Genomic DNA, 72,089 nt, shown 5'->3' with positions numbered 1-72,089 from the left:
TTATAATATTGCATGCTATTGATGTTTGCAGCACTTTCAGTGTTAATGCACAAACATTATCATGTAGCTTCTGGTTACCTAAAATAACTTCAGCTTCAATGAGGCATCTAATGGGTAGAGCCATTTGAAGTGCAAATAAAACAATGCTGATTGAGAAGACACTTTCATTAGGTAAATCAGGGGTGCCCACACTTTTTGGCTTTCAAGCTACTTTTAAAATGGCCAAGTCAAAATGATCTACCAACATTAAAAACATGGACTTAATAACTCCTGTGCACGGTAGAGTTTATTTTGAAAGGCAGGGCTCCGTGATCTATCCGCATTGTCTTTGCAAAGTACCGGTAGATCGCGATCCACTTGTTGGGCACTCCTGAGGTGAATGATCATTCATGTGCAAAAAGAGTAATAATTCAACACCAATGGGAATTTTATCCTTGTGAATGGAATATTTTAATGTGAAAACAACTATGGGGCAAAATATCAGTGAAAAAATGACAACCTGATAAACTGACCCCAGCTTTAAAGCAGAACTACAGCCAACAAATATTTTGGTGTTGGACTGGGTATATGAAGGGTTATGGTGACTTCAGACAAGCCGTGAGGTTGCGGTATGATAACAGACTTCTAAACTGTGTCTACAGGTGTAATTCTGTAGTATTAGCTAAAAGTTTTGGCAATAACACAAATGTTGTTTTGCAAACTTTGCTGCTACAAAACGTTTAAATATTTTTTAATGGTATATATCTTTACATAGTATATTGAAGATCTATTATAAACATTTATTACATTTCAAAGGCTTTAATTGGCAAATTCATTAAATTTATGCAAAGGACCTGATTTATTAAAGCTCTCTAAGGCTGGAGAGGATACACTTTCATCAGTGAAGCTGGGTGATCCTGCAAACCTGAAATGAATCTGGTCCAGGTTTCAAAACATTTGCTAGCAAATATCAAATTACTTTGAAGAAACCCATTCCAGGTTTGCTGAAGACACATGAAGACAATGATTTCAAGCACATCTGCCCCTCCTTTATAGCAATCAGTCTGCCCTTTGAATTAATTCAGAATGATAGACTGAGTTCCGCTATACTTTTTCCTACCTTCACCTGTGCTGATGATAAGACTATACTAAAATTAAATTAGCTGATCATTTTGTGAAAGTGCCAAAATGGATTAAAATTGTTTTTTGTGATAAAGGTAACTTTAATGCTAATAAAGTTCTTTGCTATGAATTAGCATGCATCTGATCACTCTACACAATAATCCAAAAACAATGTGAATTGCCACCACAAAAACTGAAACACAAAACAAAATTTGTGTTGCTGCCAAACTTTTGGCCAGTACTGTACATGTAGTGCCTAATTTGCGGCTGCCCATAGAGAATAAATAGGGGAGGCAGTGAGCAGATCAGCACCACCCACTGTAAAATGCTCCCACTGGTTTATTAGGATCCAGGGCAGTGGCTGTGGTGGCTGAGAAGCTGGTAAGGTAGCAGCAGCTGCCGGGGTACCACTGGTCTGAATAAGCCTTTAGGATTACAGATTTGTTTTTTTATCTGCGAAAATCTGCTCTGACACATGTGGTCATCAGCAGAGAAAGTGAGTTGAAGCCTAGCCAAAGGAGACACAGAGAGAAATATATTTGAAAAATGTGGATATAGTTCAAAATTGAGGACACAATTAAAAATCAATAAATGACTTTAACTTTTGCGTGTGGCCAGATGCTGGTAGTTGAGTACATCTGGATAAAAACTTGCACATGGAAGCACAAAATGTTCCAGATCTATCAGATAATGTGCCACCTACACACACACATACCAAAAGACACGCAAAAAAAGAATGAATCATTAATACCGGAAGTGTATGCTGTAGAGCAGTCTAAACGTTTATTTTGTTGGCTATTTATACATTTTTCTTGCTTTATTTTTGTGATTACATCAATATGGAAATAATTTTAAACTTATTTTTCATTTATAGTAACATGAATGTATATAATGCATTCCACAAGATGGCAGAATATCCACACCCAAATATAAGCAAGCAGCTAGATAGTAGAAGTCAGGGCTCCCCACATTTTATAATGGTTTAACTAACACACCACAGCATTCACAACACATATCATCACACAAATAGGTGTTTTACAGGGAGTTGTGTTTTTTCAATGAAACAGATTTCATATCCAGGTAAACAGTGGGAAATGTGATATCCAGTTTTTTAACTATTTGAGGCATATCACACATACTATATGGGGGCTTGTTTGTTTTACAGAAGGTTAAAAAAAGGGAACCAATGGGGACAGGTGGAAAATCTGTTGCGTGCACATAGGGAATTGTAGATTGCACCTTAATCACTTCAAGAATGCAACATAAATGTCTGTAGTATCCATGCATACAGAACAAGGACAGATACTGAAAATTACGAAGAATATTGAAGAATATAGAATAAGAGAGGCGCTATTGTGCGATGTTTATAAACATATATAAACATCTACTAATATAGGGCAGCACAGTGGCTCGCACTCTGGCCATTGCAGCGCTGAGATTCCAGGTTCGAATCTCAGCCAGGACGCTATCTGCATGGAGTTTGCAGGTTCTCCCCGTGTCTGCATGGGTTTCCTCCCATGTCCCAAAAACATGCAGTAATGGTAACAGGTTTGCTGAAGACACATGAAGACAATGATTTCAAGCACATCTGCCCCTCCTTTATAGCAATCAGTCTGCCCTTTGAATTAATTCAGAATGATAGACTGAGTTCCGCTATACTTTTTCCTACCTTCACCTGTGCTGATGATAAGACTATACTAAAATTAAATTAGCTGATCATTTTGTGAAAGTGCCAAAATGGATTAAAATTGTTTTTTGTGATAAAGGTAACTTTAATGCTAATAAAGTTCTTTGCTATGAATTAGCATGCATCTGATCACTCTACACAATAATCCAAAAACAATGTGAATTGCCACCACAAAAACTGAAACACAAAACAAAATTTGTGTTGCTGCCAAACTTTTGGCCAGTACTGTACATGTAGTGCCTAATTTGCGGCTGCCCATAGAGAATAAATAGGGGAGGCAGTGAGCAGATCAGCACCACCCACTGTAAAATGCTCCCACTGGTTTATTAGGATCCAGGGCAGTGGCTGTGGTGGCTGAGAAGCTGGTAAGGTAGCAGCAGCTGCCGGGGTACCACTGGTCTGAATAAGCCTTTAGGATTACAGATTTGTTTTTTTATCTGCGAAAATCTGCTCTGACACATGTGGTCATCAGCAGAGAAAGTGAGTTGAAGCCTAGCCAAAGGAGACACAGAGAGAAATATATTTGAAAAATGTGGATATAGTTCAAAATTGAGGACACAATTAAAAATCAATAAATGACTTTAACTTTTGCGTGTGGCCAGATGCTGGTAGTTGAGTACATCTGGATAAAAACTTGCACATGGAAGCACAAAATGTTCCAGATCTATCAGATAATGTGCCACCTACACACACACATACCAAAAGACACGCAAAAAAAGAATGAATCATTAATACCGGAAGTGTATGCTGTAGAGCAGTCTAAACGTTTATTTTGTTGGCTATTTATACATTTTTCTTGCTTTATTTTTGTGATTACATCAATATGGAAATAATTTTAAACTTATTTTTCATTTATAGTAACATGAATGTATATAATGCATTCCACAAGATGGCAGAATATCCACACCCAAATATAAGCAAGCAGCTAGATAGTAGAAGTCAGGGCTCCCCCAATTTTATAATGGTTTAACTAACACACCACAGAATTCACAACACATATCATCACACAAATAGGTGTTTTACAGGGAGTTGTGTTTTTTCAATGAAACAGATTTCATATCCAGGTAAACAGTGGGAAATGTGATATCCAGTTTTTTAACTATTTGAGGCATATCACACATACTATATGGGGGCTTGTTTGTTTTACAGAAGGTTAAAAAAAGGGAACCAATGGGGACAGGTGGAAAATCTGTTGCGTGCACATAGGGAATTGTAGATTGCACCTTAATCACTTCAAGAATGCAACATAAATGTCTGTAGTATCCATGCATACAGAACAAGGACAGATACTGAAAATTACGAAGAATATTGAAGAATATAGAATAAGAGAGGCGCTATTGTGCGATGTTTATAAACATATATAAACATCTACTAATATAGGGCAGCACAGTGGCTCGCACTCTGGCCATTGCAGCGCTGAGATTCCAGGTTCGAATCTCAGCCAGGACGCTATCTGCATGGAGTTTGCAGGTTCTCCCCGTGTCTGCATGGGTTTCCTCCCATGTCCCAAAAACATGCAGTAATGGTAAATGGCATCCCCTTAAATTGACCTTAGACTACATTAATGACATATGACTATAGGTAGGTACGGAGGGTAGGTAGGGACATTAGATTGTGAGCTTCTTTAAAGGAACAGTTAGTGACACGACAATCAACTTTGTACAGCGCTGCATAATATGATGGCACTATATAAATACTGTTTAATATTAATAATAGAAGAAGGTATGGACTGTGGACAAACTCAACCAAAAAACGATTTGGACACATCTCCCAACTTTTCATATAAAAAAAAGAAGACATTGACTTTAATTGCCAACAACATACATCTTAGAATACTGTTAAAATTACAAATTTTTGGGGATACACAAAATCAATAGAGATAAAATAACCTACAACTGACTACACATACTGTATATTCATACAGACACAAATGAAGCAAACTGCATTAAACATAGTTTCCAAACAGCATAGCAAACATACATTCCATAGTACTGGTCCAGCATGTACCAATACATATAAAATGGCTAATAAACATATCACATGGTCAAGATCTTGGTTGTTTATGTGAGTTATTTATGTGAGCTCAGGGAATCAAGACCCCGACAAGCATGTCATCCAGCCACTGTGTAGCGAGCGGTGCTACATTATTAGGTGGTTTTGCTCTCTGTAAGATTCAGGGCATTTAAAAAAATTACAAAATGTTATTATTGTGTAATGCCTATAATGTCTTGTTTGAGTGGTCTTTGGATCATGAGCATATTAATAGTTGAACCTTGTGTTGAGTCACTAGATGACAGCTTGCTACATAAATTTCTTACTGAAGAGCAAAGTTATACTAAGAGAGAGGTGATCCTAAGGAGAGTTAACCCCAAAACAAGGTAAGTGACCTAAATATGTCAAATTAGCAGCTCAGTTGGATAAACCACACCAGCACAGTGTTTAGAGGTTAGCACTCTGGCCTTTTCAGTGTTAGGTCCTAGGTTTGACTCACAGCCAGGGCACTATCTGCATGGAGTTTGTATGTTCTCCTCGTGTATGTGTGGGTTTCCGCCCACATTCCAAAAACATACAGTTAGGTAATTGTCTTACCCAAAATTGACTTTAGACTGTATTTAAGACATGAATATGATAGGGACATTAGATTGTGAGCTCCTTTGATGGACAGCTAGTGACATGATTTGTCTATTAGAGATTATTTTATTATTCACATATCAGTCTACTCATATAAACCTACTTTAAAACCAGTTATCTGACTTAGCCAAGACCTGCATACTGAAATTTGATAATGCCCCATAGTAAAAGGAAGAATAAAAACTTTAGAACTTAAAAGTGCTTTAAAAAGACAAGTGTACAAAATCTCAAATCGTTTCAACTTCCTGTTGGACTCACCAGTTTCTTCTATAGAGCAGCTAGTTAACATGCAAAGCTGGGCTGGGACTGAGTGCACTAAAGACCTTCTTACAAACACACGGGGACACTGGGTCTTTGTGCATTGTTGGCAGTGAATGCGGTATATTTGTATAAGAAATGGTTCATTGCCAGTAAACTCTTTAAAGATCAAGGACAGTGCAGATTTACCCATTTATTTCATAAAAAGCACTCTAAATGAAATACTAAAGAGAAAGCAGGTTTTACTCAAATTGTTTAATGTAATGACATCTTCTGTTTTTCGTTCTTGAAATATAAAAGTCAATTTACAGAACAATAGGGTGAGATTATGAGCACATATCATACAATATGTGTTTTGTGATTTTTAAAAAGTAAAAAGGAAAAAACGAGAAAAACTTTAAAAAATATCTACCCTGAACTGTAACATCTGTTTCTCCAGGCTGAAAATTATTCAGGGCATTTAAATCTAGGAGGAGATATATTTGTGATTTTTTTCTTTCCTGTGGTCTGCCAACTCTATAAAAAATAAAGTACAATAGAAAGCATTCGTGCACTTATCTCAGCTGGATTTTCTTTATTGAAAGTGACATTATTAAAAGTCCAAATCACGTCTCAATCAAATAAGCACTCCAAAGACAAAAAGCATGGTTATAACCAACAAAAGGCACAAAGTGTAAAACTTTCCATACCTTGATGTCAGAGTTGGAATAGCAAAAGACAAAGTTTTTGAAAACCAAGGAGTCGATAAGGAACAAAGAAATGACTACTAAAAATGCAAAGTCCATTTTAAGCTATGGTACAGGAACATTTTTCCTCACAAAGGGCTAATTTACTAAAATAATTGAGGCAGTTCACTTAGTAAGGAATTGTCCTTGCACATTATTGGATGGTTAAAGCCTGCTTAGCTCCATCTAATTGATTCAGGTAGGTGGAATATCCTTTGTACAAGGAATATTCAATTTGCTTTGTGAACAGCCTACATTCTTTTAGTATATCAACTCAACTTAAAAGTTTTAATCTGTGCTACTATAGGAGCATTAAAAATATCAGCAGGACATACATGTAATGAAAAAGATGTGCTGCAAACTGAAACCAAACTATGTGTTTGGAATTAATATTAAAGAGAAAAATGCCAATTTTTGGCTACATCACAGGACACTTAGCTGGAAAAAGCTATGCATGAGTGTGGTAAAGAGCAAGATAAAGAAAGGGAAAAAAAGAGGAAAATGTGGTGGATGGAGGGCGACTATGAAATGACAGGTAGCCATGATGCATAGCAGAACATTAACCTGCCAAAAGACAAGGCCAATTGCAAAGTCATGGTGGAAGCAAGTTTGAAGTTCACCAAACACCACAAGTGAGTAGACCACCATGTAGTAGTCTACAACAAAATGGTGGTTTCATTTCAGAGCACAGGATGAATACACAATATGATGCCCCCCTTTTTAGCCAATGATCTGGGCATCTATTATGCTCCTATTTTGATGTCACTTTTTACCACAAATTATTGTGAATTTTAAAGTATAACTCCAGTAGTCTTTGATAAAGTAGGTGAGATTTATTAACAAGATTTTATTGCTGTCCAAGGCTTTGTTGGGGAGCTGTTTCTCTCAAACTGTGGGTCCTGGTAACAACTCTGTCACTTAGGAAGTGAGGAAAAATCTCCACATTGTACTCGATTTATACAATAACAATATACAATATATAAATCCACTCTATTTGTGATATTTTTAAATTATAATCCAGACGGTGCTTCACACAATGACTGCCATTAGTGGTCCTTGAAAGTCAATAGGCAAAGACCGGCCTCTTCAGAGCTCCTCTTAATGATTCCTAGTAGCAGGTGTTCTTCCTATGATAGGCATCAGCAATATATTTTTGGTAGCTCTGGAACAGTGCACATGCCAGAGCTGTGAGTGTCTGTACTGGCAGTGTTGTAATCCCTTGCCATGATTTATTACATCAGTGCTTTACTCAACAGGTACTCGTGTCATATGCTTGCCTCCAATGATGCATTCAGTTCAGTCCTGGCGTCTTTGAAAGGAAAGTCTGTAACTGATTTTCTAATCGCACAATCTGCCAGAGTATGTATTGTGCCCAACAAAAATGATAACATTTTTCTTTTTGGTTGTGTTGTCTGTTTGCAGTAGTTTACAGCTAACAATGGAATGCTTGCATTGCTTTTAAATGTCAGTGTATAATTTCTCACAGATTTATATTATTGATGCCTTACCTTCAGTATTGTACAGGTGATCAGGCTTTGCACCTGTACTGATATTGCTAACTGTAATTTTACTGCATACAGTCACCTTCCCACAGTTTGCATTGGAAGCTGAATCAGGTCAGATGGAGTTTCCATTTACTGTACCTTCAGAATCATCCAGCCCTTTTCTTTCCAGCCTTATTGGTCCCACTTATTTCATTCATTGGATTGTGTTCCTTAAAATTATTATGCATTATGCATATTATTATTATACATTACCTCCCAGAAAGAGAAAAAACTGCTGAAAGCTACCCTGTCTGTTGGAACTGTGTGTATTGGACCTCAGGATCTATGCAACTTCTGGGTATTGTACAGAGCCTGTAATGGCAAAGGACGTGGATTAGGAAAAGCAGCAAGTTGGTAACTGAAAGCAGGAGACTGAGTATGCAGGAGCATAGGCAGAAGGTAAGAGAGGTCAGTAACAGTAGATAATTAAACCAAGTGAGGTACCATGGAGCAGGAGCATAGTTACAACATAACAGAGATCAAAGGCAACAGGTTTTGACAAACACAAGGCAAAGTACCAGAAGTTGGTGAAGCAGAGTACTGCTACCATGCAAGAAAAAGGTAATGATGCGGGCATTGCATGGGCTTATCCTCTCCATCAGGCTTGGACACACATCGGGAAGGACTTACTTCCATACTAAATGGTAAATGGCCATTGGAACAGAATCACTAAGGCTGAAATCTGTCTCAGAAACAAGAAATCATTAAGTATACACCAGACCATAACAGAACAGGCATTTAGGTGTTTCACTAGCAGCGGTGGACGTGATTCTCAATTCCATATTGTAAAGTGACATCAAAATAGGAGCATAATAGATGCCCAGGTCATTGGCTGAAGAGGGTACATCATATTGTGTATTCATCCTGTGCACTGAAATATAATCACTGTGTCCACCATTTTGTTGTATACTACTACAAGGTGGTCTGTTCTGCCCCAACCCAGTGCAATCTGATGTTTGGAAAGAGCACTGCCATTGCTATCAGTGATGTCAATTTTGACACAGGCATCACATTCCCCATCCATCTTGCACTTTACATTTAGAATATGCCTGTGGTCTTCAAAAATGGAGATGCAATTTTTTGAAAGACCATTTCAGTAATTTCATCAGTGAAGAACTTCACCTCTCTTCTAGCCAGCTCCCCTTCCAAACTCCCAAACTCTCTTCTGTTCCTTTCCTTTCCCTCTGCTGCCCTAGTTCTGATACTTTTTGTTGTTATGCAGTTGTGAGATTTGCTTGCTTATGCAGGAGAAATCCTTGTGTATTGCAGCTAATTGTTATTGTGCCATCTGATTATAGTGGATTGGATTTGTGGATGCAGCAGGGGAGCAGGTGAACAGATGGTAGCTTCTGGTCCTTGCTACCTCTGCAATCAGTCGATTACAACATAACAGGAAATATTAACACAGGTGTATAACAAACTAACAGATAAACAGTACCAAGAGACAGACATTAACTTAACATTGCTTAACAATTATTGTGTAATTACAGTTAGATAAACAAAATCTTACAATAAAAGATACATTATAAAACCAAATGGTTCTGTGTGAAACTTGTTACAAAACAACAGGTGGACCATTGTCCAATAGCCTGGTTACATACCAGGAGGTCCGCTCAAACATAGATATTATACATTGCTTAGTTGCCAATGGTAGTATGTTTATATATGACTCCCATAACTCAAAAAAATGTTGTGTCTTTAATCTTTGTTAACTGTGGCTTCTACCCAATCCATTTGAAAAACCTAAGTTTTGCTAAAATAAATTCAAAGTAGGAAGGTCTGCACTTATCCACTGATAGCTGAAGGAAAAAAAAAATGCTGATCCCGGCATCCCATCATTTGGCTCCTTTATTGGCTGCTCAATCAGCAGAGCCATTTTGCCAGGGCACGAGGGTTCAGTGCCTCTCCAGCCATCTAAAGCTTCTCCCCCACAAAACATCCTGTTGCACTCTTCTAACAAATATACATGCCACGTTTAAGCACCCATCATTGTAATATATTGTACATCCTCTCCCCAGCTGCCTTACCCCACAATAGACATACCTCATCATCTGTCCCCCCCTTTAATCCAACATACATTCGTTCCTAGCTCCCTTACACATGACAAAAATCCTTCTCTGACTGCCTTACCTCTTCAACACACTGTTGTCTCATACTTTGGCAAAATCCCTCCCTGCATGCTTTACCACTAACACACATTTGTTCCTTGCCACCTCAGAACCTTCCTTTGTGCCTAAATACCTCATCCCCCACTCCCTTACACATTCCCCCTTGCCAGCATACATTCATCCCCAGCTGCATCACCCCATTACAACATCCTTAACCCCTTTCCCCTCTCTCATTGTCTCAAACCAAGCTAACAGACATTTTCTAAGTGTCTAACCCAACCACCTGCAGATTGACCAGACGAAAAGTCCAAGGAGACCAAAAAGAAAAAAAGCTGATAGCAGGTTCAGCTGCAAACAAAACTTACTAATAGAAAACCTTTCTATACTGAACATGTCATGTAAATACACATTTGTTTTAGGTATCCCTACTTCTAGCCAGCATCAGACACTACCCAGTTGACAGATGTACTTATCTTGAATATTTTGGCAGATGTTTTAATGCCATGCATGCACTGTAAAGGTTCAATTCATTATCTACAGGGAAATATTTCTAGCCTCTGATCATGTTCTTGGCCTACAGCATGTTACTTAATCTCTGTGATTAATCAAGAACACGCCCAATGTTCATGAACACTATTGCCTAAGATCCTCTGCAGGATTGTCACAGAAAGTCATATGATCTGCAGATAATAGGGTAATTTCCCCCCCAAAAAATGAACCTACCTATTGCAACCTATATTGTTATTGCCATCAGCAGAAACCTTAAATTATGAAACAGTAAATTGTTGATTACCACTATTTGTATATCAATGCTGTTATTTTTTAGTATGTAACCAAGCAAGCTTGTCTCTTAACTAAATAAGTCCTTTCATCCTGGTTCATTATCCAGACATGCTTGTAGGACTGTGTAAAACCATCATATGCCAGTAGATTATATTTGTGAAATTATTAGTAAAAAAGTAATTACATTACAAACTACACTTCCTTATTCAGTAATATAGTGCAAGGAGCAGAAACTCAAAGCATTTAACCATAATTCTCTTGAAGCAGAACTTTGGCCAACAATAACAAGATAAAAAGGAATAACTAATTACCAGATAAAATAACAAATCCTTTTGCTACTATATTCACCTTGAACCCAGAGTACTTTTTTCTGACTTTTTTACTTCCTCTGAGCCCACTTTGGATTCACCCAAGTCTGTGATTGGACAGTGAAAAAAAGCAACACAATATTAAGATCATCTCATTTTCATTCTGTAGGAAAGATGAACAATGCATGTAATTTCAACACAAATAAGGATGAACATCAAACCCAAGTGAGCTTAGCATACGTGATAAATAAGTTAAAAACATCTGTTTTGATAGTCAAAGATACTCCAGGAATAAATGATTCTCTCTATTTGCATAGAAGTCCACGGCCACCTAAGGTGGTTTAATTCCAAAATTAATTGCAAAGGTCCTGAGCATTTTTCTGTTACCAACAGTGCTAGGACAGGGATTTTGGAGTCAGGAAAATCATGTGAAAACACATTTCAAGTAAAAAAGGATTCGTTTTTTAATAACCAATTTTAAAGTAATAAATTAACTCCTTATAATTATTAGCTCTTTAACAATCCAATGCCTGAATCTATGATAGGCTTTTGTCCCAAGTTCATTGGCACTATCTACTTGTCTAAACTTCCGTTCATAACTTTTTTTTTCACAAATTTGATTTGGAAAATCATATTGTCTTACTGGGGACATTTACAGTGTAGTTTACAGGAAAACTCTGAAATAAATAATTTGAACTACATGTTGGGGTTTTTCTTAAAGCTGTACACAGTGTCTATTGTTTCTGGTAATTTAAATATTGTATTTAATGGCATAGGGACCACCTAATATTAAAACCATACCCTTCTCCAGATAAGGAACTGGGGGCCATTAAGCTTTGCCTACCCCATACATCCAAGCCCTATGCTTTTCTGCAACAGTCTGGGGGAGTATAGTCGAAGAACAGACATCAGTCCACAAATGACCCCTTAATCATGTTTAGATCATTTATTTTAAACAAATATGCAGATAGGTGTTTATAGATTTTATTTCAAAGCTGCAAAAAGTACCAATTATTAAATCCATCATCAGACACTACCCAGACTCTACCTAGTTAGTTCAAACTCTAATGCAATAAATTTGAGAACTGTAAAGCACTTACAGATGATAAAATAAATCTTCCAATTACAGAAGCCAATGCAAGAATTTCAGCCACCTCTTCCAGAATCCCATTTAGTGAGTGCATCATCCCTTTTTTGGGATCTAGCAAATTCATTCCAATAAAGCAAATATATCCACAATACAAAAATTCTAACACCCATCAAACAAATCCAACCCTTAATCCTGACACTTCCTGCCCTGGTCCAGCAATTCCAGTCCACACCCCATGCACTAGTCCTAGCACTCAAGCTATCAATGGTGTTTTTGGAAAACATATCTTTATTTACCTTTTCCTTATAATCAGAAGATTTTCAATGAAATTAGATATTACACAGATGACTTATTAAATACAAGTAGTTGCATAATTACACTGTAGGCTTTCAGAACTGTTTCCTCCAGCTACTAAAAAAAATATTTCTGAATAACAAATTATAATTTGAACAGAACAAGAAATGACTTGAATAATTATTCTATAATGAATAATAAATCACACTAATAGAAAAACAATTGCATGGGCAAAAAGAGACATATTTTTTCTGTAAGTAACTGTAATGCGCCTGGGCACACAAACCACAACCAACTCCAGATATCCTTGAATCAGGTTTATTCAAAACAGCACAGCAGCCTGTAGAGACAGACAAGCTGCGAGCAGGGCAGCAGCCTCGGCCATGCTGCCTGCTACTGTGGCGTCCCCCTCTGTGGCTGGAAACCCCAGGGACACCGCGGGCTCGCAGGGCGGGTAAGTTCCTTACAGTAACATATAATTGAATAGCGTCAATTCATTCAAAATGTATTTTAGCTGCACTTTACGTATTTCCCAAAGTAGCCTTTTATAAAAAGTCATAAACATGTCATTTGAAAAGTGGGTACATTTTCTGTTACATAGTAGTTTAGTTTATAATGTTGTGATATGGGAAATATAGAATAATATACAATTGATCTGACCAGAATGTGTGTGGAGGAACAAATAAGGAAGGAAGAAGACATGGAAGGAGACAGTGTACATGGATAGGATGTGAAGTAGATAAGTGTGGCCATGGATTGTGGCAAAGGATAAGCATTAACATCAAATCCCCTAGTTGGCAGGTCTCCATTTAGTAATAAGATTACTAAAATCATTTCTCTACCTTTGTTGTGTGCATGTGCGCACCTGTGTGCGTAATCTCACACACAATGAAGCATATTAGAATGAAGGTTATCTATTATCTAGTGTTGAATCCAGTAGGCTCCAGTTTTTTCTCCATGTTGTGTATTCTTTAAAGTCATGCAGTAGGGAATCTGTGAAGTTTGTCAGATGTTAAATGCACATAGTATGGTAACTATTCAATATATTTAAACTTTGTCTTTAGGTGTAGGAAAATGTGATACAACACAGCAACAACTGCGAGAGTTTGGAACCACTGTCTGTTTTTCTTTTACTGTCTGTCTACCTATTGGGAAACACACTCCCTAATTGTTCTAAACACACTAATGTCACATCTAATGGAAGGATAAACACAAGATTTTGAGTTTCTGCCCAAACAGTGGACAAGTGTTACTGTGAAAGAGGGGCTATCCCTCACATTGGAAATATAATTTCTCACTACATGCGAAAGCCAAACTAAATCCAAAAAAGGCAAGTCCTCACAACAGTAACAGTCATTAGACACATAGGGCCTGGTTTAATAAAGCTCTTCAAGGCTGGAGAGGATACAATTTTGTCAGTGAAGCTGGGTGATCCAGCAAACCTGGCATAGATTTCTGAAAAGTAATTTGATATTTGTTAGCAAATCTTTTCAATCCTGTACCAGATCCATTTCAGGTTTGCTGGATCACCCAGCTTCACTGATGAAATTGTATCCTATCCAGCCTTGAAGGGCTTTAATAAATCAGGCCCATTACCTTTAGAACCAAACTTTACAAATCTGAAAAACAATTATGTAGCTGTGCTTAGTTGCAACAGTGCAGCTGTCTGACCTCTCCTTCCTTTTATTTTTTTTTTTATTTTTGTGGTCAGAGCATTGCTCACCACCTTCTTCTTGTGAATCACTCCAAGTACTAAGTCATGCCTGGGCATTTAAACTTTAACACAGGGATGCTTGAAAAAGTAGTTTGTCATCTATTGTTGAAAATTAATAATAATAATTAATTATTACTTATTAATAATAATAAGTAATATTGAAATTCGATAACGTTCAGTGTGTAAACACATTTGACCCATAAAACCATATTCTGTCCACCAGTTTGCTTCTATACATTTTTTGTATTTACTTATCATCCTCATACCCAGTTAGAATTTGCCTTGTATTTTATTGGATTTAGTTTGTTTTTAAATCTACACAAAAGAAAGTGAGGAAAAATCTCTCTAATGAGACGTGGTTGGGAAAATAATAAGAAACTGACAGCAGTTTTAATGTTTATCAACTCTGCCCAAAATAAAAAGAAAAAAAGTGAGCTTTGAACAAACTTTTGAAAACAAAGTATGAAACACAGGCTTGTGTTCCATGTTTGAAAACAGTGTACTTAATAAAATATTTCTGATGTGTAATTGTTCTTTGGATGCTGACTGTGTGCAGAATTCCTAAACATTTTGGAACCCTACAGAGTTCTGAAGAACTGTAGTTAGATGTATCACGAATGAAAACACAATATCTAAAGTAAATATTTGTGATTCCTCTTGACTGTGCAATCCTCTGTTGACAGAATACTTCCTAAAGCATGTGTGTTGTATTAAGGTCCATGGCCTTGCTGTGAAACCCATGTCCTTTAGCGTAGGAGTTGGGTGTGTGCGGGGGAACAAAAAAATACAAAAGCAGCTACTTACAGTAAAGGCAAACTACCTAAGTCCTGCAGCCCTGCACAATGGTGTCCTGGGTGCTGTGTGCAGGTCTAGTCCTTCTTCAGATCTCCTACTCTGTAGAAGCCAAACTGTAAGTCATTTCTTATTACTTTTAAAGATTTTTATACAATGTATGTTTTAAATAGTAGTGATTTGTTTTGATTTTCTTTATTTTAGGTGTTATTTTGTGTAAAAGGTTTTTATTAGCATACACTTGCGTGCATTTTTTCTGTTGGTTGAATGGAAACTTTTAACTCACTGTCTGAGGTATCAGGATACACAGTAACTATGGACATCTGCATAAAATGCATTCAAGTTTTTAAAGCTGTTCACATCTCTGCCATGGTATAATATCCATTAAAACAGCATCCTACTGCACATTACCACATTAATTCATGAGCTGCAGTGCATTCAGTTTAAATGGAAACCCCTGTGCTGTCATAATAGAGGGCAACCCATTCACGCTGCAGCACATACACTGATCATAAACGAGCAAATATCTTAAGAATGAGTCCAAGAATAGCTACCAATCCTTACACAACCACCACAATGTTTTATAATCCTAAAACATGCCACGGCACATGTACAGTAAGAGTGTAGGATCTAAGACCACTTTTAATGAGAATTCCAAGCAATCTGAAAAACGTTCCTGTGTCAGTAACCAATACCTGCAAACACTTGATCATTTTGCGTAATTCTAGATGTGCCATCATCAGCTCCCCCAATTTAACACATGATTAAAGAATTCATCTCATATTCTGTACAGACGAAAGCTCTTCCACTGTGACAGCAAGTAGCAAAGCAACCTGCCCAATGGGGCCAATAACAAACATTTGACAATATTAAAACCCTTCCCCACTCTAATAATCAATTTTATAAACTTGGGTTAATGTAATATCTATATATGCATGTATGTTTACTTCATCATTATCTCCCAAAAGGTACTCCAGTATCCAAGTGTCTGTTTGGGGATAATGATAAAATAATCATCAAAAGACTCCGATTCTAAATCCTAAGTTAATTATTATAATCTCCTACTTATTTACTCAGCAGTGTCAATATTTGCTGGGAGAGTGGGCGAGTTGTGTTCAGAGACACAACCTGCCCACCCCCCTGAGCCTGCAATTCAATATCAGGGACGTGGTCTGCAGCTCTGGCCAATGAACCCCCCCAGCGGGTCATAGACCCTACTGTCAAACACTGGGTGCCTAGGAGTGCTAAGGCAGCACCCATTGGGCTTTTTTAAATTTTTTTTAATGCAAATAAATGAAAGAAAAAAAAAACACTTTCAAACAGTTAAAAAAGCTACAAGTGGTTCTGATTCAACTCTATGGAGGTGGCAGAGACCTGAAAAAATAAGCTGCCACCTCATACCTTTGCCAAATGAAGGATGAAGAAAATATTCTTTCCTATGTTAACCTTTCTCAAACTGCAAAACTGCTTGGCAGTTTTGATAGTCTGAACATAGTACATAACATATGCAAATAGTCCGAACCCCCCGAGGTGGAATTTACTCAAGGTGTTTCACAATCCTTGGCATGGCATAATCTTAGTATTTAAAAACAATGCACCTAGCCAAGTTTATAGGGCAGGCTTATACAGAGTCTTGTGTAGCCAGCAATCAGAGCACATTTATTCTTATTAATGGAAAATTTTACTAACAGACTATAGAAGGTGCCAGAAGTGACCTAAGGCTAGGAAAGGCTAGCTGTGTGGCCATTATATTCGTCCAATGTTTTTATTACTTTTTAAGACACTGAACCCTATTATTCAATATAAGATTTCTGACTACCCTTTGACTTAATTTGCTGCATGCTTTTCCTAGGTCAATGACTCAAAAATATTGAAGACTTAAGACAGCCATGTAACTAGTATTATTTTAGAATTTGACACATTTTCACTCTGTTAGTTATGCTGACAGCCGGGATTCTAGGTTCAATAAAGAGAGATGAGAACAACTCTGAGATGTTGTGAAGGTCATTTTGAATGAAACTCCAACACACCTTTCCAAGGGATGTTTGTTGCAATACATTCCAATGCATGATATCATACTACCATGTGTTGTGGAGTGGTGCTTAACAAAATATAATACATGTACCTTTTTTGGTGTAGACAGTATACACCTTTAGACAGTCTATGTAAATAAATGGGCTGCACTAATTCAACACAATAGTGTGAACAGGCCCTAAAGCTGTACCAGCCTCACATGATAAGCTTTCCTACAATCCTCTCAATTCTAATAGATCACAGAATCTAAATAAAGCTATCTGTGAGCTGAGCAGCTACTAAAAAGCCTTGAACAGCTTCACGTGAGTCCATGTTGAGCAAAGACACTGCAACATGTTCACATAAAACTGCAACATAGAGCACAAGAACATATAATTGAAAATATACCCAGTTTCCAAGACTAGTGCTACTAGTTGAGCTACTAACCTTGAGAGAATAGGGGCAGATACTGAGAATTACACATAAGAATACTGCGAATGATACACAACATTCAAATAATCAGAATTAGTACTGTGTCTCATATACATACAAAGGGCAAAAACACATAATTAGATCCATAACATGTAACAAAAGAATAGTACAATGAAAAAATTACATGTACATGTTGTCAACATTTTTACAAACTGCAGAATATATTTTTACTTATATTTTATACCATATCATATGACTTACAAGATATGGCTAACCTGGAAGATATGCAGGGATGAGGTCCAGATCTCAGTAAATTTAAGGAGTCCAGGGAAGTTTTACATTATGCAGGGGGACAGGATGAGCAGGGTACAAACAGGATAACTCCATGGGTTTTAAGGTGAACAGATATAGTTGTTAGTGTGCCCACAAATCATGCAGGTCATTTTACACCAAAGAACTTAGCCTTCACTTACCTTTTACTATGGAGTTGCTTCTTTTCTAGCCAACCTGGCCCTCTTCCCCCCTATACTTAGCTATCCTTAATTTTGGACTGATGTTTGGATCTCTACAAAATATACTTTAATTAGGGATAAGCGAGCGAGATTTGTAAGTTCGATCAGTTCCCCTCCCCTGATTGCAGCCCTACTAGAACTGTAGTATGTGTTCTTGGATAGAGATTCTCTATCCAAGAACACAGGAGTCCCACGGATGTGCTCATGAAGGAATGCAGCCATGGGAATCTTCCTGTGATGATTCCCAGGGCTGCATTGATTAATGAGCACAGCCGGGGGGACTCACACTGACAGGAGAAGTACCACGGCTGTCGAATTCAAATTTTTCCGGGACCTGCAAATCATTCATGAGCACAGCTGTGGGGATCCTCGTATCAGTGTGCGATCCCCAGGCACTGGAGGTTAAACGAGGAGAAGTCTCCCCATTCATCACCTCTAGTGCTCCGTGTTCGGCTGAGGAAAGGAAAATCCTGATGACGCTTGAGCACAGGATGATGCCCACGGCTGCATTCATTGATGAGCACACCCGCAGTACTCCTTCTGTCAGTGTGAGTTCCACAGCTGTGCTCATCAATGAATCATCCTGTAATTTCCTCTAAGTTCGGATGGGTCTGTAAAATCAGTTCGACGAAATTTAGCGGACCCATCGGAAGTTCGAGGAAATTTTCTCAAGACTGGCAGAGGCCTTCTCGCTCATCCCCAATATTAATCATATTGAAATACCAAAATGCCAAAATACAAATTGTTTGTATTTTCTTATTTTTTATAAATTATTCATATTCCACATACTTAATGAATAGCAAAAGTGTGTTCTCACTTTTTACTTTTTTTTTTTTGCGCTGAGTCTACCCCTGTAGTCAAAGACTATGTGTCTTTTTATCAATATTTTCATCAGAGGTCAGAAAGAGATTTGCTGTGCTCTAAAACAAGCTTCTAATTGGTCAGACTCCATCAAAATTTAAATACAGCAGGAAGTATTGCAAAGCACCTATTCAGTCTGAGGCCCTGTCACCCTAAATAAATTGAGTATTGTTTTCATATATTTATTGGTTTAACAATATCAGATTATTCTACCAATTATTTTTTGGTGCTCTGTTTGCCTTTTTTTACTCCTGTTTAGACATTTGGCCTGATTTTACATCATGTATCTGACCACTCGTGTGCTGACCACGGTTTTAGCTGTGTATTGGGGTGACACCACAACAGGGTGCACCTGGAACATGTGATACACAATAGATACCACAGCACACAGGTATAAGAGAGAGTAAAAATAATACAGTGAAATATTAGGCAGATATCATTTATAATTTTTTAAAAAACTAGGGATTAGGGATGAAAATTTCCTTGAAGTTCCGGTGGGTTTGCAGAAATTTGTGAAACCATCGGAAATCACGATAGGAGGATTATCATGGCTGCATTCATAAATACCCACTCCTTCTGTCAGTGAGTGATCCCCAGGCACTACAGGTCAGAATGAGGGCAAGCTCTCATTCTGACCTGTAGTGCCCAGGGATCTTGCACTGAGAGGAGGATTATCACATCTGCATTCATAATTGCAGCCGCGATACTCCTCCTCTCAGAGTGAGTCATGCGGCTTGCGTTTATGAATGAACCCGGCTGTGGGAAAAATCTGAGGATTTTTCCTACGCTGCATTTATTCATGAGCAGCCAGCGGGACTCACACTGTGTTGCTGGATAGAGAAACTCTATCCAGGAACACGTAGTACAGGACTGCAACAGCGATCAGAGGGGCGGAGCTGACAGCTCCGCTCCCGATTGGTCTTGCAGGTCCCAAAAATTTGGTCTCACCGGCCGAATTTACAAAGGCCGTTCTCACCTACATGTTTGGTAAGTGAGAACTGCCCACGTTCGTAAATTCGTCACGAGACCGAATTTAAAAGATTTGCTCGCTCCTCCCTACTAAGGATACCATTCAATTAGTCCATCCAACCAGATAATCACTAATAAAATTACTTAATAATCTTGAATCACCAATAGATATCACAACAAAGGGAGTTTCTATCCCACCAAACTAAATTGATATTAAATATATAATATGAATTAAAATCTGTTTGGCTTTTGGCCCTTATAAGAACACATTTAGAAGCTGGGAATGCTATATAGGTAGTCCCCGAGTTAAGGACATCCGACATGTGGATGACATACGAACGAATCCTAGATACAAACGGGGCTTCCCTGCTTTCTCCTGTGCAAGAGGGAGGCTTGATGAGGGGAAGGGGGGAAGTTTGCATGCCTTGCAGAAGAAATCTTTTGCTAAACACAGCTGAGGTTGTCAGTAATCTTAAGAGCTGAGCTGTACTGTAACATCTTGTAACCCTTTAATGACCAAGACAAATTATTCAGTTGTTTCTTTTTGCATATCAAAGCACAGCTTGCTCCAGAAGTTAATGAATGTCTAGGCTTCATGAAGTTTTTTTTTTTTTTGCTTTGCTTGTGAATAACTCACAGTGAGGATTTTATCCAGTAACTGAAACCATGCTGCCTAATAAATTGTTGAGACAAACATCTGTCCTAATTGCATTTATTAAAATATTCTACCTGTTCCGACTTACATACAAATTCAACTTAAGAACAATCCTACAGTCCCTATCTCGTACATAACTCAGGGACTACCTGTATAGAGAAAATGCTATAGGATGCTGAAATTATTTCTAAATCTACCTTGCTTGATCTTTCTAATATGCACTCTCCTCTCCTTAGGCACTATGCAGTCATCTTCTCCTCAGAGGTTCGCTCACAGCATTCTGAAACATTATGTGTACACCTGGAAGGGGCTCAAGGAAAGAGCAGAGTACAGATCTCCCTAAATGTAGAAGAAAAGAACATCAGCCTTGTAGATAAGAGCTTTGAGCAGGAGTCTGTATTCAGCTGTGTTCCAATAGAGGTAACAAAATTCACACCTAAAATTTGTGTAAAGCTCATTTCAGACAAAGTAAACTATCCTACCATCTCTGCATCCAACTAATTTACTATGAAAAACACAAACATCTTTTTTAGTCCACTATCACCTTTCCAATACCTGCTCCAAGAAGGGAGGTCAATTATTATCCAGTATTTATATAGCGCTGACATATTACGCTGTGTTTTATAAAGTCCATAGTCATGTCACTAAGTGTCCCTCAAAGGGGCTAACAATCTTACACCCCTACCATAGTCATATGTCATTAACACAGTCTAAGGTCAATTTTGAGAAGAAGCCACAATTACCCTAAAGGGATGTTTTTGGAATGTGGGAGGCAACCAGATTACCTGGAAGAAACCCATGCAAACACAGTAAAGGTGCGTACACACTTCCAATTTTTATCGTTGAAAACGAACGACGAACGATCGATTCGTAAAATCGATTCGACAAAAATCGTTCGTAAAAAAAGTAACCGACGTACGAGGAAAGTCGTTGGAAACGAACGACCGGACCGGCGGATCGGATTGGACGACGATCGTTGAGCATCGTTCGTGTGTACGATCGTTCGTTGATCGTCCATGGTCTGAGCATGCGTAATGAACGAACGTTCGTTCACTTTCCTGTCGTGCACATAGTTCCTCTATTGCTCAAACGATCGTATCTATTGTGTGTACAATATCTATGAACAATCGTGTAGTTATCTCTATGTGCAGGATCGGTGCTATACGATCGTTCGTAGATATCGTGCAGGATCGTTCGTCGTTCGTTTTCCAACGATAATAATTGGAAGTGTGTACGTAGCTTAAGATCCTGCAAACTCCATGCAGATAGTGTCCTGGCTGAACCTCTGCCCTAAAACCTAGCACTGGAAAGGCTAGCGTGCTAACCACTGAGCCACCGTGCGGACCAATAACACAGACCTGCAAATATCATTGACTCGAAGTTTGTTTTCAATACTTTAACTGTTCCCTGTGTTTTATGGGGTACTGAATTGGAAAATAGCACCCATTTTTTCCCATCATGTAAGATTTTCCCACAAAAAGCAAAGAAAAAATGCGTTTTCACAGACTGATAACAATTTTCATTTACATGACTTTTTCCTTTCACATTTTAAAAATAATCTCTGTAAAATATTTTCAAAACAAACATGTAAAATAGAACCAGTAAAAATGAATAAAATAGTGTTAAAATGCAGGTTTCTACATGTACTCAATGGTGTTTTCACAATTCTTCAAAACTTCTCTTGAGGTTACTCCTTTTATATTTTTTTGTCCACAGTTTCACGCTTCGCCCCCCGGCAATAGCCAGCAATCTTGCTAACGTTCAATCCTCCCTGGTACCTCCATTCCATTTCTTTGATATCCTTATGGAATTGCTCACCTTGCTCTTGCTCAATGCGCCCAAGTTCTTTAAGAAGTAATCCAAATGGGAGTAAAGGAATTACAGCTTCTCTTGAAAGAGCCTTCACAAACTGCTTTATGATCTCAAGTTTGATGTGGAGGGCAGCCAGAATTTATTTATTTGGGTCCACAAGATGTGCTCTCAAATTTTTACCTCCAGTATCCAATGCCATTCTCCTTGGCCAAACCCTTCTTGCCCAGTGATTGCTTCTGTTTCAACTGTCCCACTCACATAAGAAACAGGGATACTTGGTGTATCTCCTTGCTGTCCCAAAAGCATAGATGGGACTTTTAAATCTCTTTTAGTCCACTAATGGGCCTTGTATTTCAGCTTTGTTAGAATCAAGCTCAAATTCTCCTAGCACTCCTTGAAATGTACTGAATTGCCAGTGGGGAGTTGCCAAATGCAGCAGACTTTAGGTGTAGCCGATGACTGGCCCTGATCACCAAGTTTCACTCTAAAATATCCAAAATAAACTTTTGTAACAAAGACAATGTTGTTCTTCTGCTGATTTTTCACAAGATAGTTCCCACATTTGTAACAAAAACTCTGGTGAAGTGTGACAACCTCCAGTTGCCATATTCACAAGAGCTCAGCAATTTAGATATTGTTGCTTGTTCTTATACAGTTTTCAAGTGCATTTAAGTGTCCTTTGTCTTATTTATTGCTCTCTCATGACTGCTGCTGGTTGAAAAAGAAAATATTCAGCCATATTGGTAAAAAAGTTTTAAATACTCGTGAGTACAGTACAAACTGTCAGAAAATACTAACAAATGGACACATTGTGGAAAAACCTTTTGTGATGGGAAAAAAATGGATGTCATGTTTGGATTCAGTGCACCGAAAAACATAAAACAAGAAAAAATCTATTGCAGGTCTGTGTAATCTATTGCAGCAGACTTGTGCCTGCTGTCAACTAATTTCTTTATCATGACATCATCACACTGCTTTAGGCTTCTGGAGCGTGTAATGACTCTGACAACAGACAGACGATAAGAACTGTTCACACTGCGACACAAAAGAAAGACTCGTGTTGTATACATGCAAATTTAGGTAAGTAAAAGTTGCTTTTAGATTAGGATTAACTACTATAGCAATTAGTTGGATGGTAGGGGTTGGTGTTTGGAGATCATTTTGTATTACTTTGTTTCCCCATTTTGTTCTTGGAGTCAGTATGTTGGGGGACTGGATGATAGCAAATCTCCCCCATGGCCATAAAGACACCAACAACAATCCTATTTTAGTGGAATGGTAAGGTCCCTATTGCTGCTTATGTTTTTCTGTCCTAGTGACCCTACATTGATTTTTTAGTCTAATACTGGTCCCAAGGATTAAAACAAACGGAAAAATTTCCACATTGTGATCACAGAAATAAAACCTGACAGATATTTGCTCCCCAACAGATATTTGTTCCCCAATAATTCAGCTATAAATTCAAAAAAGTAAGGAAAAAAAGGAAATAAAACATGTAAAACTAGAGGGATAGGAGATAAAGGGAAAGAACAAAGTGTGGAAAAAGGGATAATGGTTGAGAGGGATGGAAGGCAAATGGAATTATGGCCTCTACCACATCCACCACAAGGTAAAGAGGTGGGACAGAATAAGAGAACAAGAAAAATAAGGAGATAGAGGGTGTTAAAATGTAGAGGTGAAGAATAAAGTATATGAAAGGGGGAGGTTTTAGAGGAAAGGAGAATGGGGCCATAAATTGTGAACGTTATAAGAAGCAAATGGAAAAGTACTCTTCACCCCCTACCTTACAAATTAGGCATGGTAATTGTTGCCTGTAATCACCCTTACAGGGAAAATTAGTATCATAGCTTTAACTTTGTAATTTTGTTTCTAAAAATATAAATCCCATCTAAAAGTATCAAATCCTAAGGAATTGGGATTAGTAAAGAATTTATATGTAGCAAGAAGGCTGATTTGTTTTCTATAGGGTTTTTAGTACATTTCTACATTATGGTCCTGGTTCATGTTTGGAAATGTATGATATTCTTACAGGAACAGAAAATGTGAAGCAAGGTTCCACATGTATCTCCAAATTACCAGAATGTGTATGAAATGTTAGGAACAGCTCTTTTTGAATAACTTTTTATATTTTACTTTATGCTAGAAATAAGGCAATTGTGAAATTGTTACCACTGTATGGCATTGGCAAGTATTATTGTCCTGCCTTCCTAACTTGAGGAAGGGGGGAAAGTGTTTAAGCAACTTTACGATATGGAGAGAGCATAGGGCTACTAGTTGTTTACTATCCAATGAGCAGGGAAAATGTTTGGGGATAATACAGAAAGCCCATGTCTTTGAATACTGTTATAACCCTCTGACTATAGTTGGGCAGTAAAAAAGTATTACACATTTTTTCTGTGTATTTACCAGTTTGTATTAGCTGCAATTCACCTTATTCAGTTTTGCGCAATAAATACAGAGAGGCCTGAACTTCAGTGTCTTGTCTTATATTGTATTATAATTTATTCTTTCTTGCTCCTCAGGTTCCCAGGCCTAAGGAATCAGAGGTTGTTGGCACATTACACGTTTCTATATCAAATGCAGAAGAGACTATAGTGAAAACTAGTACCATCCTAGTGAAGAAAAGGAGATCCAAGCTACTGGTTCAGACAGACAAAGCTGTATACAAGCCGGGACAAACTGGTAACTGTCCAATCAATAGGACACTCTGTAGGCATTTTGTAAACTCCTATTGGTGTTTGATAATTTAAAATAGGCAACAAGTAAAATAACCAGAAGCCTATAAATGGCATTTAGTAAATACTAAAAGTGAATTGGTCACAAACTACACATTATTTTTTTCCAGGTTCCTCCTGGAACATTTTATAAACACCTTTTGAGTCTGCCACAACACACTGCTTAGGTTATATTGAGCACACTGCTGATCTCACCTTTAATTTTATTAGAAATATATTTCTAATAAAATTGTAAATATTTATTGTAAATCATGATTGAACATGATTTTTTCCTTCTTTATACTTCTCTTACCCTGCTTCCCTTTTTTCTCTCCTTTACCGCTTTCTTGATCTTGACCTTTGAACTTGCTTAGATGACGTAAGATCCCATAAGCCCCCATGTTAACTATAAGCCTTGGGATAAGATTCAGTTATATTATGTGCATATCCCCAGTTTCCTTTTGAGCAAAACATTTATTAATAATAGGTCATATCTACCCCCAGGCCCTTAATTTTAGTGTTCAAGTAAAGAGTGTATGCACTGCTAGTATTTTTATATGTAAATATTATAAACTCATAGGTTGAACACTTAGCTCAAGGAAAGATCTGTATTTTTGGTCTGATTTTGGTTTTATCTTCTTTAGTGATTTTTGGGAGGCATCCTTTGGACTTTCGATCCCAGGCGATGCCTCACCGCAGGAGGGTGGACGCAGCCTATTCCCTCTGATGGCTGCGCTCAGGGTAGCACTGGGGTTTCAGAATCAGTACCCTGTAGGTTGAAGCATCCCTGTGGCTGAGGTTTTCCCCAGCATCCTCTGCACCGAGGCTGCACAGCTGAAGTGAATTGAGTTGTGTGCAGCTGATTGCGGAGTAGTTCCTGTTAATCCCAGGGCTGTCATTGGTTGCTGGGGCTTTATAGCCTCTCTGGTCCCAGTCAGCGTTGAACTCTGTCTGGACCGACCTCTTCTTGTGACCCCGACTCTGTGTCTTTTCCCTTTGTACTTCGCTGGATGGACTGATTTCCTGAAATCATATGAAAACATAATACAATATAAAAATTATTGAAAAAATAATATCAAGACCCACACTTACATAAAACTTTTGGGAAAATTGTTAAAAATACTGTTAGATTAGTAAAGAACTTTAAAAAATATTATATTTTGTCTTTTGCAGTAAAGTTTAGAATTCTGTCCCTAAATGAAGATCTTCAACCCAGAGACAGTTTGGTAAGTGAAATCAAGAATTATAATTAAGAAATACAAAAAAGAAAAACACTAACAAGATTATTTTTTTTTTGTTCAATGGAAAAGCACTAACTGATAATTTCAGGTGAATCTGTACATATAAAAATGACATGATTCACACATTTTTTCATTAGTCAATGAAAAAAATGCTTGAAAAAGGCTGTGTAAAACCCTTGTGTAACCTTGTGAAAAACATTGATCAATATACCAATAACAATATACATACACTAAGCAAAATGTATAAAAATGGTAACCAATTGTCATGATTTAAAAAATAAAACATGAAAAACCATTGAATAATAAAAAAAACCTTAAGGAAAATCAGATAATAGAAAATTATTCTTTAAAATATAAAAAAAGGTTAATGCAAATATTATAACAATTGTATTTTCATAAATTTGTCTCATCTTTCTTTTGTCTTTCTTTTTTAGCTTCCAGTCGTAGAGCTACAGGTAAAAAAAAGGAAACCCATATATAAGTCAAAATGAAAATTGTTCTAATATTGCTTTAAACTAAGATGCCAAATCAATGTTAGGCAATGTAAGAGGTTTTTAACTTTAATGTTTTTGGGTTTTTTTTGGCTACTAATGTTAATGGTTTCTAATGTTGAATGGTGTGACTGGTAATAGGTGGATAGTATTTATAGTTGTCATGCATTTTTTGAAGGTCCTTTATACTTAAACATAGATGTTATGCATCACTTTGTAGCCCTATAAAAATAGGGCTACAAATAATTGTTTTAATGCACAAACAAAAATCAAGCTGATCCATAGATAACACAAAATGGAAATTCCACCAACATGCACTTTATATGTGGAACTCCACAAGCAAGGACGGACCTTCTTGAGAATATGTAATCTAATGAAAGTGAATAACCACCAATTCTGCAAAAGAACAAGGAAGAGCGTAGAAGCTTGCAACTGTTATTTAGATTCTTTCACTGAAAGGCACAGTAATAGCTGGTTTGTTTGTAAACAAACCTCATGCAATCACCATAAATGTTGACTCTCTTCCAATTTGTTAGTATGAGTACAAGAGGTTTTAAAGACAGATATTTTAGATTTAGGGTTTTAAACATAATGAAGGTAACATTTTTTCAGTCCAGGGCACTGTGCCTGAAAATGTAAATCCACAGACTGCCATTAGGAAGAGATCAAATTAACTCATGTCATCCTTTAAGGATCCAGGAAAGAACCGCATTGGTCAATGGCTGAACGTGAGCCTCAATCAAGGAATGGCTGAACTTTCGTTTCCTCTCTCCTCTGAGCCTCCACTGGGTGAATACTCCATTCGGGTGAAGGACACAGTTCATACAATCTCTGTGGAGGAATATGGTGAGGAATTTTCCTTTCAATCAACATTTAATATTTTTGGCTTGTTTCAATATAATTAGAGGTTATTAAATTATTAAAACTGTGCCCTACTGGTGATTTGCCATGCTTTATTTGCTTGGGAGTATGCTATATTGTCATCTTAACTTTGTTAAAAATTGAAATGGAGTAATAAAAAAGCCCAATGAATAGACCCTGTTGGAAAAAATGCAAACATTTTTAATTCAGACTTCAAATAAAAGCAATATAAATTATATTTCAAAAGGAAAAGCAATGACGATTAAGGGCGCAACCAATCATTTTTGTTCATAACAATTCTTCATAGCTTGCAGACATGACAGGAGTATGTCCTTTGCTAACATATCTGTAATAAAAGCTGACCCATTTTTACTCTTTCGGTTTGGAAATATAGGAGCCACCCTCTTCATACAAGTCTTTTCAGTCTTTGTAATTCTGTAATTTTCAATACCTGGTGATTTTGCCATGAAGTTCTTTGTTTAGGTTCTTGCTGGTATATCTCCCAAATAACCTTTTACTGTAGATTGCTCAATATACACAAACACTGGTGCAATGCGCATTGTTTCAGTTTACCATTTGAAATCTTGGTTTATTTATCAGTAATCATTATCAACTTTTTATTAAATCTTTCTCCACAGTTCTTCCAAAGTTTGAAGTTACCCTACAGTTTCCCAAGGTTGTAATGTTTAACAGTAAACAGTTCCCTCTTCGCATATGTGGAAGGTGAGTCTGAACTCCCATGAGGAAGAATGAATTTATGGATCTTACCAAAATTTGACATGACACAGGTTTTTCAAATAGTGATTTAATAATAATAAAGCTTGATATACATTCCAGGAATATGTTATCTATTTTAGATACACTTATGGGAAGCCAGTTCAAGGAAACTATACAGCCTCTGTGTGTCAAAAGAAATTATTGTACTGGTGGAGACAAGTGGCGGACATCAGTAAGGATATCTGTGCTATATATTCTGGAAAGGTAAATACAACAGAATTAATATTATTATTACACAGTATTTATATAGCACCATCATATTACACAGCGCTGTACAAAGTCCATAGTTATGTCACTAACTTTCCCTCAAAGGGGCTCACAATCCAATGTCCCTACCTCAGTCATATAACATTAATGTAGTCTAAGGTCAATTTTTTGGGGGGAAGCAAATTAACCTTACTGCATGTTTTGGGATGTGGAAGGAAACTGGGGTACCCGGAGGAAACCCATGCAGACATGGGGAGAACCTGCAAATTCCAGGCAGATAGTGTCCTGGCGGGGATTCAACTTGAGACCTATCGCTTTAAAGGCCAAAGTGCTAACCTCTGAGCCACCATGCTGTTAGATTCTTTCTGGAAAATGAATAATGAATAATTAGGAAACCTTGCATTTGATAAGCTATTGAGACACAACTTTATGTTTTGGAAAAGCAAACTGCAACTGACCTGTTGTGCCTGTAGTTCAAATACACTTGTTTTTGACATATGGCAGTCAAAGAAATGCAGTGCAAAGCAAAGTATGTCAAACACAGCCTAGTAGGTGCCATTTACACAGCTTAGTAAAAGGAAATTGGATTCTGTGTTGTGAACCACACCCACCTGGCATGAATCAAACACATCTGGCACTTGTCCTCAGGCTAGCCATAAAGCAGCTTCTTTGTCTAACATGCACATTTACTAAATCATTAGTTTGATCAGAACACAAATGTTTTCTCATTGTCCTCCTCCTTTTCTTGCATACAGATATACAGACCAATTCGAAAAAATTGGCTTAATTTGATCTTTTAAATAGCATTGTTTTTCTTGGAGTGAAAATCTATTGCAGTTTTTGATTCCTATAATTTTGGCTTTATGTTTATAGATAGCATATATGGTCCTGGTACAATAACTAGAATATATAATTTACCAGATCTAAACGAGGTCTGTTATAGGCACACTTATGCTGAGTTCAGATACAAGACCCAGGATTACAATACATTCCTCATTCAAAATGTTCATGAATGTAAACTGCTGTCACAAATGCAGCTAATGGAAGCACACATTGCATATAAAAGCATGGAGCACCCTAAAGTGATTTTATTATGGCTGGACCATAGTGGCAAGTGTTACCTAATGCGTTTCTAAGCCTCCCATAAACTCTGGTGGAGATTTTTTTTCTGGGGTGCACAAGTCAGAAACTAGGGTCTCAAAACTTTAAGTTAACTTCTTTTTTGCATCATTTTGGCCTGTTAAATATACAATTGAAAAACATGTGTTATAAGATTAAATAGTGCAAAACAAAACAGTACTGGGGCTGTAATATTAAGAAGATAGATAGAGTGAAGGTGCTCTGTAGCCCAAATCAAGAGCATCAAGCCAAAGAGCATCAAGTCAAACTCTAATGAAACAGTACAGTGGCCATTGTTAGTGTTGGAGTGTGTTACTAGCAGGATCAACAAGTAAATTGGGAAAACAAATCCCAAAAAAGAAAGATATACTGCCACCATATTTTGTAACCTACAATTTATTACATTTTTGCTTTGAGATACACCTAAATCCAATGCTTGGTTTGGAGTAAACCACTACTTTTAAATAGATATGTTTCCAATCCTAAAGTCCTTAGCTTGGTCACTAATACTTGATCACTGTGTTCCTCTTGCTGAATCTCAGCTGGACAGATTGGGATGTGATACCATAGATGTCAATGCTGAAGTCTTTGATCTGAAGAATGTTGCAATGGAGCGTAAACTGAAAGGAGAAGCATCCATCACTGAAGATGGGACAGGTACCTTCCTTTTGTCTTGCCTAATAACAGATTATGTACACATAATGTTAAGATAGGTAATGTGATAAAGTTATTCTATTATTTATTTTCAATAATTTCTCTGGCAGGAATTGAGTTATCTACAAGCAGTGAGGCTCCCATTACCAATGTAATCAACAAAGTGTCTTTTATTGATGCTGATAGTAACTACAAATCTGGGATCCCCTACACTGGAGAGGTGAGATATATAACATTTCTGGAATTTACCAAAACACACTTTATGCTATGATAATCGTAACGTCCATAACAATTAGAATGTTTAACAACAAGAACTGATGAGAACATCTTCATGTGTGTGGACTTTTTGACTAAATATTTTTCAACATCATTCACCTACTTTCTATTAAGATTTAAATGGTTGGTTTATCCAATAATGTTACTTTTTTTGAAACTAGACTGTAAAATGAACCCGTGCTCCATAAAAAATGTTTTCAATTGAACCACTGTCTTACCTTTAGTCTTGTAAAGTTGTACAAGCTCCTTTCGTGTATTGAAATTGCTTACTTTGATTTAATTGCTCACTATAAGGTTTTTTTTTTTTTTTACAAAGATCTTATCAATATGCCTCACAAACTTGTATTTGGAAACCTTTGGTTTAAAAATGTTTTATTTATTTATTTATTTATTTATTTTGCTGTGCTTTTTTCTTGTATATAAATCATAAAATAGAGAGCACAGAAGTTGTGGGTTTAGGACCCACAGTTGGTTTTAGCAACTTCTGGTTCCAGCAGTCTATGTAGCAGAAGTATATTAGGTGTACAGGCTTGGTAATGGTTTGGGATGTCATAGTTTTTTTTTTACTTATGGCCTTTCATAATGATATTCAGCCCTCTACATTGTCATATTCAATGGAGTTATCTATTTATAAATGTTCTTGTGCAAGATTCACCTAACTTTTACTGCAAATGTACATATTTTGCACATTAGATTCAATTAGAAAAATGTATGAATCATGAGCAAAAAATTGTCCAAATGTTTTCTAATTGAATCCAATGTGAAAGATGTGTATATAGTTTTAGATGCATATTAAATTGACTGCTCTCAGAAAAAAATATTTACACTCTTTTTGCCTCAGGTGTATGTTTCACTCATTGAAGTGAGTTTTCCTTACCTGCTAACCATTAGCCTCCTATCTGATTAGATGCATATGCGCTCATAAGTCTACTTACCCTGACAGATTTGGTTACATTTTTCTACATTGTTTGGAAAACATCACTGATCATACAGAAAACATTTATTCAGAAAGTGTGCCCAGACAAAGCAATTTCCTATTACATAATTGTTTGTGTCCTTTTTTTATCATTATCATATCTGAAAGGACTCATGAATGTTGGGGCTGATAATATACTCTCATCGACAGGTTTTAATTAGGATAATAAAGGGAGAGTGTCCAGACATTTACCTCCTTTGATTTTAATCAATTACTGTGTATAATTAGCCAATGTAAATTATTTGAGAGCTTCTAAAGCTATCTATAGGAGATACTTAAACAAAAATGAGTTGCATGGTTGATTTTCAAATAAAAAGGCTTTACTGTGGCAACATCATAGAACAGCTCACTTAAAATTTTTGTAATAATGTTCTTTTGCTAGATGAGACAAGCATTGAACTTTACAGTCACAACCATAAATGCTTTGTAGAAAACGCAGCAATATATTTCACAAAAAGTACATCTCTACTGTAAAGCATGATGTTCTGAGGTTGTGTGAGCTACAGAGTGAAGATGAACCCAGCATGTTATCAAAAAATATTGGGGGACAACTTCATCAGTATGAAAGCTGTGCATGAAATGCATTTGGATATTCCAATATGATAATTATCCAAAACACAAAGAAAATCAACTCTTCAATAGCTACAGTAGAAAAAAGTAGAAGTGCTAGAGTGGCCATCACATTCTCTAGAATTTTTAAACCACTTTGGGAAGATCTCAAACCTGATGTCATGCAAGAGAATCCAAGAATTTACTGGATCTGGATGCTTTTTGCTAATAAGAATAGGCAGCTTTACCACTGAGAAAATCAAGGGCCTCATGTTTTCTTTAAACAATGGAACACGTTACAAATTCTGTTTGGTGTTTAAACCCATGAGTACAAATGTATATGCACAATCATTGGAAATGAAATTAGGAGAAAGGAAAGCAGAAAGACTCACTAGTAGAAAGAATGAGATTTACAAAGGGTAACACTGAATGGCTAGGAAATCTGTTCATTCCGACCTTGCCTTTATTTAAAATCACATTATATATAAATATTAATAAATATTTTGAAACAAATGTCTATTGTGAATAAGACTTAAAACATGTTTTCTGTATCCATGAGAGCTTATATGGATATTTCCTGACATCTTACTAACAGTTGCTGTTAAAAAAAAAAACATACTCTGTGTATGATATCTTTCATGTCTTTGTTCAGGTTAAAGTGGTGGATGCCAGTGATAACCCAATACCGGGCATTAACGTTTACCTGACAAATTCTGCCAAATCCATCAATCAAACCTTGGTAACAGATGACAATGGACAGGCCTCTTTCACTGTTGAAACAAAGGAATGGAAAGAAACAATAACTCTCACGGTACTAACATTTTTGTTTTAGAGAAAATATATATTGTGTTTAGGGACTGCTTGAAAAGGTTGTCAGAATGACATTTTTACATTTCCAAGTAATTTTTTACACTAAATAATTTCATGAATATTTAACTGGGAAAGTTATAATGTCACACAGCCCCACAGTTGTGATTAGCCACAGTTAGTTTATACTACAGTCTGAAAACAACAACCTAAACTTTACAGAAACTCCTTACCTTTATACTTTGTGACTTTTAAGTTGACTTTTTATTTTATTTTACTTTTTTTATTTACTGAATAAGAAAAAATTTTAAGGGTGCCATGGCACCTTCTCCCGTAATACTTAGGAATTACAACTAGATCTTTGTACAGAAAAAGATAACTACATTTTTTTTAGTTTAATCTGTTTGAAATAAAGTTCCAGTAAAAAAACAGGAATAAAATACACAACTACCATTAGCATGCAAGTGCAAGTATCATATATAACAAGTAGTGCTTGACATAGAGATATAACAATATCAAGAGGTAAGCCCGTTGAGTATGCTGAAAGATATATCGGCATATCAGTCTACATATGAAATACAAACAATGGATAAACAGGTCAAAGTAGCATTAGAAAACCATTAGGAACCAAAACAAACAGAATGTGGATAATATTAAAAAAAATATGCACTAGAGACAATCAACTGAGCCTCGAGAGAGGGTAACAGGCAATTGTGTGATCACCTATATGGTGCCAAACACTGTGTAATGGGATAATGCTGTAACTAAAAGACACAACCAACAACCAAAATAAAAAGGAGGAAAAAAAAGGAAGAAGGAGGGAGACTAAAAGAAACCAAAACAGGGGGGAAAGGGGGGAATTTATGTACTGCGAGTCAGGGATCCACAACTAGGTCTGCCAATCCATCCTGCAGTTTTCCATTCACAGAAGATTCTGAGAGAGTCTTTACAAAGTATCCATAGGGACCCGGGGGCAATGTAGTAGTCTGTTCAACCTTTACGGTTTTATGGTCTGTATTCTTTCCAGTTCCTCATACTAATCCTGCTGTGATAGGGGAGTAGTAGACCAACATGTGAACACAATATCAACCTATTTATGCACTGTGACTTTTATGTTTATTTCTTCTAACTTCTAAAGTGTTTGATGGATATTTTATTAGCACTGGCTGCTATTAAGTGTGGGCCTTATTCCTTGGAGCATGACCGATTTACTAACAAAATGTAATTAGTTTTATTACTGTCCAAATTATTTATATTTAAATCATCCTTGTTTTATAAGTCTGTTGTATTTTTATCTTGTGTGTAAAAGCTCCTTTCAACAAAATGTATTTCCATAAATGTATGCATTTGTCTTTTTAGGCACAAACAAACCTACAGATTCTCCGTCAGTTTAATTACTTAACCGCCAAGTATGGTAGCGCATATTTGAACCTTAAACCCTTCTACTCCCGCAGTAACAGCTTCCTGAAGCTTCATTCCCTAACCAAAGTTCTCCCATGTGAGGGGCAGCAGGAGGTGCAGGTGGAATATATTATTAAACACATGGAATTAAAGAGTGACGCTGACCACTTTGACCTTCATTATCTGGTGAGAATCATTTGCATTATGGCTGCAAAAGAACTAAATAAACAATCATGGTAAATAGATGAATAAATAAGGTAGTTTTGTATGTAGGTTTTGTGATTGATTGTGAATGTTGATTTTGCTTGTTTTTGTGATCCGCACATCCCTTCTTCTCTCTATTGCTGAATAGCATAAAAGGATTACAGCCATTGCTGTACCACAGTTGAAGTGAAGTTTACAACCCACGTGACACTCCCTCCCGTAAGCCCTCCAAATGACCACGCCCTTTATAACCAAAATTTCACTTAAACTCTGTTTTTACCTCTACTCCACACAGTGTGTAACAACTTAGTATAAATATATGTTAAGTCATAGAACTAATTTTGTGGGGTTATGGCTTAGCCATAGATGTAAATATGCAGACAAAAAAACTGGTTGCATGTTTATACAGTGTGCATTTTTTAATTTTCATGGTTGTAGGGTGAATATAAATGTGCCATCTAGTAATACGACATAAGGAATTTGTCTCATTTCTCACCTTCATTCCTAAATGTAATTGTCAAGTATCAGTACTGTAGTGGATTTACTATACTGGAATCATATAACACTCTGGAAAGGAGAGCATAGTACATATTTTTATTATTTTTTAGCAAAAATATTTTTTAACAGAGACAGTATACAGTGAGGGATAGAAGTATTTGATCCCTGCTGATTTTGTACATTTGCCCTCTGACAAAGAAATGACCAGTCTATAACTGTAATGGTAGGTTTATTGTAGGTGTGAGAGACAGAACAACCACGAAAGAACCCTCAAAAACCCAGTGCTCAAAAGTCAGAGCTTGATGTGCATTGTAATAAGTGAAATAAGTATTTGATCCCCTATCAATCAGCAAGATTTCAGGCTTCCTGGTGTCATCCATGTTTGCAGATAACGAGCGAAGATTAGGAGCACCCTCTGTAAGGGAGTGCTCCTAATCCAAGCTTGTTACAGTACCTGTATAAAAGACACCTGTCCACAGAAGCAATCAATCAGATTCCAAACTAGCCACCATGGCTAAAACCAAAGTGCTGTCTAAGGATGTCAGGACAAGATTGTAGATCTACACAAGGCAGGACTGGACTACAAGACTGTTGCCAAGCAGCTTGGTGAGAAGGTGACAACAGCGCGATAATTCGCAAATGGAAGAAACACAAAATACCTGTCTCCTTCGGTCTGGGGCTCCATGCAAGATCTCCTCTCATGGAGTTGCAATGATCGTAGGAACGGTGACGAAGCAGCCCAGAACTGCACGGGGGGAACTTGTCAATGATCTCAGGGCAGCTGGGACCATAGTCACCAAGAAAACAATTGGTAACACACTGCACCGTGAAGGCCTGAAATCTTGCAGAGCCCACAAGGTCCCCCTCCTCAAGACAACACATGTACAGGCCCGTCTGCAGTTTGCCAAGGATCATCTGAATGATCCAGAGGAGAACCGGGTGAAAGTGTTGTTGTCAAATGAGATCAAAATTGAGCTCTTTGGCATCAACTCAACTGGCCGTGTTTGGAGGTGGAGGAATGCTGCCTATGACCCCAAGAACACCATCTCCACCGTCAAACATGGAGGTGGATACATTATGTTTTGGGGGTATTTTTCTACTAAAGGGACAGGACACCTTCATCGCATTGAAGGGACAATGAATGGGGCCATGTCCTGTCAAATCTTGGGTGAGCACCTCCATCCCTCAGCCAGGGCCTTGAAAAAGTTGTGGTTGTGGATAAGTATTCCAGCATGACAATGACCCAAAACACACGGCCAAGGCAACAAAGGAGTGGCTCAAAAAGAAGCACATGAAGGTCCTAGCCAGTCTCCAGACTGGTTGATAGGGGATCAAATACTTATTTCACTCATTACAATGCACATCAAGCTCTGACTTTTGAGCACTGGGTTTTTGAGGGTTCTTTTGTTGTTATTCTGTCTCTCACACCTACAATAAACCTACCATTACAATTATAGACTGGTCGTTTCTTTGTCAGAGGGCAAACGTACAAAATCAGAAAGGGTTCAAATACTTCTTAACCTCACTGTACATACTTCTTTCTTTGGGGCTGCCACCTTCTTAAGGTGAGGAGTTTTGTGTGCACTTTTGTTAGCCTGATAGAATTGTTGGTAAAAGCTTATGCTTCTAGTGGGGCAACCCTAGCCAAACAGGTAAGAAGGAAGGGTCAGACTAAAAGTGATCCACCAAGATGGTTGTATTGTGGATGGAGGGGGGAGAGACCTTAGTAGCCATACTGAAAGCAACTCTCTAGGGACGTAGCAGGGGGTTGAACAAAAAAATGTATTGCAGCTACAGTAAGTCATATAGTAAAAACTGCTGGATTTATGGAACAAAATTTGCAGTTTGTATGAGTTTGAAGAAGGGTTTTATTTTTTTAAGCAGTTAATGAAAGGTTATGTTATCAACAAGGGTTATTTTTTATTTAACATGTATGTGTGCACATGCACCAACCTGATGATGGGAACAGATAGTGGAAGCAAAGATTCTTATAAATAACTAAAACATTTGGGAAACTGCTGAAATGAAAAGTTAAAATTCTTTTAGGAAACATAATTGTACAGATTGACATTTAAAAACCTAAAAAGCAACAACTGGAATACAAAAATAATTGAGCAACAAATGATAATAGCACCCGGCCATGCGACCTATGGAGTGGGGACGCTCAGTTTTCAGTTGTTCCCCTTGTCTAGAGGGCTCTAAGGGGCCCTACTTATGACCACTGGGAAGTAATAACATTAATGGTGCTGTGATTCAGTAGATGTGGTCAGAAGTGTGTGGTCTCCCTGTGGTCTCTACCCTAGGTGGCCCAGGTCATGCAATTGTCATATTCATACCTGCAGCTGACATTACAAAATCTGTGAACAAGGATCAACAGCTATACTGCCTGGGGTTGCAAAATATCTTCTGGAGGTGACTTGGAGAGGTGCCTGCACTGTCTGATAAGAGTGTTCGATTGTAAGAGCCTTGTTGTGACTCCTCTCTCACATGTACAGCGTTGTAACTTTCTACATATCACTGGTGTGCTAGCAGGGGTTATGATGCAAGATTTGCAACAGAGTAAGAGGAAGTAACTTCTAAAAGGGGAAAAAAGTCATTATCAAACATTTGTACTGGGCCCATAAATCTGTAGCTTTGCCACTGAACACGCTAAATCATTTTGCAATTGGATAAACATAATAGCAAGTAATACTTATTTTCTCCACAAGAACAATCTGCCCTATAGTATTATAGAGATCACCCAACAACAAAATAGAAAACCAAATTGACTATGTCCTAATTAGGAGATGGCATAAAACAGATATAATCAATCCCCACACTTTCCATGGAGCACATATGTTTAATGATCACCTCATATGGCTAAAGTATAGGCAGAAATCTCTTGCTAATGAGACAGCTGGGAGAAATCAAAAGAAAAGTTCAATTAAAAAACAAAACACTAGCAATAAAAATGGAGAAATAGTAGATGAAAAATGTTTTAATCTATGATGATAGTAATAGATGGTTTTACATGAAAAATGAAAAAGGATAATGTAATTCTAAATAATTATTTTTAGCTTAGAAGACAAAACAAATTTTTAGTTAGAAGATACTAGGGGAACTAAAGTTCATCTTTAAAACCAAGTAATCAGGCAGGTGTTTATTGCAAAAATGGACAGGTGATGTCCCTGCTGCAATAAAACAGTGACCTGCTTACCTAATCACTGTCTGCATCTGCCTGTAAGTACATACAATATTAAAAAACATTTTTTTCCAACATCTTTAATTACTATAAAAATGCTAAAAGGGCATACAAAGCCATTCCATATACAGTATATTCCCTTCCTCTTGTTGAGGCAATCAGATCCATGTATCTATTTTCTAAATATATTTCAAGTGTTTTCTACGTGTTTGGCATCACTTTACTTCCTCAGTAAAGACATTACATAAAGTACAGTCTAAAATGCAAACAGTAGCTTACATTATTTTAATATCTAACCATATCTATTGCATGCAGGACCACCAGAGAGAATACCCAGGGTGAACTAGACCCTGGTGGCACACAGCTTGGGATTGCCAGACAGATAAGATCCTTCTAGCACTATCTTTTCAATACAATGGCAAACCACTATAGCAGTATCAGCATGAAAATATGAAAAATCACAAATTGAAAAAACAATAACAAGCACAAAATTTTAATTACACAACATTTATTTTTGCTTTATTTTAAAAGGTAACTTCCAAAGGCTCTATACAAGAATATGGAACTATAGAAGTCAGCACTGAAAATAAAAATGAAGGTAAGTAAATACATGTTTATATCTAATTTCAAACTTTTTTGGCTAATCTTAGAAATTGAGAAATGTACTTTTGCAAAAACAGCATGTTTTGACAAAACAAGAAAAATGTATTAATGTCTATTGTTAATTGTGAAGCCCTTGAAGAACTATTATATGAATAAATATTCCAATAATACAAATTCTATATATTTTAGGGAGTTCTTTAGTGAAGGAGTGATTACACATCTGTGTAAAAAATTACTGTAAATTATTGTAAGCAGAGACATAGATTGGGAAAAAGTTACATGTCAAGTACACTATAAATACCAATACCAAACAAACTTACAAATGAAGCCTACTGTGTATGATACAGATAATACTTATAGCTGTCATGTTCCTTGCTAATCTAGCCAACCCCTAATCACCCAAGAGTCTCTGGCTCAACTTCTTTCAAGTCTTTCCCTCTGCGTACCTACCTTCTCTAGGTACCTCCTTCCCTATTCTTATAGTAGTTAGTCAATCCTTTCTGTTACCATGCCACAAACCCTCTCTGGTCTGGCACCTTTACTAGCATGCCAAAGTAGTACCCTCTGATGACAATCCCTCTCCTCTTCATTTCATGGTATTATAAACAGAGTTTTCTTTTCCCTTCCTCATTTTGATTTAATTATGCACAATTAAATGTGAAAATCTTGCATCTCCTACAGGATGCTAATCCCATTATATCATATGCATAAATCTTAAAGATATGCACAGACATAATCCTAATCACATACAATATCAAGACTTTAAATAAATGTATATTTTAACATACAAACATACATTTTTTTTCAAATTATTCTTCGTTCTCTGCTACCAACAGTTCCATATGTTGAATATTTACCAATTCCATAAACCACTCTTTCATGGAGGGAGTAGTTGTCTAAAACCTGGGAAGAATCACTCTGGCTGCTGTTAAAAAAAGGCATAATACACTCTTTTTGGCAGATTTATATTTACCTAGAACCATGGATAGTAGTGCCATTTTGGGGTTATTAGGAAAATTAGAACCTGTAAACGTATTTTACACCTTTATGATCATTTTCTATAAGCGCAAGATGGGCAGGCATTCTCACCATATATGAATCACTGAGCCTTTATAGGATAAACATCGCCAGCATGTGTCAGGGAGAGAAGAAGAGAAACAATGTAGATCCGTGGGGCATCTATACCACCTGGAAAGCATCTTATAATTTGTCTTCTGAGCTTTACATGGGGGTGCAAGATTATGCCTTAGGATGAAGGGCTGTTCCCATTATGAATCAGAAATGGGTATTCCTATGTCTGATTCCAAATACCTGGTATAGATGAGAGAGTTAGACCCAGTCACTGCAAGAATAATAGCATACAGTAGGGATACAGGATGGGATGGTCGGTCAGAAGACCTTAATACCGCCTCCATAGTGGATAAACTGACCATGCGGCCAAAAATTCTTTTACTATTACTTTTTCCCATATTCAAAGAAGAGAGGGGGTGAAAGTTGCCCATTGAATAGTATGTCACATAGGTGCCTATGCTGATCAGTATTCCATATTAGAAACTGCTGGGTGAAAAGCCAAGTTGTCAAACAGAGGGGTCATAGGACCAGGTTTAGAAGACAGCTTTCCCGTACGTAAAAGATTGTCCCAAATGCACGAGAGATCTGTGGTTAGATTTGGGGGATGTTTAAATCGATGAAAAGTGTTATCCACCCACGGCAGGGAACGTAGGTCTAAGGGGGATAGTGCTTTCTCCAATAACACCCAGCTTTTCCTGTCTCTGTTTTAAAACCAATCTACTATTCTCATTAGGGCGGCTGCCTTATAATACGAAAAAAATGTCAGGGACTCCCTCCCTGCCTCTTGTTTTGAGTTTATTCAGGGAACGTAGTGCTATGTGTGGGGGCGTCTCCCTTTCCAAATGAATAATGTGAAGAGTTACAAACATACATTTTAATTATTATTTGTCCATAACTAATAGTCTTACAGTAGTGTCAACAAAGGTTTTTTTGGAGGCTAATGGTTACAATTGACCAATGGGAACGAGTTTCACTTGAACAGAAAAACAGTTGATGGTAATTTGTATAAACATTTAGTTGAATAATATCCTATTACTTCAACAAACTATAGGTGTTTGTCCCAAGTCAATTAGCAATATTCCTTTAAATGTGACACTTTCATGAAATCACAAATTCTATTTGGAGAAGACCACTGTATTGTACAGTATGGGATCACTTGCTGGCTGTACATGAGCAAAACAATGTGACAACACAAATCATTCAACTAACATGCTTTAAAAATGATGTAAAGTGTTTCCGCTTCACTATGAAAACAAGACACTTCTGCAAACATGGACTGGCTGGGAAGCAAGAGTATGGCTGAACTTTCAAGTCCATACCAGGTCCATATGAACCTGTTTGGCTATGGGAAAGGGAAGGTGGCTGGTGTGTGGCCACATCCTGTACAATTCAATATTCTCATGCTCCCTCAACAGTGGGGAATTGGGAGAGGCATGTTATTAACCCCCCTGGCGGTATAAATATTAAGGATTTTTAAATGTAAAAGTGGTACATTTTTTTTTTAAATACAATTTTTATTTTATTTTTCCAACTAGTACAACAAAAAATCATACAACACAATCTATAAAAAAAACAAAACTACAATTCCAGTGTTACTTCAGCTAGTTTCCATAACATATCACAATCCAAATAAAATACAATACAATAAAACATAAAACATAGAACATAACATAAAAAGAAAAGTAAAAAAAAAAAAAACAATAACTATCTATCTATAGGCCCAAAAATTCTTTACAAACATAAATGATGTATAATCTTACTGGAGAGCATTATAGTACATAATAATCCATACCGTCCAGGATGCTTACAATCATTTGAAATTACAACAGTCCCTGTGTTATTATCCACATAGAATGTTTGAATCATTCATAGATGGTCAATTTTTCCTGTACACTAAGTACTTTTTCTATATATTGGTACCATATCTGAAAGAAGCGGGTGATCCGTTTATCTCCCTCTCTCTCCGACTCAAATAATTCCCTATCAAATACTACTTTTAACAATGCGAGTACCTCCCGTATAGACGGGACCACAGAATTAATCCAATCCTTCAGAATCACCCTCCTAGCCATTAGTAGACATATACTGGTCCAACTTCTATATTTACCACGGGAATGGGACAGAGTCCTCATGCTCCAAGAACCAAATAGACACAAAATCGGGTCCTTAAGGAACGTTTGATCTGTGGTGTAATTTATAAATTGTAACACCTCATCCCATAACTGACCTATCTGCGGACAAGTCCACAAATAATGTGTTAATGTAGTATTTAATGCCCCACATTTAGGACAGTATGAATATGTCCTCTGCAACTCGGCCGAATCACGTTTCCTCATTAGCTTATGGGCTCTATGTATAATTTTGAAATGTGATTCCCTCCAGACCTCGTTAAAGTGGTACATTTTAAAATCCTCATTATTTTAAATTTCCCGCCCAGACGTGCTTAGCTGCCCAACGGTCCCAACCACCAGCCTAAGACTCGCAAGCAGATGCCTGGACAGTATCTGTTTCCTCTGGCCTCCCGTTTCCAACGTTCACACGCTGGAGATGCAGATGCCGGCCGGGCATCACCAGGTTACACTGATGCCCGGCCAGCATCAGCAGGGGAAGAAGATGTCGGACACTGGAGGACACCATTGGAACGTGGGAACCAGGTAGGAGTTTTAAACTTCCTGGCATTTCCACCCCAATTGTGGCTGGGGGTTATTACTTTTGGTATGGAAAATCCACCCCAAATTACACCAGGAAATACCACCAGGGAGGTTAAACAGCGCCTCATACCCATAACCTTTCCTTTAAATGCTCATGGGGATTTATGGGTGCCAAAGGTTACTTGCCAATTTCTGCCACTAAAATGCCAGATTTCCTAGTTGTTGATATGTAAATACAGCAATTATCTGTCTGTTTCTATCTACAGAATTAGCAGTTGCTAAAACTGTCAATGACTCAGTGAAAGAACATGCAATTGACCCAATCAGCCTCTGCAAATAGAAACAAAGTAGGATTTTTGCAATGATAAAATTTTGCAAAAAATCACCAATTATCCATAGTAGTCAGCCCCTATATAAAACCAATGTATTACAACTTTAGAAAAAAAAACACCCACACAGTTACAATGATGGTTACTTTTCACCCAACTTCTGCTACTCAGAGTGAGAGTCTGATCACAATCCTTTATTTGGGATCCTAGGAACCCTGAGGATCCCAGATCTCATAAGAAGAAGCTGCTGTTCTTTTCTAAATATTGGTTGATTTTTTATGATGTTTAACCAGTGAACCACTAGTTATTAAGCAGATTTAGCATTCTGGTCTAACATCATTGTGCTTTACATTTTGTAGTATGCTTCTACCCCCAGACCCACCTCCTAGCCTTTTACATATTCAGTGCATGCACTCCAGTGCTCTCCATAAACTGAATACTGTAGTGTAAACCATGTATGTACACATGCCTGGGAAGATGGTACAAGGAGCTATGCTGCACTAACAGGATCAAACATTAAATATCTTGCTATGCTAGGACAGATGAGTAGTGGTGTTTGGATTCTTCTTATTGGAGTTATTCTGTCATCAAATCAGATTTTGAAATTTTAGAAATCTGAGTTCCAATCTAAATATGGAAGTTTATGTGTTTTTGGGGTTTTTTTTGCATTTTTTACATGTCATCGTATTACTATACATGTCATTAACAGGTATCATACAGCTCATTAAAATATATGAATTTCTTATCTGGTCAGGGCTTTCTACTGATTCAACTGGATTTGAGCTGGCTTGAACTTTTCCCTTCTGATCACCTCTACAAATGAGTAACACTCTTACTGTATGTTTTAATACACCTCATTTGATCCTTCTGTGTGATCTTCATCCCTGCAGATCTTCATGGCAAGACAACACTGAAGCTTACTTTAAGCCCAGGGGCATCCTCAAGTTTTCGGGCAATTGTATATACTATATTACCAGGTGGAGATATTTTGGCTGACTCAGCAAACTATAAAAAACAGCAATGCTTCCACAACAAAGTGAGTGATCTGACCATAAAGCTTATTATGTATTGCTATGTGTTACTATGTAATCTAAAGGCCAACTCCAGTCATAACTTTTTATGTTCATGTTTTTGAAAGATTGTATAAGGTTTAGAAATTAAGCACTTTTAGAAACACAGGTTCATGAAATGCAAAGCATGGTGTTATTTTCAGAAAACTAATAACAAATGTTACCTGCTATTAAGATGTCTTGTTATTTAAAGGTGTAGCAGACTGCAGATTACCTTTAGCAGACAATGCAACTTACTGGAGTTGTAAAGTTAAGATTTTTGGGTAACTATGGGTCTCTACACATAGCACTTCACTTTTTTCGATTGTTCATTGAACAAACTGCATTTTAAATCTTTCCTACAAAAGGATGAAAACCTGGAAGCTGTTGTATTCTTGCAGACAAATTACAGCATATTCAATTGATTACTATTATTTTATTACTCTGAGCTACTGTTTTACCTCCTTGCCAGGTTTCAGTTGGCTTTTCTCCAGAAGAAATTCTGCCAGGTCTGGATGTGTCTCTGCAGATTAAGGCTGCTCCTGGTTCTCTCTGTGGTCTCAGGGTGGTGGATCAGAGTGTGGTGTTGATGAAACCAGAGAAGGAGCTGACTGCAGACAAAGTGAGTGGTTGATCTCAAAATTAGATAAATGTTAATAAATGTTTTAGTTTGCCCTCACTGTGTGATTTTTTTTATCATGTACATTTTTAAGGTTTATAATCTGTTTCCATTCTCAAATGATGGTGGATATGACTATCGTGTCCAAAATTATGAAAACCGTTGTGCGATTGACTCTTTTCTTCGTCGTCGCCCAGTAGAACGCTTCGGCTATCCATATTACCACTGGCCTTCGCTGCATTCACATGACCAGGATGTGGATGTATACAGTTTATTTGAGGTATATATAGCACTGAAAAATTTACCATGAATTGCAGTTTGTATAATGTTGGGTTTTTGTAAAGTAAAGCAACATAATTGTAGTGTATTACATTATTCTAATGTTTTGAAAATAAACCTGTAGGATAGCTATCACACAATTTTCGTTGTCAGCAGCTAAAGGTATATTCATCCCCTAATTCTTAGACCAACTATTGGTCCACAGCCATCCGACAGGTGGGCTGCGGCTCCAGCCGATGCACCCACCAGACCATGTCCTCTGTATAGATTGCAGGCTCAGGGCGTTGGGCTGGTTGTGTCTCTGGAGGCTCAGATCTGCAATGGGAGAGTGGGTGGGTTCTGGCATTATGACGTCACTCTGGGGGAAAGTTTCTTCCCCTTTGAGTGACACACAGCTCCCCGCGCATGCGTGGTCCGGAGTTTGTGCATTTAGTGGTCCGCGTGCAAATAGTTAGGGACCACTGCTGTAAAGTATATCATTAGTTAGACAATAAAGATGCAATCTTTTGAGATTTGTTCTACAGTTTAAAGCCATGAAATTAGTAGTAAAAGTCACATGATTAAGTTTAAAAAAAACGGATTTACCGAGATGTGACCTGCATTATCAAAATCGACAATCAAGTACCACGATTCTCAGGAAATGAGCCCCAACTTCAATTTTAAGCCCTATTTTGAGCCCATAAAATGATCAGAAAAATATGATAGTGAATCTGTGATACATGTAATTTGAAATCAAGAAAGTGTATGAAAGGCCAGGACCAGTAAAATGAAATGCTTAGAGAATGAATGAAACAGAAGAGAAGGTTGAATGAAGAGGCTGAGATAATGGATTATGGCAGGCTTTCCTGAAAAGGTTTGTTCAGGAGCCACTTTGCATATTTAGGTTTACTGGAAAGACGGAGAAAAAAAAATGTTTTACAGTAAAGATGCAACACAGGCCTTGAAGGTCAGAAGAGATGTTGGAGTGTGATAACAAGGCATGGTTCAAATTCTATGTACAGCTTTATAACTTTACTCACCAATGCATTCATGATATTTTTATAAAAGGTCAGGGTCCTTTGCATATTTAGCTTGTTTTAAAGTATATCCCTATATCAGTATGCTAAGCACAAATCTAATGTTGTTTTTATAAACTACAGGGAATAAAACTGAAAATACTAACAAGTGCAGACATTCAGAAACTCAAGGATTGCCCTAGACATCCATTTCACCGTTTTGCGATGCCAGGGCTGCCTGGAATGCCAGGGAGACCAGGATTCGAAGGACCAATGGTTATGAGTAAGCTTGTAAAATAAGGCAATAGGTAGTAGCAGCCATAACAATAGATTCTTATGTCATAGGACCTGCAGGTTGGGAAGGAGCAATGTAGTACTCATCACAACTCTTACTTATTATTATTTTTTGCAGTTGGGATTTTGCATGAATACACATGCTTTTGTGGGCTTTGTGTTAGGTGTTGTGCACCAGACTGTCCTAAAATCATACATTTGTCATTTTTGACATGCATGCATCACAGCATATAGGAGAATGAACGGCACTGCATCATATAAACACATTACACACTTTACATTTTATTTATTTAGCACTGCATACACAGGGAGAACAGGTCCTTAATTCACATAGTTATGCCTGCAGGGAATCTAAAACAAGAATGCAATGTTACTTATATATAAAGAGGAAATATGATTGTGAGGGACCAAATTCAGTTTAGTTAATTTTGTATTCATACCCACAATACAAACTTAACTCCCCTTCCTCAATAATATACTTATACCTGCATGCAATGTATTTATAAACCTAATTTTTGGTTTTCAGGTTCTATGCCTGAGCCTAACTTTAGACGAGAGACTGCACGTGGATCAATCCTGGATGCAGAACCAGAGGAAGAAAAGGAGAAAATTCGAACATACTTTCCTGAGACCTGGCTATGGGAGCTTGTAGCAATAGGGTAAGTCTCAGCTTGGCTTGTGCATTCAACATAAAAAGAGGGATTTATTAATAGAAGAACTATATCTAAAACAAGTTTTGGCTAGTGAAATGTTAGAACCTGTCAGATATATATCGCTGTCTGTGTCCTTGTTTAAGAGATTCTTTCTCAATTCTGTGGTTGTAACCTTTGCTACTGGGACAGAAGTGGAAATTTAAAATGGTACAATTGTCACTCACCAGATTATGCCCTGATGTCAGACATATCCATATTTGGGGCCACTGACACCTATTTGCAGACTGGAAGATACAGACATCAATCACACAAGCCATGCAATTTATAGTGGGTGTTAAAATGATAAATTAATTTCACCCTCAAATTTGCATGATATAATCACATCTTGTGTATACTTAAGAATCACCAATATGTTTTGGGACTTTACAACATCTCTTGAATCCCAAGAATACAAAAGTAATATATTGCAGCTTACCAGTTTTTATATGTGGTTGGTAGCTGAATTAGTTGTCTTTATTTCCAGACTAAATTTGGCTTCTGAACAATATAGAGAAATACCTGTTGACAATGTCAAAATTCTCGTGTCACAGTAAATTCCTGTGCACCGAACTAATGTTTTTTAGCCTTCCTGGTTCCGTCTGTATTATTTATGAAAGAACACCCCTTTCATAAGTAATACAGATGGAAAAAGAAGGCTGTGATTGTTGTCCAAGTCAAAAGACCAGCATAGGGTAACAACACTGCTCTTCTACAAATATAGTACATTTAGTAACCAGGCTAAATACGGGAAAGCTTAAAAAGAAAATTCAGCCACTAAATATGAAAAATTTATGTAAATGAAAATTGGAAACCGTTGGGCTACTATAAACAACTACTATTTTCTACAACCTTGTTTGGTTTATTATTATGATGGTGTATTCTTTCTTGCTCTTCGTCCTGTTTAGAGACTCTGGCAGTGCTGACCTCCATCCTAAGGCTCCAGATACCATCACAGACTGGAATGCAGGAGCTGTATGCCTGGGCCAAAGTGGATTAGGACTTTCTCCTCCTGTCTCTGTTCGTGTTTTCCAGCCATTCTTTGTGGATCTCACCCTCCCATACTCTGTAGTTAGAGGAGAAACTTTCATCCTCAAAGCCTCAGTATTTAATTATCTTAAACAATGCATTAAGGTTAGTGATATAATAGTAAAAAAACAAATTATATGAATATATTAATAATGTAGAATAATTATCTGCTGAATATTGATAGCTTATGTTCTGTATGTAGCACTTAACACCACAGGAACAGCTGAACTTTTGCAGGTTCTCCTCTTTATTTCCATACCAAAAGTCATGCACTCAGAAACCTGAACTCAATGACTCCAACAATCCAGAATGGCGGGTAGTTTAAATATACTTAAGACCAACGGGTCCTGAAGAGAAAAACAAGTAATATGTAGTGACAAACCAATACTCCTTAAAAGTATATGTAAACATATCAAATATATTTGCTTCTCCTAAAACCCAACATACTAGGTAAGAACAGGGGAACAACTCTGCAATAAATATCAAGCAGCAATACCAACAGTCACTAATAACAATAGAATAAAATAATTAAGCCAAGCCAGGCCAAGATTATAGAGTATTGCATTAAATCTTTCAAGATGGCCAGTGGCCTTTCACCATTCTGCTGGAGAGGAGGATTTATACAGTCTCCGTACCTTTAGGCTGGATTAAACAAGTGTGCAAACTGCAGATTCTCCCATTTTCTCTGTCCGCACTCGCATATTTCCACACAGATAATTCAACATCCCTAGGTATATTTTCCTCTGATCACTATCCAGGCATCTTTCTCCCTCTCGGGGGACAGATTCTTCCTCCCTGAGCTGCCCAAAGGGTTAGCAGCCTAAGCAGTAGGAAATACATATACAAAAATATTGCCTCTTACCAGGGGCTATAGGCCAATAATAATAGACCCTTTTGGTGACCTTTCTGAGGCCTGCAACCAAACAAGATTGTCTTCCTTTATTCTAATCACAAATTAGTCTTGTGGATGTAACTTAATGTGATCTTCCAATTTAACATTGTTGAGACAGATTAAAGTCACACTGAAGCCCACTGAAGAGTTGGAGCAGACACCATGTACAGACTGTATCTACAGCAGCTGCCTGTGTGCCGATGAGAGCAAAACCTTTTATTGGAACCTAAAAGCCACCAAACTGGGTAAGAAGGGATTTATAAACCCAAGGCTGGGCATATGGTCTACATATTATTTAGTGAACCTTGAGTATAAATTAGACAGAGATTCCACATTGTTATTTCTCCTGTAGCCCAAAGTAGATGGGGGTCAATGGGAATATTGGTAAGCAAAACAGCACATTGCATTATCTCGTTACGCATTTCACCAACTGGGCTTCTCGGGCTACAGGAGAAATAACAAAGTGGTTTTCTGTATAGTGCAAGCATTCCCATCCATGGTTAACATGGATTTATAATTTGATCTTTTTTTGACATGTTTTTTCAACAAATTTTGTTATTCTATGTCACTGAACTTTATTTTTAATATATTGCATACAAGAAAGTCTGCCAAAACAAGCCCCTACTTTTTTCTCTTTCCCTTCTTTAATTTTATATTTATTAGGGGTTAGCATGTTTGATACCCTATCGAGGATAAAGGGACCCCCCCCCCCCCCCCGCCTATACCTAGACCAATTACTAAAGCTATTTTCTTTTATATATCTACCTACACATTTTACTTGTGAATAAGAAAAAAATTCTGGTGAATCTTCATTTTTAATTTGAGAATTTTTTGGAAACCAACATGATCCAGACCATTGTTTTTCTTTCATTTAAAACTAAACCTTCAACTATTTATATATGTAATGTTGACTTCATATTTTTTTCTTAGGAGAAGTAAACATCACAGTACATACTGAGGCTGTGAACACTAAGGAGTTGTGCGAAAATGAAATACCAATTGTACCCAAACAAGGAGCCACTGATACTATTGTGAAACCCTTACTTGTACAGGTTAGTGTGGAAAAACAAATCTATATCACAGAAACATGCAAAGCATCATAGTCTGCTTTAGATGAATTGTAATTAATACATGTACATTTGTAATGTATTATTATGTATTATTTGTTTTCTTGATTGATGTTACCCAACCCTAATACTACAATTAAATCTTTGTAAGCAAACTTTCTTACATTGTGATCCCTCTGTCTGACAGCCTGGAGGAGTGCTGGTGGAGAAATCACACAGCTCTTTGCTCTGTATCCAAGAGGGAGAAGGTAAGAAAAACTTGATATTTACCTATGATGAAACCTACCTACAAACTCTTTTTCTGGGAACTCACACTTGCCTAAGGCTACCAATGACCTAAGTCAATTTAACAGCTTGTACTTACTGCAATTTAATTAGGGGGGCTTTAAAAAAAAAAAGTCTGTAAAACTTTTTTTACACCTTTTAGTATATGTTCACCAATGTGTTACTTGTTAATTAAAGATGTATAGAAAGCAAAATGTTTTTGAATGTTAAGGGGTTTTTATTATTGTGTTCTTACTTGGATAGTTCATCCTTTCAGTGGGCCTGATTTTTTAAAGCTCTCCAAGGCTGGAGAGGATACATTTTCGCCAGTGAACCAGGGTGACCCAACAAACCTGGAATTGATTTCTTAAAATTAATTGGCTATTTGTTTGTTATGTTTTGAATCCTGGGTAAGATCCATTTCAAATTTGCTTGATCACCGAGCTTCACTGATGAAAGTTTATCCTCTTCAGCCTTGGAGAGCTTTAATAAATCAGGCACAATATGTCCTGATGACCAATTTAACCAGAAGTGAAAGCTTTCAGCAGAACGGAGATGCAGAGGAAATCTTTATAAGTGGACACTTGTTCCTTTATTCGCTGTTCAAGAGGACATTTAAATCATTTTCAGAGATCTGTTTATATTTAACAATTCAGATTGTAAGATCCAGCAGTTTCTTATCCCAGGGCCAAAATTTCTTACTTAAAATGGCTGCTTCTCAACTCAAGTTACATGAGTGAACATTCTGGGTTACATTTTACTCATGTTCCATTTTAAGTTGCCGTTTTGTACTTGTTTGGTTTGAAATATAAAGCAACCCTATTAAAAAAAAATTAGAGAACCACTCTGTACAAAAAAAAAGTATAAACTTATCTTTTTTTTGGAGGTTGTATGTTAGATCGTCTAGACTCTTATCCTATAGCACTGTATCTTGTATAGCATGTCCCCCGTTGGACGCACTGGTTCCTTCTATCATTCATATGTTCTGTATTTATGTAGGGTCAGATAGGGAACCACATGTTAGTATAAATCTTCTTTTACAGGGTAGGTCTCTAAATGTTATTAATGTAGTCAAATAATATTTTTTTTTTACAATTTTTATTAATTATTGTATTGCATTACAGATACTAAGACAGAAGAAATCTCGCTACAGTTTCCTAAGAACATCCTAAAGGACTCTGAAAGAGCATATGTGACTGTGTTGGGTAAGATTTAGAAGTTATATACCTCATAAAGCTCAATTTACAAAGTAAACACCAGGAAAAGAATCCATATTTTCATTCAGAGGTATTTTCAAGCCAGGTAACATTTGAAAATTACAGTCATGGGACTAAAATAAAAATCATTAATCATTATCCTTGAATTAAATGTTATAAACCAAACCTTAAATCTGTTGCCGTGGTGTAGTTTTCAGCTGATCATAAAACGTGTTTGTGATTCTGATCAAAACAAAAAAGTAGCTACCTTTTCATGCCAAGCACTCCTAGTTGAATAGTTACGGTTTATACTAAAATCTCATTTTTGTAGTCTGAATGCAGTAATCTTCACATTTAATGAAAAGCCAAGATTAACAAAAAAAATACCATAAAATGCACATTTATGATTTTTGTTGTCCTTTATTTAACCTTTTCGTCCTTATTTTTACCTTACAGGAGATATAATAGGCACAGCATTGCAGAACCTGGATCGTCTCCTGGCTATGCCATATGGGTGTGGAGAGCAGAACATGGTCCTTTTTTCCCCCAACATTTTTATTCTGCAGTATTTACACAAGACACATCAACTGACTGATGAAATTAAGAACAAAGCCACAAAATTCCTTGAGAGTGGTGAGACATTGAGAATTGACTTCTTTATTTTTATGAAGTGAATCATTGCAGAGTAATCAGGCTGTCATGCTGTAACATTTAAATGTTTGGCATTAAAAGATTATAAACGGGAAGTTGATTTTCCACCTAATAATACATTTTAACCCTTGGAAATGGTTGCACTATCTATATGAATTTAGGCTTTGACAGAGTTGTTTTTCATGTGCTTCCTAACATGCAATAGATCTTTTAGATCCCATCAGCACGTCAAACGATGTGAGTGAAATAAATGCAATCTATATTTATATGATTTATATATATCAATAATAACTGGAACTGTAGTACTTACCTTTAATGTTCAGATTACATTTAAAGCAGATTTACTGTAGAAAAATTAAAAATATCTGAAACACTTTGTTAAATGTCACAAGTGTGTTAAAAACCTCTTTGCTATAATAAAGCTTAGGTAAAAAAAAAAATGTAAATAAATCGGGAGATTCTAGCCACATAAAAAGATGATGCCAACACACTATTTATTTTCATTAGTCTTCTGATACAGTTTTAAATGTATGTGTATATTTAACATATTTTATGCATGTTGTTTACATGTAAATTAGTCCTTTGTGGGTAGGTTATATAGGGAGGTAAGGTTATGTAGGGATGTAATAAATGGGCAAGCACAAACCATAATTACACACTCCCAGAAGAGAAGAGGAAATTAACATGCAAAAGGATAGGACACTAACAAATGAACTCTGAAGCAGTCAAATTTGCTAGTAAGTTCACAGGCAAGTCAATAAAAAATCTACCTTCTGATTATTTGCTGAGTTAGACAAACCCTTATCCTTTATAGAAGTCTTAAATTGGAATGTTTTATACCCTGACCACAGTCTGTTGCACTATTTTTATTTTCCAAAAAAGTAATATTTCTATTTGACTGTTGATACTTGTGGATGCATTGATTTGCTAAGTGCTGCTTACGCTTATTATACATTGCATTGATTTTTGTAAAAAGTTCTGAACATACTCATTTTGTATATATTCTGTTTAGGATATCAGCGACAACTTACATACAAGCGTAATGATGGCTCATACAGTGCCTTTGGAATGAGCGACCCCCAGGGTAACACATGGTGAGTAACATATTATTTAGAGAGGTTTTGGTTTAGTTATTAGAGTTTATAAAATAGATCTAAACCTTTTCTGAGTGGGATTTAGTTCCCTAATGCAACGTATATCATAAACAGTTTTTTTTTCTTTTCACCTCCTTGGAGTTATATTTCTCCCCAAAAAAGCTGACTGGGGATTTTAGGCCTGAATCTTATTTATAAAAACTTTTACCATTAGGATTCTCAAACTTTATTACCTACATAGTTGGGTTTTCTTTTAGTTAAAACAATGAAGGAATCCTTCAGAATGTATTTATCCTAAAACAGAATTGCAAATTTACTGCATTTAGGATTGTCTTCCTAAACAAAATTACTAATCTAGAAAATGACTGAAAAACTATTCCTAAGTCTAATAAAGTACAGTTGATGTTTAACCAGACCAATTTTTAAAGTGTTACTGTAGCACAGTCAATTATTAAAATGGATGTTATAAAAAATTAATGTTATAAAATATGAAAATTGAAGTGGCGGATGTGTTTCTGGGATATCTTCCCTTTCATTGGAAGTAAAAAATAGATTTACTGGACTTGGCGGCACAGTCTTGCATTATGTTTCCATTTTTTAGAATTAGGATTCAACTTCAATGACCAGGCTGTAAGGCCAACACAGTGGCTGCATAATATTATATTTTAGTCTGATGCTAATAACAGACATGATAAAACAAGCAAAGCAAAAGATTCTATACGGAATTCTTCTGATAATGGATACAGTGATATTGCTGCATCTGTACCATGGTTTTCATGTCTCTGCCTAGGCATCATGCTATACACACATTCTTCAGTTGCTCACTTTTTGATATAATTTGTCTTTTAAAGTGTCGTTTAGAATGTAAAATTTATATTTAGATTGGGTTAATAAAAAGATGCTGGGTATACATTTCTTGCTTTCTCCTGCAGGCTAACTGCTTTTGTGGTGAAGTCCTTCAGCCAAGCACGGCCTTACATATTTATAGATAAAAGTCACATGAAGGATTCCTTCACCTGGCTGCAGAATAACCGTAATACGACCGGCTGCTTTCGTAATATAGGAAAACTGTTCAATTCTGCCATGAAGGTGATTCCATATTCCATATATTTTATCTTTGCAAAATGTTCCAGTTTTTGTGTTTGATGACTTTGTTGTGTTGGTGTAACATTTTTTACAATTTCTTTCCTAAAATGTAAATCTGGGTATATGCAACATTTTCATTGCTATGTCTGTTTAAAAATGTAACAATATCTGACGATTGCCAAAAACTCATTGCACTCCTATCTTCTTGTAGTAAGATGACAATTCTGGAATCTAAAGCAGTGTTACAGACCTGCCTAGCTCTCTAATGCTGGACTAGAATAGAACTCTTACCCATTATGTAATGGAAAGGAAGAGAACTCTGATAGGGCTTACAACATTGCTTTAAAATTCAGTTCATGAAAGGCACAGTGTTGTCAGCTCAACTGTGGAAGCTGTTTAATTTTAACTTTAATTACTAATAATATTCTGCCTTGACATACTTTTTAACGGACAACTGAACCTTTGTAATAAACGAAAACATTCAAACTGTAACTGGCAATATAATATATTTCTCATGATGTTTTCATACAAATCAAAATTTGTGCCACTTTCACTCTTTGCATTTTCCCTCATTTCTCCACAAGCATTTCATAGCCTTTATCTACTATTAAGTAGGCCCAGTAAAGTAAACAAATTCTGCACAAATTCTGAAAAATCTTCTTTTTCAACAATATTATGCAAAGCAGACTAAGCTAATTGATTGTTCAGAAAGAGAATAAGAAACATTCTTTGGACTCTCCTTAATAATATTATTATTGGCAAGTATTTATATAGTGCCGCCATATTATGTAGCGCTTTACAAAGTCCATTGTCATATCAATAGCTGTTCCTCAAAGGGGCTTACAATCTCCTTGATGGACTTTCTGTCAGTAAATCAACAAAGCAAGGCTGTTGACATATTTTTCTATTTGTATGTGGCAGCTGCAGGAAATTTTTTAGCAAAAGAACAAAACTCAGTGTATAGTTTTTAATAAAGACAAGTATACTCAGAAAACTTGCAATGAAGGAGAAGAATATCAGGTTATAGTTAATAAAGAAAGTGAATCTATAGATACTAAAATGCTTTTCTGAGATTCTCTTTATCATCAGGCTTAATATTTGAATGGTAATATGGCCATATGTAACCAATATACAAAACGTTTATTCATATACAAGTCTTCTAAAATGAATGTCTAATAGATGCCCTAATGCATAATCAAAAAACTTTCAAAATAAAGAAACTAGAAAGAATAAATGAAATGTAATTGCTTTAAAGAAACAAAATCTTTGTGCGAGAGTGTTTTTTTTTTACATAAAATATTCTAAATGTATATTTAAAATAATCTTTTTGAGAAATGATTTATTGATACTAGTTACACAAACAATTGTCTTTATTACAGGGAGGTGTGAAAGATGAAGTCTCCCTTTCTGCATATGTGACAATTGCTCTGATAGAATCTGGTGTACCTGTAGAAGTAAGTGATCATTAAAATGTTAATTTAAAAAAAAATCCAGTGGTAATATTATTATAACTTGGCCAGTACCCAACGACATTTTTATTCCTTAGGTAAACATCATAATATTGCCTGGTCTGGTGTAAAATGCCCAACTTTCCAATGGCTTTCTAACCAAGGAAAAAGAATGATTTTGCATTTTTACTTCCAACTTTGTGCTTACAATTTTAGCTTAAGCTTGAATGCTACAAGTATGACAATAAGTAGATTAAATCCCCGGAGCCCCGGAGTAGCCAGATGGCATTTAGGGCATTAGCTGGAAGGCATGTCTGTTTGAAACCAGTTTTTGGGCTAGTAAGCAAGTCTTTAACCATGAGACCTCTTAAAATGCTGACTGTAGACAAAACATTTTTCACATTTAGTTTCAATTTAAACGAAAGAACACTTAAAGAGTCCTTAGGCTGGCCCAAGTAACATCACTATTCTGCTGACCTGGATAAATAATAGTAGTACTTTAAGCACTCACATGTGAAACTGCATTTGATTGTTGTTTTAATAAAATAGGATTTTACACTATTTGGATCTCCAATGAGGGAAAAGTGGACATTTTGTGAGGCACTGGCTTCAAAAGCACTTGTAGATCAGACAGATTGCTTCTATAGAAAGCCAGAGTGAAGGGTCCTTGAGCTGGCCATGGAAATGTTGGGGGAGATCCTTGGTCACCTGGTCCAGGTCCTAACTGTTGGGAATGAGGAGCAGACTGCTTGAAGCTCACTGACTATCCAAGGCTTGAAGGGAAAGGGGCTCCTGAGACAACTGCTTATCAGTAGGGTATCAAGTTTTTTATGCAAAGAGGCAGTTAGTGGCCCAGGCGAACTATTGTTTATTTTTTCTGCCTTGTCTTAACTGGCATCTATGCCAAAATAAAAAACCCAGACAGGAGCCTAAACTTTTGTTTTTTTGTTATCCAATACAGAACAAATGATACAATTACAGGCTTTAGTGTTTTGTTTTTTTTTTGTTTTTTTTTTGATAAATGTGTTGAGACAGCAACATTGATAACATTATTTCAAAAGTAAAATACAAATAAAACTGTAACAAACAGTAAAACTGCAGCTAAAGTTAGGTTAGCAAAACTGCAAATTTTCATTGAAATTATTCTTGTTTTTAATTGCTCTTCACAAGTTTGAATTAGAAAATACTGTAATTTCATACTAGCCCATTCATTTCTAGGATCCTATGGTAAAGGATGCAGTGTCCTGTCTGCGGAAGGCTTATGTAGATGTAAGCAATGTATACGTTCTGGCCGTGTTGTCCTACACCTTTACACTGTGTGGTGAAACAGAGCTCAGGAAGGCCGTGCTGGACAAACTAGAAGAAAAAGCTATACGAGGAGGTGAGAAATGGATGTACTAAATCAACATCAGAAAACAGTCAATATATACCATATCTTAACTAAATTATTTTTAAGAATTGTTTTTAAATTTAATTTACCAAATTAAAATCCTTCGTTATATATCTTCCCCACATACCAAATTGATTAGAAAATCATGATTTGAGAGAATGCCTGAAATAGTTAATGATAGGAACAAAATGGGGGCAAATGGAGTCAGGGATAATTTACCTAAAAGTGGAAAACCTAGTAAAAGGAAAACTATAATGGTTTAATGTCAATAAAATGTTTATGTTATTAAATTTTACGATTGTTATTTTATTTGTTTTTTATCTATACAGAAGTTATACAATCTTTTTTATTTTATTTTTTTGCAAACAATGATTTATTTTATACCATAGTTTTTTGACAATCTCAAACAATTAAGATCCAGTGTTTCCAGTTAGTGCTACAACATGCGTTACTTAAGTATTTTAGACAAATGTACATTTCCATCCCTAGGGAAAACTCATCCATATTCCAGTATAACTAACACAAAAGTGTCTCCAGAGCCAACACTTGATCAGTTGGTGTGAAGGCCTGTAGTCTGCACAAAACCCTGACTTCAACAAAACCTCTGGGATGAGTCCTCACTGTTTTCACAATAGGCTGTTATAGCAAGTTCACAATAATGCCTAAAGTTTTGGAATGAGATGTCCAAAAGGCTCATATAGGTGTGATAATCAAGTGTCCTCAAAATTTGAGACCTAAAGTATTTGACAAAGGATTGCCTGAACAGAATAGTTTAGAGAGCTTTTGTCAGAGCCTTTGTCTGTGGACTAAACCATATAAATGCAGGTGAAGGTGGACTTATTGCTTTTACTTAGAAATAGGTATATATTACAAGCCCAATATTTGTAAAGGAGTTCAGTTTAAACTACAGCTCCTGTGTCTTTTCATGTCTAAAGCTACGTACACACTTCCAATTATTATCGTTGTTAAACGAACGATCCTGCACGATATCTGCGAACGATCGTATAGCACCGATCCTGTACATACAGATAACGACACGATCGTTCGTAGATATTGTACACACAATAGATGCGATCGTTTGAGCGATACAGGGAGTGACGTGCACGACAGGAAGTGAACGAACGTTCGTTCATCACGCATGCTCAGACCATGGACGATCAATGAACGATCGTACACACGAACGATGGTCAACGATCGTCGTCCAATCCGATCCGCCGGTCCGGTCGTTCATTTCCAACGACTTTCCTCGTTCGTCGGCGTCGTTGGTTACTTTTTTTACGAACGATTTTTGCCCAATCGATCGTTCGTTGTTCGTTCGTCGTTCATTTTGAACGATAAAAATTGGAAGTGTGTACGCAGCTTTAGTTAATAGGGATCAGCATACTACAGAGTTTTACAAAGTGTATAATAAGGTGCTATGTTCAGCCCTTAGAAAAAGACAATATTATAATGTAATTACATTGTGTATTTGTATCTACAGATGGACAGCTCCACTGGGAACGAGATTCTGCTCCTCCAGTTCAAGATTCATACTGGTACAGAGCCCCATCTTCTGAAGTGGAGATGGCAGCCTATGTTCTCTTAGCTTTACTTTCGGGGCCTACGCCAGACCTTGGCAAAGCTTCAGAGATTGTGAACTGGCTGAGCAAACAGCAAAACCCCTATGGAGGCTTCTCATCCACACAGGTACATAACAACATGTCAATGCATAACATATCCTATTGCCTAACAAGTCTGCCAACACATGCTTACACAGCTATGTCTGAACTCTCATGGTCTGCTTCACCGACCTGCTTCTTATAATAGGCCTGTAATAAAGCTTTACAGGACTTGAGAAAATAGAGTATCATGGGAGAATCTGGGTGATCCAGCAAACCAGGAATGGATTTCCTAAAAAAAAAAAAAAAAACCTTTGCTATTAGACAAATGTTTTTAATCCTGGATCAGAGCCATTACAAATTTGCTGGATTATCCAGGTTCTCCCATGATAGTCTATCATCTCCATACTTGGGGAGCTTTAATAAATCAGACCTCCAATGTGTCACAAGGAACAATTCCCAGCACCCCAGATGTCCCACCTGTACAATCTCAGAAAAGCCACAATTGAAACCAGATCTCAAATGCTGGCTAATAAGACCTGCATATATTTACCTTTACCTTTCCGTCACTACCCTTTTGTGGCAACAGGAGCGAAAGGAAAACCCTATGTGAGCTACAAGTCATGTTGTCATAGTTCACGCAGGGCTTTGAACTCCACTTTGGTATACCTGATAGGTCCAGTGCTATCAAATGGGTAACATACTCCACCATACCCTTAGGTACAGGATATGTCTTCATTCTTGGTGCTGAACGGAGAGGCAAGAGAGCAAATGCTGAACTATATGGGGTGTTAAAGCAATATTGTTCTTTTGTGCTAAATGGACAAAGCCCTACAAGACAGTTACATGCACGCCTCCATTTCTGACCTTCTTGTGGAAAATGCTGACTTCTGGAAAATAAATTACAACTAACGAATTCAAAGGAAAATTAGAATTACTGGTCAGTATACTTGTTCTATATTGTATGGTATCATCAAAATAGCAGCAACGAGCTATCAATGGCAGTCTACATGTTCTAAAGATTATATTATCATGTGTTTATCAGTGGGTGGCTAATGGGTCAATTTTCTTTAAATATCCAATTTTTCAAAAGATTAGGCTTCATTTAGTAAGAACTTATTAGCTGCAGTAATGTATCACAATCTGAAATCTGCTTTTGATCTCATTAGATGAAGGTCCCCACTAACAATCAGCTTATTCTCTGTAGGACACAATTGTGGCTCTTCAGGCTCTGGCCAAGTATTCCGAGCTCACATTTAGTGATAAAAGTGATGTGACTGTGACTGTCAGTTCTGGCTCTGGAATTCAGGAGAAGTTCAATGTAGACAAAAACAACCGTCTCGTCCTCCAGAGAGCGTCTTTGCCCGCTGCTAATGGAGAGTACACGGTGACGGCTGCAGGGAATGGCTGTGCTTTTGTACAGGTGAGAGGAAATCAATGTGCTACCTTCATTTCTCAGGCTTGTAGTCTGCCTCTAACTTAATTTTCTGTACTCATCCCACAGGCAGTCCTGAGATACAACATCCCTCCACCCAGAAGAGACACAAGCTTTTCTTTAAGAGCGATCACACAGTCAGCTAGAGAGTGTCTGGAGGATCCGGTGACAAATTTTCAGATTCAAATCTCTGTAAAGTGAGTTCTATTACTGTTTTCTTTTATTGATTGACAGGGAAACCTGATGTAACATGCTTATAAAAGGTAGGTTACGAATGAATACTCTATTGAAAGGTAACACACCCTACGTTTGACATGCAGAAAATCAGTATATATGTATATAGCGCCAGCGCCGTACAATACATGGGGATATATATATATATATATATATATATATATATAGTACCAATGATGAATAAATACTTCACAAAACACAATCATGAGTTTGCTGCAACTGCCTATCATAGGGACAACTCAGAATCACATTTGGGCTATACCATCTAATTGTAGTCTGCCTAGGAACACCTACTCCTCCATATTGCCTTCTGCCCATTTTGCTAATTTGCACAACTTCTCCCTTTACTGCTTGCATCAGGGTTGAGGGTTCTGAAGAGGAATACCAAGGCATAATGCTATGATATTTTTCAGTAAGCTATGTATAGAACACTGCTGTCCTCTCCTGCCAGCCTTGATCTGTCTACATTGCATAATAAAGCACAGAGACCTAGCAATGACACACTAGATCTAACATATAGTACATAAAGAATCAGGTTTTTAATTAACCCTTAAGGGGGTAGATGAAGAAGGAAGAACCAGGAAAGGTAAATATAGGAAGGTTTAAGTTTCATGTGGAAAATTTAGGACATTTAGGAGATTACTAGGAGATTGAATTTGAGACATTTAGGAGTTTATTCACTTTAGTCCTGTGTTTTTACTTCTACAGCTATACCGGAACCAGGGAAAGAACTAATATGGCTGTTATAGAGGTGAAGATGCTGTCTGGATACATACCAATGAAAAATACAGTGAGAAAGGTAAAGACCATGAACAGCAATTGTACTAATAATATACATCATAAAACTTTATAAATTGCACCACTGTGCAATAAGGGTTTGCATAACAAATGTACAAGGCAATAAAGCATTTATGGCTTGAACATGAAGGTCTCTTTCCCCTAAAAGTACAGGGTGTGCTTGAACAGAAAGATCCTTGTGCTACAATCTTATTAACACCTTAAATATGATGGGTGCAGACTATAGTAATTCAAAGTAAGTGGAAACCATCATAGTTATTCTCTTTTCTAATGTGTCTGCAGGAAAATGACTTTCAGATTGGCTACCATGTGGTTAGGTTCTAGTTATATTTTTTTTTAGCTAAGGATGTTGGACATACAAGTTACACTTAACAAACTTAACCAAAGCTTCTAAGGTGGAGGGGGGGTGTTCTTCCTTTTCTGAAGTTGTTCTGGCTGTTAGTTTGACCCACGACATGGACAACATTGACAGTCCAGTTGCCAGACTATGATAACTGTCATCCTCCGGTAGGTTGATTGGCTGAGCCCTACTATACCAGTCACTGACAGTGACAGTGGGGATATGACAATGACAATGGCAGCCATCATTGACTGATGGCCAAGTTGTCTGAGCCATATCAAACCGGTCATTAACATAAATTACCAATTCCAACTTAGAACTCAAAAATGTATGCTCTTATTTTGAAAAAGTATTAATTTATGCAGTGTTAAGTTAATTTATGCAAACTAAATAGAGGCTGCCGGTGGGTTTACTATTTCTGGCTGAACATTAGAGGGCAGCAGAGCAGCTGTATTGTCAGTTTGCTGCCCATAAGAAATGTATTCCTGCCCATAAGAAATGATCCCTGCCCATAAGAATGTCCCAATATTGCTCGCTTTATGTATCATGGATGGGGGTGTTTACACTTGAAGGGCCAGATTTATTAAAGCTCTCCAAGACTGGAGAGGATACACTTTCAACTGTGAAACTGGGCAGCCCAGCAAACCTGAAATGAATTTCTTAGAAGGCTTTGGGTATTTGTTAGCAATTTACCAGATCCATTACAGGTTTCCTGGATAACCCAGGTTCACTGATGAAAGTGTATCCTCTCCAGCCTTTGAGCGCTTTAAGAAATCTGGCCCAAAGTCTCAGCTCTCCACAGCACAATAGGGTAGCTACAATTGAAGACATTTGAAATGGAGCATGAATTGTAGTCACAAGCATTAAAGAGATATAGTTACCTGCAAGGGGTATATTTATGGTGACATATGATGAGTAATCACATATTTTTAAAGCAACAAAAGGAAGTAATTTATCATTAAGACATTATTCAAATATAAATGTTCTTGTTTTTGACTTTAGTGATACTTTAAGATAATATAAATGTATAGGATATGTTTTTGTAATCTTCTGTATTTTTTTTTTTTTTGTCTCCCACAGATGGAGACGAGTAGACTGATACAGAGAAGTGAAATACAGGCGGATATGGTCACTTTATATCTTAATGAGGTTAGAATGCCTTTTATATCCTATAAAGTGGATTTAATATTCTTGTTTAATCATCTTTTTGCTCTTCTCATCTACCCATTTATTTGATCAATGCCTCGTCTCTCACTTAAAATGGGGATGATCAACAATAGCAACCAGGTGAACCACTGATTTCTTGAAAATATTGATTGTTTAACTGGTTATGCACCTAAAGCACATCTATTAGTCACTAGTTGTGAAGCAAATGTACTTCAAATGTAATGCCATAAGTAGCGTTATCATTTGATCAAAAAGCCTCTCTACACCACTCATACAAAGCTCTGACCAACAGCTAAAGCTGCATACACACGTGCAATTAATGTCGTTGGAAAGGATCTTTCACAATACTTTCCAATGGCAAAAGACTGCACGATGCATGAACAAGTGCTGTACATACAGTACCATTATGCTCTTCACATCAGGATCGTTCGTCGTACATCGTCCGTGGATCCGCCAGGACGGTCGTTTGGACGATGGACGATGGGAACTGTACACACGCCTGATTATCGGGTGAGAACCATTGGACGTGTGTACTGTGAAATGCTGTGAAAATTTGTCAGGCAGGATATTTATTCCAGAAGGGACAGATGATGTCCCTTCTGCAATAAAAATCCTGTCTGGTTGTAAATTTTGAAAGTGGATTTTTATCTCTGCTTTATCTTTGAATTTAACTAAAGATTGCTCTAACATAAAATCTATAATTGATCATAGATATTTGTCTGTTATAAGCAATCTTTGATGACTTTAAGAACATTCTGTCTCAAAGCACTAACAAGTTGAACAAATAACTAATTCCCTCCTTATAGGGGAGGACTTGGTAAAAGAGTAAGATGGCATTTGTCAAGCTGGGCCAGCAAAAATAAGAAATGTTTGCCTAGAGGTCCTTGGTGGATTCCCCATTTAGACCTCAATCCGAGCAGAAAAAGGCCATCGGTAACAAAAAAGTGTGTCGCAATAAACAAAAGTCCATCAGAAAATAGAATAGTAATCATACAACTTGATCATCAGTGAAAACACAATTTTCAGACATTTTCTTTTTCAGCAAATAAATATATTAGGAGGGAGTTAGGTAATGTTGTAGTAGCAGGGGAGGGAAGCTGTAAATTAATCTTCCTGCTTCACTAGAAATGAGCCGCAGGTACATTCATTTACCTTTCGGATGTGGGAAGGGGCTAATAAACCTTAATCTTTTAGTACATAAATAGCCTATTTGTTAAGTATTTCTCATTCGGCAATTGGTGGAAACCAAACTACTATTATTTTTTACTTTATATTCTTTGTATTTGTCATTTGTGGAATGTTATTTTGTTTGTAGGTGGGACATTCTCCTGTAAATCTCTCCTTCATGGTGGAACAAGATGTTGAAGTTAAGGACCTGAAACCAGCCACAGTAAAAGTCTATGATTACTATGAGACAGGTAATAACATTTTGAGGTTAGGTCGGCAATAACAATCTCATGAGTGTTTTCCTTAATACTGGTTGCCTAGCGGTCTAATTCTGTACAAATTTCCATGCAAAAGGGGTACAATTCTTGGCATGTAAAATTATTTTTCATTGTAGGCTATAACTCTTAGGCATAACTCACCAATATTTATTAAATTTAACAATGTAATATTAAACTTTAAATAACAAAACACAAAAATCTGTTAAAAAAATATTTAAGCATGTAATATAACTGTACAGTAGCATGTATAATATATATATAATTTAAATATAAATTTATATATTATATGAATATCTCCTTGTATTGGACTCAATACAGCTATTTTGTATTGAATCCAATACAAAATTATTTGAATTTCCCATCGATCCTCCCGCCTGCACTGACGCATGCACCGACGTCACCCAGTGGTGACGTCGGTACATGCGTCACACCACTAGGGGGTTAAATGAAATAGAAAAAAACATTCCCTGAATGAGAATCAACTATTGACATTAAAACACATGGAACTGGAAGATTCTTCACCAGAAAATGTTTCAGTGAATTGCAGATTTACTGCTTTATAAATAAACTACTTAGAGTTTGCCAATGACTAGAAAATAATGTAATAACCCCAGAAGTAAATACATTTTTTCAACATTTTCTGTACTGATTTGATTGTCTTGTAAATCAAGTGTCTTTGATGGCATGTTATAAAATGTTGAATGCTATTCCTTTAATTTCTAGATGAACAAGCAGTGGCAGAATACAACCATCCCTGCAATACAGGTAAGGATGCCACTATCTGTCAATAATTTAAAATGAAATTTAGAGGACAAAATACATTTTTAAAGATGATTAATGTGACAAGGACATGACTCCTTGGTGTCAGATTATAATATATACTGTTTACATCATATACAATACGCTTCCATCTACAGTGAGCTTACATTGCTTAAATCCTAAAAAACATATTAGTTTACCCCACAGGAAAGGTATCACCAGCACTTTATTCTTTCTACTGTATATTGTGTGATACTTTCCCCACTTCTTACAATGTAAGTTCTTTTGGGCAGGGTCCTTTCCTCCTTCTGTGTCATTGTTTGTTTGTATCTGTTTGTCATTCTCAACCCCTATTTAAAGTACAGAGCTGCATATTATGTTGGTGCTATATACATTTGGCATATTAATAATAATTTTAATAATATGATTAATAACACGTTACTGCTATCTTGTGTGATACATTATTGTAAAACAATTCAAAACTCACTTTTCTCTTATTTTTTTCTGTTTTGTAGACAATAATTCTGGAAATGCAAGATGAAGTCAAAGTTACACTCTAACAGTCACTAAATATATACCAAATATCTTACAGTTTGTAAAATGACATGGACTCTTGTGGAATCCATAAACCATGTGACAGAAAAAAGAATTTAGTGGCAGGCAATTCATTTGGTCTGTTGGACTACATCTGCCTTTCACTGTGATGATATAATAAAACTAAAACATTTAAGTAATTAAAGCATGTTTACTTGTAAGTAGTTTGTAATGTGACTTAGAATGTGACTATGAAGTCTTTGTAAAATCTCCAAAAAATATTATACCTTTGCAATGTAAAAGCCTACCTAAACAACCCACTTAGTTTCTTTTAAATCAAGCAGTCCCTTGAATAAAAAATTGGACAGAACCTTTTTCAAGTTACCATCTGTCCTTTGTGCTCTGCTGTGAAGCATGTTTGTAAAGGTGTACTGAGTTTTCATTGAAAATAAATGACACTCTCATATCTCGGCATGTTCATTACCACAATACCAGGGTATTCATTATTAGGGTGAAATAAATGCAAGTGTCTCCTCTTTAAAGTAAATACACTCTAATACCAATAATCAGTTTTAAATGCTACTGACTACCATGTAAAGTGGCCCTTCTCTACTGTACCAATGACCACAAATGTAAAGTGTACGTTACTTACCTGTCAAGCAATGTAAGAAGATTTCACTGTTCACTGATCACCAATATAGGCAGGCACTCCTTTACTGACAACTCTTGTGAAAGGCCCCTTCTATACTGACCACCAGCCTAGGGGGCCACATATCCTCTGACCACCAAAGAAACGGGGCCCTTTTCTCCACTGCAATGATACAACACTACAATACTGTCCATAAAGGATTGTGGTCCCTTCTACACTAACCAACAAAGTTAAAGGGCCCTTTAATACTACCAATGTAAAGGTACACTTGAGTAGCGCTCACTGATGCCCACAGCCAAATCTGCAGGTGCTGTTTCTTTAAATACACAACTGAATGACTGAGCAAAGTGCCAGCCACCAGGAGTCAGGCATGATTGTTTAATTCTCAAGGCAGGTCTGAACATAGCCCAAAGCTGGACAATTACAGATAAGTGAACCTTTGAAAAGTTTATTCAAATGTGGTTTGGTGAACATTTTTGAAAATTTCAATGACCTCCAAAAATTAGAATTGCTGAACCAATTGTCCCATTAAAGTCAATAGGGTGCCTAACCTGATTCCAGAAATGTGTGTACTACAATACAGCAAAATATGCAGAATTGTGCAGAATGATTTGGGAAGCTCCTTGTCATGCCTGGGGGGACAGGGCCACTAGGGGGCACTAAGGCTTGCACAGGTGGTATGAGCCCTGAGAAAGGCCAAGGCTAAGAGTCTAAGCAGCATCTAGGTCTTCTTTAGAGCCTCTAATTGTGAGGCTGTTGCACTGCTGGTTACTGTCAGGTTGGGGTCCTTGGGCACACCAGGGTGGGCAGGATGATACATGGTACCAAATCACTAGGCACAAGGAAGGCCAGGGTCGAGGCAGGTAGCAAGCAGGAGAGGTCAGGTCACAATTCCAGGGATCCAGAAAATAGACACCACTGACACAGGGGCCATCACAGACACAGGGAAAAAAGGACATACTAGAAACAACTGATGACACAGGGATAACCAGAGACAGAGAGGAATACTTGAACAGCACAAGAGAACTGGCTGGGAAACAACAGAATGGGCGACAAGGGGTTAAAACAGGAGCAGGACAGGGAAAGCACATAATTAACCGAAAAGTGTAGAGGAAATGCTCAGCAGAGCTAGGAGACTCGGCACTAGTGGAGACATGTTGCACAAACGCTGAATACTGCGTCTGTGCTAGCTAAAAAGCCAGGGGCGATTAAGAGGCTATTTCATGATTGGTCGGCGGGAGGGGTGATACTTGTAAATCTGGAAGATCAGGTGCACCTGGGCTTAGAACTGCAGGCATGCACAGGAAAAAGGTGAGGAAGCGGTAAGTGTGACACTCCTGACTGTACTACCAAATAGGACCAAAGACAGCCTGGGCCAATTCCTAACGGGTGCTTAGACACCAGAAGAAACTGTCTTTTAATTGGATTTTCATCGCTAGAAATTTAAACTGGAAAAACAATATAAAATTTGGATTCAGCTTGGGAAAGCGAAATTTATGAATCAATGATCATCCAAATCAATAGGTTAATGACCTGAAGCCGTCTAATAAGCATGAGAAGATTGCAGAGAGCTAAAACAGATCTTCCTTAGCAGCTGGAAAGAGTGGTGGGGAAAAGCAAAATGAAAGTGTTTGTAGCTAAGAGGGGGTAATAAACCATTTGTTTTACCCTGCATGGATGAAACAGAGCTTTTGTTTCAGTTAAAATCTTTTTTTTAATATAGCCTTAACCCAAAAATATAAAATACATTCTGAAATGTTAATTATTATTTCATGCAAAGTTTTATGCAAAAAATGGTATTACAAGTTAAAATAGTGCTGCAGGTTGACTTTTCTGTGACCTTTGGTTTTAGTACTTCTGCCTTTCAACACCATCCTCTTAGTAAGCTCTGGTGATACTAAATTTACTTAGGGACAGAGACCATCACTGCATAGTGCAGTGGCTTTCTCTAGTCCTTAGACTTCCCTAAGTAGCTGGTGACACTTCTGATCCTTGATGGGAATTCTGCAAAAGTGTTTTCCTGTACATGTACATACAGCAGTTTTAAACTTTGAAACAATGACAGAATTATCATTGGTGCTATTAGTGCAAGATTAGATTATTAAACCCAAATGTTTCCTAACCAACAGAAGCTTAGTGAAATCTGTATATGTTTTATCTAAAAGCGAAGACGTTTTGATGTCCTCCATAGCTGTACCCCAATTCCAAGTCTTTTCAGGTATTCACCAGTCAAAGAAATATGTATGTTTTTTGGTTCCCACACCACTTGTTACTGGTTGCCTCCCACTGACAGTTGACACAGTATTATCGGAGGGGTGGAATCTAGGTGACCCCCTGGTCTTCCCCAGCGCACCCCGCAAGGAGTAATGGGAAGGCTAGGTAGTTGAACAGCCCGAGTTTAGGGCAGGCAATGGACAAGGCATGGCAAGGTCAAGTAACAGGCCAAGGTCAGGGCAGGCAGCAGACAAGGCAATGTCAAGTAACAGGCCAAAGTCAGACTTTCAGTCTAAACGTTGGTTTGAGGGTGGTATCTTGAAGATAAGGAGATCTGAATTTGTAATTGTCGACAAAGCTCTCGCCAAAATCTAGAAATAAACTGCCAGATACAATTCCATCAGGGACCCCATGGAGTCGCTCCCTCAAGAAACTGCCTCAAGAAAGCCTCAGCAGTGGATCCTGCAGAAGGCATGGCCTTCATAGGAATAAAGCATGCTATCTTTGTCATTCTATTAACCACCAAAAGAATGCAATTATACCCCTTCGATGGAGGTAGTGCCATATTAAAGTCCATAGACTGCATACTCCAAGGGCAGGTTGGGATGAGAAAAGAATAGAGAAGCAAGCCCCCAATGTTTGGCCCTGGTACTCTTGGAGCGTGCACATGTAGGAGAGGATGACACAAAGTTCTTAGAATCCTTTGGCATGTCTGGCCAACAGAAAGATCGTTTGAGCAAATCTAGTATCTTGGAATTCCCGAAATGCCTGGTCAATGAAGAGTCATGGCAGGATTCAAGGACTGGCAACCGCAGATCCTTCAGCAGACAGATCTTGTCCTGATTCAGAAGTCAGAAAATCACCACTTCATTGTAGATCAGGCCAGGTTGCGGCCCCAGTGCACGCAGAGGCAGGTGACCGGTGACGGCAGAAACAAGACGTGGTACCAGAAGGAGGAGGAGAGAAAAGTTAGGGAAGCCAGAGGTGAGGGCAAGCAGGGAACAGGAGTAGTCAGGGTCATGCCAAGATCAATACACGAAGAGTCAGGAACAAGAGAAAAAAACAACTGGAACCTGGAAGCAGAGCCAAAGGATCTCCATGTTCAGGCAACTTTCTGTTGCCATATACTTCCTTTTAAGGGCAGGTCATGTGATGGATGGAGCCATGTGACCTGCTGAATCCTATCCTACCACCAGAAGGGGTCCTGGAGACAAGAGGTTGGTGGTGTTCACATCTCCACCAGCAGGGGAAGCACATCTGCGAACACTCTAGTCCTCTGAGGTAGTGGAGCAGCTGACTGGGAGTCACATAACCTAGACCAGGAAGTGAGCTGAGGAGGTGAAACCGTAGCAGAGCTGGTGCTGGCAGCAAGGGACTGTAAGGTGGGTGACACTGAAGGAGGCACAGATCCCCTGGTCCTACAGGGATCTGTGACAGTCTGCTTAAACCTTAACGAAATTCTTTGTGGACAAAATTGTGTCAAGTTTTCAGGATACATACGAGACAAGGCATCCGGTTTGATGTTCTTAGACCCTGGTCAAAAAGTTATATGAAGTGAAATATTTCAAAAAGAAAAGTGCCGACGAGCCTGACGGGGTCTAAGGCATTTAGTTGTTCTCAGCTACTGTGAGGACCAGGACTGGGTGAGTGGCCCCTTCATGCAGGTAGCGCCATTCCTCAAAAGCCGTTTAAAATCGCTGATAACTCACGGTCGCTGATATCTTAGTTTTTCTTGGCAGGACTTAGCTTCCATGAAAATAAGGAGATTGGGTGTAGAATGGCCCGAAGCACCCGAATTCCACCTACTGAAATCTCTGTGGCACCTACCTCCAAAGTAAAATGAAGTGCGGTATCAGGATGCCTGAGAATGGGTGCCAGGGTAAAGAGCTGTTTCAGCCCTTTCAAAACGCTCCGGCGCTTCTTCTGACCAAGAAAAGGTAACATGAGAACTTTCTTGGCAGGAAGCTTGGTTAGAGGAGAGATGATAGCAGAGAAGTTCTTGATAAACTTCCGGCAAATATTGGCAAAGCCTAACAATCGCTGGACTCCTTTCTTGCCTAGAGGGGCTGATCATTTCAGGATAGCTGAAACCTTTTCAGGTTCCATGGAAATTCCTTCAGTATACATGATCAGACCACGAAACTGAACAGTGTCTTCTTCAAACATTTCTCAGGTTTAGAGTAGTGTCTGTGAGTACAGAGCCACCCAAGCACCTTTTTGACATGGGCACAATATTCTTCAAGGGAGGATGGGATGTCATCTGGGTAAACGACCATGGAAACCCCTGAATGTCATTCACAAAATGTAGGAAGGTAGCAGGGGCATTACAAAGTCCAAAAGGCATTACCACATTTTCAAAATGGCCACAGGTATGAAACTCCCTCTCGAATTTGCACAAGGTTGTAAGCTCCATGTAAATCCAATTTAGCGAATACTTTGGTCGATTTTAGCCACTGGATGAGTTCTGGAATTAATGGTAGAGGATAACGATTCTTAATAGTGATGCAATTGAGGTCCTTGTAATCAATGCAAGGCCACAGAGTATGGTCTTTCTTTTCAACCAAGAATATTCCAGCACCAGAGGGTGAAGTGGATGGGCAGATAAACTCCTTGAAGATTCTCTTAAATGTAATATTTAAGAGTGTTAAGCTCTGGCTCAGACAGTGGGTAAATGTGCCCAAAAGGAATCTTGGCCCCTGGTAAAAGCTTTAAGGGGCAGTCATAAATAGGATGAGGGGGTAGTGAATCTGCTCCTTTCTTGTCAAATATTTTCAGGTAGTCATGGTACACGAGTGGGATCAACCCCTTCTTTTCAACATCCACACACAACAGACGAGCTGATTTCGACAGCTAAAACTGGTGACCGTAGTCCAAAGAAAAACTTGACCAGTGGACCAATTGATGTTTGGATTGTGAGCCTGCAACCAGGGCATGCCCAGGATAATGGAGAATAACAGAGCAGGGATGATGTCAAAGTTCAAAAATTCCTGACAGTCAGGAAAAAATATTGTCCGGATTGGATAGGATTCCTGGGTAACCGGTCCGAACCTGATGGTGAAACTGTCAGCTGAAGTACTTTGCTGCAAGGAGGTCACTATGTTATGGCCCCCAGGCTCCCACCAGGTGGCAGACAAAGCAAGGTCAGGTAATAACCCGAGGTCAGGGCTGGCAGAAGACAGGGCAGGGTCAAATTCAAACGTAGATCAAATCCAGAGAATCCAGAGAACAAGCTCGCAGACAGGCTGGAAATGCACTGAGGATCCAGCAACCTGAGCCTGAAACTGGAGAGATTTAAAAAAGACCAACAGCCAATGGCCTTCAGCCTTCAGCTGTGTACAGTCCCAGTATCTGTGCAGGGGATGTCGAGAACAGTGGAATATTCACAGCTACAGGGTTGCAGATGATACTAAAGCTTGCTGAGCAGATGATCTTCAGGCAGAGTTATAATACCTCTGTAATAACCCAGGTTTCAGTTAATAGAACTTTGGCCATTATTTGTCCTTATATTGGCGGTGGTGGATGGACAAAGCTGCAGATTCCAGAATGGACATTTTTTCCTTAAGTATCTCAAATATATTTTTTGGCTTACCATAACAAAACAGAATTAGGTATTTTAGTTCCATTTGTTCTTAGGATGTGTGTATGCATAGATCAGTAATCAGCGGTGTTTATACACCAGCCTGAATGACAGGAAGACTGCATTCTTCAAAAGAAGGTTAACCAGAGTCAGTCTTTGCTAGTAGCCCTGCCCAGTATAGGGTCATCACAATGTGTCTAAAATAAATTACAGAACAATTATAGAACAATTCTAGGGATACAGTTACCTAGATTAGCAAAATAGGCCTACAGCAGAGCAATGTTGAATTTTTCAAAACAATTCAATGCAGGTGAGTAGCCTTATTGGATTGGTGTGGCATTCAAAAAAAAAAGACGTATTGCCACAACATTACTATGACACATAGATCTCCATGAACC

General features: G+C 37.4%; 1 protein-coding gene across 1 annotated transcript; it reads left to right on the top strand.

Annotated features, from left to right (window-relative positions):
• Positions 1 to 14,995: 14,995 nt before the first annotated feature.
• On the top strand, positions 14,996 to 65,717 carry LOC140333963 (alpha-2-macroglobulin-like). Its single transcript, XM_072416006.1, has 36 exons — positions 14,996 to 15,153; positions 20,714 to 20,897; positions 24,812 to 24,971; positions 26,177 to 26,229; positions 26,679 to 26,699; positions 27,428 to 27,581; positions 28,235 to 28,319; positions 28,454 to 28,577; positions 30,242 to 30,356; positions 30,464 to 30,573; positions 32,807 to 32,965; positions 34,321 to 34,548; positions 38,777 to 38,843; positions 43,790 to 43,935; positions 44,421 to 44,570; positions 44,662 to 44,847; positions 45,986 to 46,124; positions 46,662 to 46,794; positions 47,733 to 47,958; positions 48,864 to 48,990; positions 49,676 to 49,797; positions 50,000 to 50,060; positions 51,201 to 51,281; positions 51,729 to 51,905; positions 52,936 to 53,017; positions 53,950 to 54,106; positions 55,483 to 55,557; positions 56,770 to 56,932; positions 58,422 to 58,627; positions 59,747 to 59,962; positions 60,044 to 60,171; positions 60,917 to 61,007; positions 62,427 to 62,495; positions 63,829 to 63,931; positions 64,682 to 64,723; positions 65,233 to 65,717. Exons 1-36 carry the CDS (start codon positions 15,086 to 15,088, stop codon positions 65,256 to 65,258), a joined length of 4,434 nt encoding a protein of 1,477 aa, XP_072272107.1. The 5' UTR covers positions 14,996 to 15,085; the 3' UTR covers positions 65,259 to 65,717.
• Positions 65,718 to 72,089: the final 6,372 nt, after the last annotated feature.

The sequence above is a fragment of the Pyxicephalus adspersus genome, chromosome 6, assembly GCF_032062135.1.
Source record: "Pyxicephalus adspersus chromosome 6, UCB_Pads_2.0, whole genome shotgun sequence".
Classification (NCBI taxonomy): Eukaryota; Metazoa; Chordata; class Amphibia; order Anura; family Pyxicephalidae; genus Pyxicephalus; species Pyxicephalus adspersus.
The sequence above is the reverse complement of the archived record's forward strand: the minus strand, read 5'-3'. Positions and strand labels throughout refer to the sequence as shown.

What these genes read in the sequence shown, in the direction of transcription:
- LOC140333963 (XM_072416006.1), top strand. Translation starts at nt 15,086, where the DNA reads ATGGTGTCCTGGGTGCTGTGTGCAGGTCTAGTCCTTCTTCAGATCTCC. An exon ending in ATGGCTGTGCTTTTGTACAG is followed by an intron (nt 59,963 to 60,043) that starts GTGAGAGGAAAT and finishes CTCATCCCACAG; the next exon opens with GCAGTCCTGAGATACAACAT. An exon ending in CTATGATTACTATGAGACAG is followed by an intron (nt 63,932 to 64,681) that starts GTAATAACATTT and finishes TTTAATTTCTAG; the next exon opens with ATGAACAAGCAGTGGCAGAA.